At 37.8% G+C, this 62,208-nt stretch overlaps 1 protein-coding gene and 1 long non-coding RNA gene across 6 annotated transcripts; one reads left to right on the top strand and one right to left on the bottom strand.

The window, feature by feature from the left end:
• Nucleotides 1-3,599: 3,599 nt before the first annotated feature.
• On the bottom strand, nt 3,600-20,139 carry LOC126815971 (uncharacterized). Of its 5 annotated transcripts, XR_007678146.2 has the most exons (6): nt 14,792-14,913; nt 8,493-8,566; nt 7,074-8,257; nt 6,389-6,512; nt 6,044-6,131; nt 3,600-5,088 (listed from the first exon to the last, which is right to left on the bottom strand). It is a non-coding gene; the product is annotated as an uncharacterized LOC126815971 (long non-coding RNA). The 5 variants fall into 5 exon arrangements; XR_008787478.1 differs by lacking the exons at nt 3,600-5,088; nt 14,792-14,913 and adding an exon at nt 20,116-20,139 and having other exon boundaries at nt 5,900-6,131; XR_008787477.1 differs by lacking the exons at nt 3,600-5,088; nt 14,792-14,913 and adding an exon at nt 9,396-9,437 and having other exon boundaries at nt 5,900-6,131.
• A 3,091-nt stretch (nt 20,140-23,230) lies between these two features.
• On the top strand, nt 23,231-25,719 carry LOC126815908 (E3 ubiquitin-protein ligase TRIM56-like). Its single transcript, XM_050542006.2, has one exon. It carries the CDS (start codon nt 23,832-23,834, stop codon nt 25,320-25,322), a length of 1,491 nt encoding a protein of 496 aa, XP_050397963.1. The 5' UTR covers nt 23,231-23,831; the 3' UTR covers nt 25,323-25,719.
• The last annotated feature ends 36,489 nt before the right edge of the window (nt 25,720-62,208 follow it).

Here is a 62,208-nt window from a genome sequence, read left to right as displayed (position 1 = left end):
CGAGATCTGGCTGGACTATCTGTTTTCATATTAGCTTCATAGGCGTATAACACCACCCAAAAAATTTAAAATAATATAAAAAGTTTGTGTTTACGATTCCCCAACCGAATCTATTTTTGTTAGCCATAATCGCCGACCCTAAATAATTTTTCCTCGTTTCCCATATTCTATAAATCTGTAAAGGCGTGCTTGTTTGCAAACAAAATCGCCGACTCTACAAAACATTTTTGTTCTCATTTACCAGGACCTATAAATCTGTCTTTGGGCGGTTTTCTACAATTTCCAACACAGTCCAAATCGTCATGTCACCGTGTTTGACAAGGGTTAAAGATTGCAAGTATCGACGTAGGTTATAAAAGATTAATATTACGACGTTTTCCGACCGAGCCCATTTTTTTATAGGCAAGCAACCGTATCTACCGACCCTATCTTTTAAAAGCCAAATTCGCCGACCCTAAGCTTCTGAACTGTTTACAGGTGATCAGTTTGCTCTTTCCCCTCACAACCCAGGGCCCTGTTTCACGAAATTTTAACTAAAGATAAAATCCAAATTTTAGTAGATACTTCAATTTTGATTGGCTAACACTAAAATCAATCTAATATTATCCAATCAAATTACTAAAATTTAGATTTTTATCTTAGTTAAAATTTCGTGAAACAGGCCCCTGGATCTATAAATCGAGATTAGTGTGGATTTCTGCTCCAAAATGCCACCACTCAATTTTCAGTATTTACACCAGTATGCTACGAATCACCATTATTTTCTAGAACCTTCGGCTGCTCAGTAATTCAACTAGAAATGCTTGGAAATAAATAATATAGGCTTACACTTTATGGTTGTTTATATGACACAACAAGGGCTATGGACAGGGCTGCACAGCAGGAGGTATTGGGGATGGGCTGATTTTTTTTTTGCCGATTGCCCGTTTTTTTTCGGAAAAATGGGCCATTTTGTTGGAGTCTCTTAAACATCCAATAAAACCAAAATGAGGCCTACAAATCAATATTCAACGGAGTCATTTCATTATTACATAATGCTATACTTACTACTTTTCGACCTATAACTGGGGGTAATAATTGATAATTTTTTAAAATGTTTTCCGTCTCCGGGACGGGCGATGCTATTTTTATTGGGTGCAAAAATAAGGTAATGGTGGGCCGATTTGATTTTCTAATGTTGAGTGGGACGATTTTTTGATGGCGCCCCCACTCCCGTCACCAGGGAAATTATGTTTGTCCTCCCCAGGCTATGGAATGAAATAACCCATGTTGGTTTTTAAAAAAAAACCTAAATTGTTTTTGAGCCAAGCGACCTTAGGCACTTGTATTATTATATGTTTCATTTTGTCTAATGATCGAGTGTCATTGGAAATAATGAAAACCAATGTTTTCGAGAATAACTTTAGCGGCAACCACGATATTGGACAACTATTTGCAAATAATATGCCCAAACGAATTACAATGTAATGTGTATATTGTCATAAAATAGCTGTAAATAATTATCTTTTCAGTAAGAAAACAAACATTACAATGGCTATTCAAAATTTTAATAAAAATGCATATTGCAGTAGATTATGGAATTTATCACACAAGCGATATCTACTGTAGAATGTTTTATTGGGTGATAATAAACTTTTTGTTATCAAGCTATCTTGCAATATTCAATCGTGCAGTAATATAATGGTGCACGATATTAAGAAATTAAGATCCATTATGTAAGAGTTGGTAAGATTAAATACAAAGATGGCAGTTCTAGCTATAATAGTTTAAAATTGTGTTCGTAGCGTTTAACAAAACATGTCTACACAAGGTCTATAGCTCTCAGTTATAACTTGTTTGCAACAGATGAGTTTTTAAATGTTTCTTGAATGAAGTTAATGAGGTGCATTGGCGAAGATTAACAGGTCATGAGTTCCACCTTCTAGCAGTAGCTACTTCAAACAAAAGTTGCCATCCTGTAATTTGGTATTATCAGTTGTCTGCGATCGCATTTTTCGATTTCGATCGCATTTTTCGATAGAATGTAAGACTGAACACGTCCACATAGATAATTAGGAGTGGTGCCATACTTTTAAACTACCTTTTTCTTAGCGAAGTTATGAATGTTTAAAGTTTTAACATATTGTCTCAGACTCTTCATTACAAAACCCACACGCATCGTTACCAAGGATTTAACAAAATGTGTTTTAAAGAAAACGGTTGGTAATAACAATTGAGTGGATAGTACGGTATTGTAGGCATAATAGTTTTCTATCGGAAGTGGGTTTTTTTCTAGCCAAAGAGCCGATATTTTGACAAATGTTATCGGCACATTTAAATTTTTCATTAGAGGCGCTCGATCGCTACGAGATATCGGCCTCTAATGATTAAAGCGGTATCAAATGGACAATAACAGTCCTCTAAATTCTAAACGGGAGGTGTTTATCTCCTAAATAAATACTTTAATCAAAAAAGAATTTTATTCATTTAGTTCCTAACTTAGTAATGAAACAGAGTTTAACGGCCCACTTGTCTTGGCATACGCCATAATGGGCTATGGGGGGAAATTGTGCCCCGGACAGGGGCTCTACGAACTACTCTTATTTTGAATGTCAATTGTCAAGGGTCCTTTTACATGCAGGGGGTTGGATGGTCGAATAGTAAGCACGCGTGCGTTGTATCATAAGGTCTGTCATTGCGTCAACTGGCGTTGTTTCCATTCCCCGGTTGTACGTTGTACGGTCTCGAGTATACTCCCGGTGGTAGTTTAAAAAGTTAAACGTGATGTTCGGGCGCGGGTTCGGTGGTGCAGGACGGGGAGCCTGACAAGGGCAGTCGTTCGGGTGGTACGAAAAACCGTGGTCCCGTGTACACATTGGTATGCACGTAATAGAGAGAGGGGAGAGAGAGAGAGAGAGAGAGAGAGGTCGGATTTAACGTCCACTCGACACTGACTAAATCATTTCGAGAATAACATATATGGTTTAATTTCATTTCACTAATTCGCTTGTGCATAGGAGTCTTTAGTACACTGAAAAAAACTTGTGTTATTTTCAACACAAGTAAGGTGTCTCTATTTAACAACACAAACTTGTGTTGAAACAACAAAAAACTTGTGTTAAATGTTGAAACAACACAAAACTTGTGTTAAAATTATCAAACAACACAAACTTGTGTTGAAACTTGTGTGAAAATCTACACAATACTTGTGTTGAAATTTTTGAAACTTGTGTTGAAATTTCTGAAACTTGTGTTAAAATTTCTGAAACTTGTGTTGAAATTTCTGAAACTTGTGTGGTTTCATACAAACTTGTGTATAACCATCCACAAAAACTTGTGTTGTGTTTTTCCCCAATTTATATACAGTATAGCAACCTTTTTATGCAGGACCCATCTCTTTGCTCTGTTAGACCTGTAAAGTTTGATAAAAGAAGGAAACAAAATTTGTTTTTGTTTTTGTAAGATTATTATTTATTCATAAAATCATAGGAAAAAGTAAATTAATACATCAAAACTAAATAGATATTTGAAATGTTAACAGAAAAACAGAGAATTCTAATTATATTGTGTTATATATAATGACCCCCCCCCCCCCCCCACACACACACACACCCCACTTTACCCATCACAAATTATAACATAGCTATTTAAATTGTTCTTAACCCCACACACTTTACCTATCACAAAATATAAAATAGCTATATAAATTGTTCTTTACCCCAAAACAAGAACTGAGAATATAAAGATATGTACACAGTATCCCTACCCCATACTCCAAAATATATAATTCAAATAATATCTAAATTTAATAACATCCAAACCAAGCACTAAGATTAATTATGCACTAAATTGAAACAATTTCAAAAACTGAAAAGTGCTACAAAATCACACTACAAGTGATTTGTGAGACATATAGAAATAACTAATATACACAGAAAACTAACAAAAGAAAAATGCACTATTTCGCAGGAGTAATAAAATGATGTAAAACCTTTTCCTCATTAAAAAACCCCAAACAAAATGAATATTTTGTAAATAAAAGAAGCAAAGCATCAAGATTACAGGATTGAAATAAAAAAATATCATATGTACAAAAAATTTATATACAATCACAAGTCATAAGCCACAGTGGTTCAGTGAGTATAAGGTGTTGGCCGAGAAATTTCAACTGGATTTTCCGGCATAGTTCCCACTTGTCAGTAGTCTTGGATATGGCAAGGGATAATTGGGTACAAGCCCGGAATCGAAAGAGAGAGAGAGAGAAATGGGGTTTAACGTCTACTTGACACAAACTAGGTCATTTCGGGATTAACATATGGTTTAATTTTATTTCAATAATTCGTTGCGCATAGGGGTCTTTAGCAGTGGGAGGAAACCGTAGGTCCCGTAGAAAACCCACAAGATTGGACAGGCGACCCTACTCCTTGTCACGTACAACCGGGGATTCGAAACCACGCCAGTTGACTCAATGACAGGCTGTATGATACTGCACGCACATGCTTACCATTCGGCCATCCACCACCCCCTCCCCCATTCCCGGAATCGAAACCATCCCCACTGCGTTCACTTAGAAGAAGCCTTGACAATTGAATTATTTGACTCAATGACAGACTTCCTGATCAAATGTGTGCGTGTTAATCATTGCCCCCCCCCCCCCCGGGTTCCCGTTAAAGAACCCTTGACAGTTGAAATATTTGATATAAGAGTAGGGTGTAGGGCAGAATCACTCTAAGAACACAGAAAAGTAGGATACTAAACCGTATTTCATTTCATAAGCAAGGGAAAGTCACCTTTATGTAGGTCAAGGTTTTTTGTAATTCTGGGTGTATTTGATCTACATTTGGTTTCTAGTAATGCCTATTAATGCTTTATGATTTCTGACCAAATTCTAAGTGATTTATATGCCACTTTACTTGCTATATTATACATACATTTCTGAAGAGAATTAAAATCTAATTGTGTTTTGGAAGAAAATTTAACATTAATAACAAAAAATAAATATTTAAAAATTGGGTCAAATGCATTCTTTCCCAGAAGTATAAAATAAATTGATGCTTGGGTTTTCTTGTTGTTATCATATAGCAAATACTCTTTCAATGGTGTTCCAGCCTAAAAAATAAAAAGTAGGAGATAAGAATACTTTCTATGGTTCACAACGTTTAAATAAACAATTTTTTTTGCCACATCGAGACTGAGTCTCTATTTGGTTTCAACTTTGCGTAATGTCTAATTATTTTTGGACCCATTCTTATTTTATTTCCATTGACAACAAATTGGATATTACCCTTTAAAATCTACTGAAATCTATTTGAAAGTAAAATACTGTCCATCATTATTTTACTGCTATTTACTGTAAAAATACACATACATGTAGGGCCTATCGCAACTTGAAGGAAATCAATGGATGTGATTGGCAAAAATCAAGCATGCCAAGTACTTGAAACAGCAGAGTCCTAGGCATTGCCCCAAGAAGAATAACTAGATTACCAAGCAAGTGTATAGAAGTACTTCCTGATTAAAATTACAAATATATATGTTACTTACATTTTGCGTGTTTTCCCCTTGTCAGTGATACAGGACGGAGGACCTGACAAGGACAGCTGTCTAGTCGTTCGGATGGGACGAAAAACCGAGGTCCCGTGTACACATTGGCGTGCACATAAAAGATTCCTTGGCAATTGGAATTCGATATAAGAGTAGGCTGTAGCGCGGCTGCCCGGGCAAAATTCCCTTCATAGCACACTGTATGGCGTATGCCGTCTTCATTTGCCCAATTTATGAGCAAAACAGTAGGATGTTAAACCCCATTTCATTTCATTTTCAAAATTATAAAATAATTTGATGGCTTAATATTCAAAAGGTACAGTCCTTCATGTTTATAAAATTGTACGGGAGCCATAAAAAGCTCCTGATAGCTTGAATATATGCAGTTTAAAAGTAAACAAAAATCTCAATATTTAGGAGAGAGAGAGAGAGAGAAATGGGGTTTAACGTCCATCCACCCCCCCCACCAAGTGTATAGAACCAGTTCCTGATTTAAAAAGCAAATATGCATGGTACTTACATAGTCTTTGTCTGATAAGCAAGATCTGTGAGAAAACGTCTCCACAATATCAATAGCCCTTTCCAACTTGATCTTCCGAGGTGGGTAACTGAAAAAAAAATGGCAATGTATTAGTTGGCTTAAATTGACTAGACAGTTTTGATTAATTAAAAAAATGTTACTTTAATTACATTTGTTTTGTTTCATGTGTTGGTTTGCTTTGCCACAGATGAGACAGTGATATCTACATATAACTAAGATTCTGTCTCTGCTCATACATGACGTGTACAGTTTTACTATACTAAACTGAATTTTAGATTTCAAAATAGCATAACAATCTTCTATTAGAATTGAATAGTTACCCACCAAGAAAAAGCTGCTCTATCATCATTTTTTCCAGCCATTTCTTCTTCCTTTTTTTCTTTTATAATTTCTTTTGTTATTACATGATCTTTTTCTGGGTGATTTGCATATACATCCAATATTGAAACTGAAAAAATAAATACATGATATGTAATTTACGATTAAAGCTACCTTACCATATATACAAACTGTGTGATATGAAATTGAAACTAATGTATCTATATGTATCAAAAGTTTTAATCCCAAGGAACTACCAAGCCGTAAAAGTCTATCTTAATAATCCTTGTTTGTCACATGGTTTCACTGTCGCAGTAATTAGAAGACGGCCATGGTGACTGAGTAAATTAGGTGCTGGCACACTAGCATGGAGGCCACAGGTTATCTCTTGGGGTTGACCGAGAAAGCTCATCTTGATTTTGCAGAGTGGTTTCCCCTGAGATCCAATGTACACATTGGCGTACACATAAAAGTTCTCTTGGCAGTTTGAATTCGGTATGAGAGTAGGCCATAGTGTCGCTGCCCAGACAAACATTTTCACTTAGCACAATGCATTAGACCAGTCGGAGCTGACCAGTAGGACGTTGTCTTTAAACCCCATTTCATTTCAGGTAATCTAGTATTTTTCTAGTAAGATTGAAGTCTCTCTACTTTCTTTATATGTAAATATCATATTTGAAATAAGTCATACTTTTATTCGATATGGGGTGGGGCTGGGGGGAATGGTCTAGTAGGTAATGCATGCGCATGAAATCACAAGATCTGTCATTGTGTTAAGTGGCATGGTTTCAATTTCAAGGAGTAGAGTCGCCTGTCCAATCTCTTGAGTTTTTTCGCTGGGTCATTCGGTTTCCTCCGTTTTCTAAATACAATTCAATATAAATCAAACACGAAAATACTTTAAAACAGTAATCATGATGCAATATTAGACTTTTTAACACTTTCATCGAAAACCACACAGTTTTTCTCTGTTAACGTAGTTTCAAGTGCCAAATTGTGGTCAAATCTAAAATGTTGAAACATGCAGTGCCTATCAATTTTAAAATATCTCCTATATAGCTGTATTTCCATAGGATAAGTAAGTTGAAATAATCTGATTATGTAACACTACAACAGCTTTTTCATCCCTACCCCCAGTTTGGAATCTGATAATTTAAAAGCACATGAATTTTGAATTCCACAGAACATTTTTATTTTTGAACATAAATGCATTCTTCAAAAAGATGAGATGAATTCAATATAAATCAAACACGAAAATAATTTAAAACAGTAATCATGATGCAATATTAGACTTTTAACACTTTCATCGAAAACCACACAGTTTTTCTCTGTTAACATAGTTTCAAGTGCCAGATTGTGGTCAAATCTAAAATGTTGAAACATGCAGTGCCTATGAATTTCAAAATATCTCCTATATAGCTGTATTTCCACAGGATAAGTAAGTTGAAATAATCTGATTATGTAACACTACAACAGTTTTTTCATCCCCACCCCCCGGTATGGAATCTGATACATTGCTGACCAATCATAGGTCGCCCCGTTCACTCGGGCCTGTCAAATGATTTACAATGGCGATGGTGCCTACAACTTTCCTGACCAAGAGATATGCACAACCGTCGATCAACACACAAGCCATTAATGTTATCTTCCAATATGAGAGGCCATGATAAACACACAAGCGTCCTTTTCAAGCTCGGAAATTAAGTCATCACCAAAAAGCAAAGTTTACAGAGGTCCTCGGGGCTGGAACCCAAACTGATTACGATTTGCCCTCCACTTCCACCACAGGTGTCATAGAGATCAGGGATGAAATTGATATGCATCATCGTTCTCCTAAAGCCAGTCCAGGAAGAGATCAGGTTTTGAGATGTAGACCTGAAATGTTAAATTTGGATGAGAATGAGAATTCTGGGGCGAATACTATCCAGGGAAATGGTCATTGACATCCAGAAAATGGTCAAAATGTGGAATTCTGTCATTCAGTTAAATGTAAAGGGGAGAAGACAGGCCTGTGCAGTACCAAATTTCCAGCCCATTACTATTCGTCAGCAGAAGTGGGGATGAGGTTGGATGTACTTCTTAAAGTGTATGAAATTCACATTTATCTCACCTGTTTTGCTTCTTTTTTTTTTAATACTTGTGTTGAGGTCAATCATTCCACTCTATGAAACATTGCCCTGGCACCTGAAATGATAGGAGGCTGCTGGGGATAAATATGCAATAAAAAACAGTGAGAAAATAAGAAAAAAATATGGTTTCAACTGGAAATAGAAATAGGCTGCTGGGGATAAATATGCAATAAAAAACAGTGAGAAAATAAGAAAAAAATATGGTTTCAACTGGAAATAGAAATAAACCTCTTTATTTCTCGCGAACAGCCCGTCACTGGCCCTCCAAAAAGAAACCAGTTAACAATCAGTAAAAAAGTAAACCTTGAGTGTCACATAAGTCTAAGCCAATCTCAAAGGTAGATGCCATGTTTTGAGGTTCGGTCTAAATATTAAGGCCAACTGCATGTTTGGTCAAAAGTCACACAGGTGTGAATTTTGGAGTGTACATGTTAACATTTCATTGTATGATGTCAAAAACATGTTAGGTCTAAATGTTAAGGCCAACTGCAGACTTGGTTCAAGGTCACAACATGTAAATAGGGTTAGGGCACATGATTTTTTGACACAATTGTGGGTTTGGGCTAGGGTCAGAACTAGGTCTTTCCTTAGGCCTAGGCTACATGCTTTTTGACAAGATTGTGGGTTAGGGTTAGGATAAGGACTGGGTCTTGGGTTAGGGTTAGGGTCAGTCTCGTTTACATCTCATGACTTTAGACCAAATCGGGAGTTGAGTTGGCCTTAATATTTAGACCTAACCATGTTTTGATATCATTGTGAACAAAATGTTACACATTTACAACCCAAAATTCACACTCAACCAACGGATACCCCCAATCATGGCTATTTTGATACCAAATAGTCAAAAAACTTACTGCTGGGCAATAAAAAAGCAGTATTCTTACCATTTCTGACACTTTCCATTCAAAACTTCAGGAAATAAGCCGTTGAAAAAATATCAATCTTTATAGGCACAATGGGGACAACATTTGGCAATCTCCTCATCATAATTTTGTAGGGGGTTGACCGTTTAGATTTTTTGCTACACGGATTTGAAGTTGACAGGGGTGAAAATCTCACTTCCGACACAATGATTGCTCTGCAGAAAGACACTTTACACCCCCTATCCCTCCGCTGTAATATCATCAGTATTACCCAAAACTGCTATGAAATTGCAAATTTGATCCCTTTTCTCCAATTCTAGACCAAAAAGTCAACCCAAAAATGCAGGAAGAGGGGAAATTTATCTGTCTTCATTTCATTTAGACTGGCTCACCCTCCCCACCCCACCCCTTTTCTTGAAGATGATATTTGGATATTCAATTGAACATTTGTTGACTCCAAATTAGCAGTAATCTGATTTTGTGCTTGAATTGTAACCGAGCATTTTATTTGACACAAACAAATAGTTACATATAAGATTTCAAGGATTTCTAAGACTTTTTGTTTATGGTCAAACATGTAATCCTATGACATTTCTTCCAAATGAGTCCACACCCCAAAATGGATATGTTGTAGATGTGTTTTTTGCAGCTTAATGTTTTACATTTTGAATGTAAATCTATTATTTGTGGTGATCTTTGAAAATGTGGCACTTACAGGGCAATAAAATATTAATTAATAGCCTTTTCATACCCCTTTTATGCTTTGAATTATGTCAGAACTCCCTTTTTCCATCTCATTTTGTCAGGACATTGATGTAAAGATTAAAACAACTTGCTTCCACATAATATTTACACTATGTAATTTCAAGGATACCTCTGATTGTTAAAGTATTTTTAAAACTGAAATATTCCCATTTTTTAAAAAAAAAATAGTGCTTTGCGACCCTTTTATTAGAGTGGCTGGTTGTCACCTAAATACAGCATTTATTTTACATTTATCAATCCATATTTTAATAAATAATTCATACTTCGTATAACAAACTGTGTTTGTATGTATGTATATAAGCCAGGGATAGAAAAACATGGCTTTTAGCCATATTCCATCAACAGTATTACTTATGTGGACACAAGTGGGATTTGTTACCACACCAACATTTTTAGAGGGTGGGCTTACAGGTTTCACTATAGTTCCTTACAGTTACCTTCAATGCAACAAATTTGCAGCTTGTCTTCCTGTATACCGGCCAAGGTTTCTAGAAATAAATGCTTTTCATCTCAGACTTTCCCAGAAATAGGGAAATATTAGCATTTTGAGCCATACAAAGTGTCAAAAATGGACCATTTTGTAGAAAAAGGTAAAAGAAAGTCAATTTTTGAAAAATATTCCAATATTTTGAATATTTTTGATGTGACTTGTCTGAAACTCTTTAAATCTTTTCGCAGAACTCACATTTCGACAAAATTAAGAAAGAATCTTCAATTCTAGAACAAAAGGCCCATGGACCTGAGCTGCAATCCGGTATACAAAACACTACATAACTTTAAAGGGTCACCATTTCTGCAGTAATTATTTTTTTCTGATTCTGTATTATAATAATTTTGCAAAAATAAATGTGAAGCTATAAAGAAAAGAATTTTGATGATATATGAACTTATAAAACCATATAGGAGGCAGACCACCATTAAATTTCATCATCTCGGTACCCACGAATTGTAGTTCGTCTATTTATAGCAATTCTCTCTCTCTCTCTTTTCTCCCCTTTTTGCATGCCCATTTGTGTTGATTTTTTGGTCTAGAATGGACGAAGAGGGTTTGAATTAACATTTTCTGCCAGGTTTTGGTAAATATTCATGATTTTGAGGCGGAAGGATAAGAGGGTTATCAGGTTAGCTACGGCGATATGTACGGCAACTAGTTACATGTTTTTAGTATGCTTCTTCAAGTTTGTGTATCTCAAAATTTTGGTGGTCAACCTCATACAAATTTTAGTGCAAAGACATGACCATTTGTTCCTCTGTCTGTAGTGAAAAGCATTCAGCCCAACGAAAATTTGGGGAAAAGTTGGAGGTGGGCAAAGAGGCCAGAATTAACATTGAAGTCAATGGGGAAATTAATGGTGGTCTGCCTCCGACTCCTTTATTAGGGTTGTCTTTCTTGCTTTTATCTTCCATTTGGACACAGATCACCAAATATTCCTACGCCGTCACCCACCAAATATTCCTACGCCGTCACCCACGAAACAAGGGCCAAAGCTATTTTTAGTCTTCCTCTCCCTTTTCCTTTTTCCCCCTTTTGCATGGCGATTTTTGTTGACTTTTTGGTGTAGAATTGAGGAAAAGGGTTTGAAAATACATTTTCTGCCAGGTTTTGGTGAATATTCATAATTTTGATGCGGAAGGATACAAGAGTTGAGAGGTTGGTTACGTTGAAATGTAGGGCCTGAAATTGCATGTTTACTTGTCTCTACTTCCAGCTTGTGTATCTCAAGTTTTTCATGAAGAACCTCATACGTGCTTTTGGGCAAGTGGTTGCCACATGTTGCTCCATCTGTGGTAGAAAGCGTTCTACCCAACGAAAATTTGGGAAAAAGTTAGAGCCGGTCTAAGATACGAGAATTAACATTGGAGTCAATGGGGAAATCTTTAGTGATCTGTGTCCTGTCTGTGTGTGATAAGGCTGTCACTGATATGCCTTAGTTTTGAAAATATGAAGATTAAATTCTCAGAAAATATGAATAAAATAGTTTGGCTACAGAAAAACTAAAAAAAGTTAATGAAAAAAAAAAAAAAAAAAATTTTTGAATAAAAATTGTAATTTTACTGCAAATTTCTCAATTTTCAATTTTTATTGAATTTTTAACAGTAAGTAAAATATTCTAATGCCCAATGTTGGCTTATTCAGTCTCAGAAAGCACAGATAAAGTGAACAGTATTGAAATTTCACCAAATTTTGTCTAAAAATCAGGAATATTCACAAAAAATCTTGAGATTCCCCCCATTTGGATGTAGAAATTAATATTTTCATGACTACTAAAATGAGTCAAAATGTCTAAAAATGCCCATATTTTCTTTGCTAATATAACTTAGATGGGATCTACATGTTTGTCAGGTTTAGAAATAGCTCCAGCTTTCCTACAGAAAATTTAAAATTGGTAACACTGAGTTAATAATGTACAGCAGATGGGTTTGTAAATTTGTTCAAAACAGGGGTTGGCTCAATTTTGCCACTATTTTACCCAGAATAAGCATTTTTTTCTCCTTTGAAACATTAAATTCTTGCATTTCCTTCATGTAGGAAGCAATATCCCAGCCTTTCTAGACATTTTTTACTCCATCATTCTGTTTAGAGAGGCAATAAATGCCCCACCCCACCCTTTTCTATTAATGTGTTTGAGGGATTTAAATGCACCTGTATTGACATGAAAATGATCTTAATTGGAATTTGTGGTTGAATTACAGCTAAGAATGTTATTTTTCACCCAAAAATATTTTTTTTGTGCATTTCAAGGATTTCTAACCCTTATTTGTTCAGAGTCAAACGTAGAACCCTGAGGCATTTCAGGCCAATGAGACCAGACCCAGATATAAAACTGGTGTAGATGTGTAAATGTCAGTTTAATGTTCAATATTTTCTTATCAAAATCCAGCATTTGTGGTGTTTGCTGCATTTATGTTGCCTATAAAACAATAAAATGTTAATTTTTCTCCTTTTCAGGCCTCTTTTTATGTTGTCAAGTCTGTCATGACTACTTTTTTGACTTCATTTTTTCAGGAAATTAATGTAAAGTTCCAGACATCTTGCTTCAGCACAAGGATTGCAATACAAATTTGTAACATGCCTCTGAGGTTTGAGATGTTGGAAACATTGAAATATTCCCAAATTTGTGAAAATTGTGTATTCTGTGACCCTTCTGTTAGAGAGGGGTGATCATAGACCAAATATGGCATTTTTTTCATTCATCAAGGCCTATTTTTAACCATAATTCATATTTATTGCACCTATTTTAGTTTATATGTGCATATGTTAGCCAGGGATGGTAAAACATAGCTGTTAGACAGATTCCTTTGGTAATGTAAGTTCTGCAACCATAGATTAGATTAATTCAATCAGTGGCATGTTCAGGGGGTAGGCATACATGTTTCAGTATAGATCTCTAATATTACAATCATTGCAACTGGTTTGCATTTTTTCTGTTTGCATATTGTCCACAGATTCTAAAAATATATTTCTTGTCCGTCCGGATATTTAAAAAAGTGGAAAATTATTGGTATTTTGAGAGATGCTACATGTAAATTTTGTACATTTTTCATCACATGGCAGTAAAAAATTATATTTTTGAAAAAAATTCCAAATTATGAGTGTTTTCTATGTAGTTTCTTTGTAACTTGTCTAATTTTTTCACAGAACTCAGATACTGCCTTTAATAAGAAAGATTTTTAAATTTTAGCACAAAAGGCCTATGGACCTGAGATGCACCAGTGTACATAAAGCAGCATGTGTACTTAAAGGGCCATCATTTTTACAGTTATTCTTTGATTTTGATTTTCTTTCACCGGCATGTTGCCAGAACACATGGGAAGGAAATAAAAAAGGCCTTTTGGTGATACCTGAAGTTTCACCCCTATATAGGACACAGATCACCAAATATTCCTACGCCGTCACCCACGAAACAAGGGCCAAAGCTATTTTTAGTCTTCCTCTCCCTTTTCCTTTTTCCCCCTTTTGCATGGCGATTTTTGTTGACTTTTTGGTGTAGAATTGAGGAAAAGGGTTTGAAAATACATTTTCTGCCAGGTTTTGGTGAATATTCATAATTTTGATGCGGAAGGATACAAGAGTTGAGAGGTTGGTTACGTTGAAATGTAGGGCCTGAAATTGCATGTTTACTTGTCTCTACTTCCAGCTTGTGTATCTCAAGTTTTTCATGAAGAACCTCATACGTGCTTTTGGGCAAGTGGTTGCCACATGTTGCTCCATCTGTGGTAGAAAGCGTTCTACCCAACGAAAATTTGGGAAAAAGTTAGAGCCGGTCTAAGATACGAGAATTAACATTGGAGTCAATGGGGAAATCTTTAGTGATCTGTGTCCATTTATTTACGTTTTTGTTGTCTCAGAGATGGAATATTATTTAAAAAAAAAAGGTTGAAAATCGTAAAGTTTAGGAAATGTTAATCATATAATGATGAAAAAAAAAATAAGAGCATATGATAATAAAAATGTGTTTGAAATTGAAGGCTCTATAATTAGCCTATAATTAAGGTATCAGTATGGAACGGATCGTAATCGTACGGTATTCACTACGGTCAGACTGATATTTAGGAACGTAAAGTTATCAGTCTGGAACGGATCGTAATCGTGCGGTATTCACTAAGGTCATACTGATATTTAGGAACGTAAAGAAGACCATTTTACTAACCGTCTCCATTTTAAGAAAGAGCAGATATAAATATATGATTATATCGACAGAATCTCCACACGAATCTTTAATTTAGCAGAAGAAGAGCAAGTTGATCATTGTCGCCATATTTGACCTATTTCTCTATTGGTTGTATATACATTAAGGCGTGGATCTAACCAACCCGAGTAGCTCATTATTGAGCCGAGTGATTTATGAAATGAAATTGGGGTTTAATGACCCGCATTCACTCACTATTCAGGCTAATGAACACGAGGCGTTCAAGCCAGCTCTTTATTCACAGAGCCGCCTGGCTCCCCTGAGAGACTTTCACTGACAACTAGTCATTGTCGAGACTAATGATTTTTATCGCCGCTGTTGATCAATATATATATATTAAATAATAGCCCGAATTTAAGTATACCAAAAGTTAAAGAAATATAACCAGTTTTTGAGCCATTCAGATATGACTGCCAAAATTGTAATCAGCGCGCATGTTTTTTTAGGCTAAAGTCTAACCATAAAACTTAGTGTCCATATATAATAAATATTTTATTCCATTAATCAATTCCATTCCGCAATTGGTTTGTCTTAAACTCGTCATTTGTGTTCATGGGCATCAGGGTCGAGATGGCAACGTTATATGTTTTATTCGTCTAATTTACTATAAAACATCATTCGGTTTGCCTCACGGGTTAACGGCATATTAATAGCTTTATTCACTGAGATGGTTCCTTTACTTATAGTTTATTTTTCGAATTGCTTTTTGTATTTATTTAAATGGAAATATTTAGCACCTTCTTGTTAAACCGTTGAAAGATTTAAAGTTTGGATTAATGTTAAGAGAGTGTGGGTCAAAGATGCCGCTGGCAGAGTGTGTATAGGGTGTTAAAGTTTAAAAGTTATTCCCTACAAGGTGGTTCTACGGTTCTTACCATAGAATTCAGCTGTGAAATAACACAGTTTCTTTCATTATGTGTACAACAATAAAACTAGTTCAATTGCAAGTTGTCTAAACCACGGTGCTGTGATGTATGCATCTAAATGTTTCGACGACCCACCAATCAGTAGTTGCATGATGATTAAATTTATCGGACATGGAATGTGAAAATGCTTTGGAACTTTCAACTGTAACACGTTGCAATAATTACTCAATATAAGCCAAAAGGATCCGCCTTGTTCATTTATAGTCCGGCCCTGTCTTCAGTATTAAAATATAAAATTGAACACAAAGTATATTTAGTAATCCGTATTGTAGTAATGGCAATCACGGCTTGTGTTTTTTTGTTTTGTTTTTTGTTGTTTGTTTTTTTTGCAAAATATAAAATAATTACGATGTCGTTTAACACTCACAATAACATATTTGGTTACCGGCCATTCAGCCATTCAGGTCGTACATGTGTCAAGTATACAGTCATATATACCAACGCCTAACTATAGAAGCCTACCATTCTTAATTTCTACTTTTCTCCCTCCAAAACACGAAAGTCGAAAAGTAGCAGTTACGACAAAATGTGAGGCGACAGCAACGCTATACAAGCCAAAATCGACTCGAAAATAGGAAATCAAGAAATAATACACTGCGATAATAGCGCCCCTCGTTTTTTTCCTAATTTCTTATTTTCGACTTGCATTTTGGCTTGTATACCGTCTTGTTGACTTTCGACTTAGTCATATTTTTGTATTTATTGATGTCAGTAAGATGTTACTATGGAGAACGTAAATTTCAGATTATACATTCCAGACTTCGTAATTGTAAAAGTGCTCTAAACTTCCATAGATTTTTAATGCATATTTCACATAACCCGACATGCAGTTGTGGTCATACTCAAGAAGACAGCGACCATTATTTTCTGCACTGCCCAAATTATTCGTCTCAGCGTATCTCAACATTAAATACCCTCCCATTTAAATCCATAAATACAAAAGCGTTCCTATATGGCGATACCAACGAAAGTAACCCGTTCAACAAAGTGAGTTTTAGTAAAGTTCACAAGTATTTAAAACTAAACAAGCGCTTTGAATAGATAAGGTAATTATCAGGCGACGATGATTGATGTTAAATAGTGATGATGACGATGATGATGACCATGAAGATGATTTATTTATATATTTATTTATATACTAGAAGAATGCCCGGCTTCGCTCGGGGGTCATAACTCCGAAACCGGAAGTGGTAGACTAACGCCACCTGGCCTATGTTACTCCCCGGTCCGAGCTACCCCTATACCCCAAATTTCAGACTCGGAAATGACAACGTGAATGATGGATCAGTCGAACGACAGAGTGAATGACAGGAGTTTTCCAGTCGAATAATAAAGATAATGGCAACTCTGGTCATAGCATATCTGTTTATAATATATTTCATATAAATGTTTATACACGTATTTGTTGAATGTATAAATTCGGAAATGTTTTGATCTCTTGAACTGTATTATTTAAAATACACGATTAACGTATTAAATTGTAAATAATGAATCAAGCCAAGACATGTATTAAATGTTTTAAATGTTTTATTGAATTGGAATAGAAACTGAAAACAGATTAACACCCTGTGTGAGATATTTCATTCAAATATTGTGAAAGGGTTGGTAATAAAATTAAAATTGTCATTGTGTCATTTTAATAACATTGAATCGTCCTATTCTGTTACGTAGTCGTCTCAACATATTGTTGTCATGGGTTACTTCTGCTAAACAACTCAATAGAAACGAGTAAAGTATTATAAACGAAATTATGTCTAAGGAGTTCTTCATGACATGTATTGACTGTAAGACACAAAGCGTACAGGATCTAAGTGTGATGTTAAAGGTCAACACGCAAATATTGAAATTGGGTATGTTCGTGGATTGACTTATAGAATGTTGTTAATATTTCCATTTAAATAAATACAAAAAGCAATTCGAAAAATATACTATAAATAAAGGAACCATCTCAGTGAATAAAGCTATTAATATGCCGTTAACCCGTGAGGCAAACCGAATGATGTTTTATAGTAAATTAGACGAATAAAACATATAACGTTGCCATCTCGACCCTGATGCCCATGAACACAAATGACGAGTTTAAGACAAACCAATTGCGGAATGGAATTGATTAATGCAATATATATTTTATTATGTATTGACAATACTTTTCTGGTTAGATTTTAGCCTAAACACGACATGTGTGTTGGTGACAATTTTGGCAGTCATATCTGAATGACTCAAAAACTGTTTATATTTCTTTAACTTTTGGTATACCTAAATTCGGGCTATTATTTATGGTAGAAAGATATAATAAAATGACCTAAAGCTTTAAAACATATTTTTAAATATGTTGAGGCACCCTAAATTGAATTTGAAGCACCAGGGATAAATAAATAACAAGAGCATCGCTAACGCAGCAATATACGTCCACATTCCTGTTTTGTTTGATATGGTCCAGTTTGCATTGAGGGTCTGTGAAATAAAACTGGGTTGTAGGACTGCTATCAGTTTAACACTTCGTTCACATTAACAGAACACAATTTTATTTTAAAACAATCGATGTCTTTATTCTAAAAGCATGGCGTTTCGAATAGGTATGCAAAGTTTCAAAAGGATCTGTTAAGAATTGCGGTCTGTAGGCAAAACACAAGACACACAAACATTAGGCGTGGCTCTGTCCCAAGGGGTCGAGCATGCACCAAAAATAATAATAGAGGTCGGCCTTAGGATTAAGGAATAAGTATAAATAGTAGCCTTAGGCTATAAGGAATAAGTATAAAAAAGTTTTCAAGATGATCGATTAAGAAATGCGGTCTGCAAGTGACACACAGACATAAAAAAAGAAAATGGGCGTAGCTCTGCCCCTGGGGGTTGGGTATTCACCACAAATAATAGGGATGTTCCTTAGGACAGAAGGAATATGTATGCTAGGTTTCAAGGTGATACGATAAAAAAATGCGATCTGTAGATGACAAACAAATAAATAAATATAATGGATGGGCGTGGCTATGCCCCTGGCGGTCGGGCATGCACCAAAAACAATAGGGATCATCGTTAGGGTATAAGCAATTCATATGAAATTTTTTCAAGACGATTAAGAATTGTGGCCTGTAGGTGACACACAGACAGAAAAAGAAAAGAAAATGGGCGTGGCTCTGCCCCTGGGGGTAAAAAAAACAATAGGGATCATCGTTAGGGTATAAGCAATTCATATGAAAAAATTTCAAGACGATTGATTAAGAATTGTGGCCTGTAGGCGACACACAGACATAAAAAAGAAAATAGCCGTGGCTTTGCCCCTGGGGGTTGGGCATGCACCCAAAACGATAGGGATGTTCCTTAGGGTACAAAGAATAAGTATGCAAAGTTTCAAGATGATACGTTAAGAAATGTGGCCTGTAGACGACAAACAAACAAATACAAAAAATGGGCGTGGCTCTGCCCCGGGGAGGCGAGCATGCACCAAAAACAATAGGGATCTTCCTTGGGGTATAAGGAATAAGTATACCAAGTTTGAAGAAAATCCAGTAAGAATTGCGCCCTGTAGGCGACACAAAGACACACGAAAAGAAAATGGGAAATGGGCGTGGCTCTGCCCCTGGGGGTTGGGCATGTACCCCAAACGATAGGGATGTTCCTTAGGGTACAAAGAATGTGTATGCAAGATTATAAGTTAAGAAATGTGGCCTGTAGACGACAAACAAACAAATACTAGAAATGGGCGTGGCTCTGCCCCTGGGGGTCGGGCATGCACCAAAAACAATAGGGATCTTCCTTGGGGTATAAGGAATAAGTATACCAAGTTTGAAGAAAATCCAGTAAGAATTGCGCCCTGTAGGCGACACAAAGACACACGAAAAGAAAATGGGCGTGGCTCTGCCCCTGGGGGTTGGGCATGCACCCCAAACGATAGGGATGTTCCTTAGGGTACAAAGAATGTGTATGCAAAGTTTCAAGATTATTAGTTAAGAAATGTGGCCTGTAGACGACAAACAAACAAATACTAGAAATGGGCGTGGCTCTGCCCCGGGGGGTCGGGCATGCACCAAAAACAATAGGGATCTTCCTTGGGGTATAAGGAATAAGTATACCAAGTTTGAAGAAAATCCATGAAGAATTGCGCCCTGTAGGCGAACCACAGACACACACACACACACACACACACACACACACACACATACATACATACACACACACACACACACAGACAGGGGCGACGGCATAATACGTTCACATTATGAATGTGGACGTATAAAAATAGCTATAACGCATGATTTTATTGTAACTAGTGAACTGATAAATATTGTACAATTTATCTAAAGAGTTCATTTATGAAAACGTGGTACTTTTCTGATATCTAGTTAAATTAACACTTACCCAGATCTTGGCATAAGCATGACTTAAAATGATCACGGCTAAAACACTTCCGTGCGAATCAAGAATTCTTTATGTAAGAATAGAGCTTTATAAGACCGTAAATGCACCACACATTATGTCTCCATAAGATAGTAGCTATAATCTTTCAATCCAATCCCCTAATTAAGTATACCCCCACCCAATCATAAAAAAATAATAACATAGCAAAACGGTGTTTAATTCTGATCATCTAAATTATCAAACGATATTCGCCGAAGTAGTAACTGAGAAGGGCGTGTTTTAAGATATACATAATGTATCTTACTATTTTTCGCTTATATAATTTGATTTTCAAATACAAACCATTAATACTTATCTTAGCATTAAAACAATCAACCATTTGTGGTTATATTGAAATCTGTAAAAGACGCCTTCTTTTTGAATATATTTTTAAAAAATAATAAATGGAAAAAAACATATTATTAACGCTTTTTCAACACGCAATTGTTATACTCTTAGTGATTTGTAGAGCGTCAAATCACAATGTTATTGTACTGTTTTAAATTGTAGATTTTATTCATTCATGTAAAACATTTATTACAATTTTATAATAAAATGTATAAAACACTGAGTTCGAGATTCAAATCACAAATCCATCCAAGCTAGGATACTGCAAATCCGAATATTTTTGTTTATAAAATATTTACTTTCCATTCAATAAATATTCCAGTCATCTAGTTTTGGATTTGGGGGAATTCATTCTCCTTTTCCCATATATACAGATTGCCGTATTATTTAATAATCAAACCAAACAGCATGTAATCAAAGAACGCTTGTATCCGCCATATGTAATATTGTCACGTGACATTGTTATGTTTTGTTTCGCTCGGGAAGCGTTTATTATACATAATAGAACTCCAGTGTAGTAAGCCATAACTATGAACAATATCATGTCCCAAATAAATAATCTAATTTGTAGATCTGCAATTGGTCACATGATGGTCCGAACATTATTTGTATGGCTCTATTTGTTGACAGCAAATACCGCTAATAATTATCTTGGATAAAATACCTCGTTTAGTAAACGAGGCAATTTTACCCAGCCTCGTTCTGAACAAAATACCTCGTTCCAAAAACAGGGCAATTTAAAAAAAAAAACACGTTTTGGAACTCCAGAGAAACGAGGTATTTTTTTTACCTCGTTACAACGAGGCAAAATCGGGGCAAAAATTTTGACACGTTTTTGCCTCGTTTGGACAGAAATGCCGAACGAGGCATTCTGAGGTTTATAGTGATACACCACTACGGGTTCTTCGTCGCAGAAGACACTAACGTCGGCATCGTCTGAGATGGAGGACTCCATAACCAGAACTGGCACATCGTATCGGGTTTCGGCTGTAAACGATTCTTCTACTTCCATAGGTTCAGTTGTTGGGACCTCCATAACTTCTTCTTGTTGTTCGTCCATATCTTCCGTCTGCTTATTAGATTTAAGGTTGTTTTTTAAACATAAATTAGATTACAATTCAGCTAACACAAAAGTGTAAAAAGATTATTTTCTAGTCTGTGCCCGCGTTTATGTCTACTCTTGGCAAAATCGTTATAATATAAAAAAAATCATGAAACAAGAATCAAAATGGCCGCCAATCGGGTCTCCAACGCCAATCCAACCTCCCAAGATATAATTTCAAAACAGATTCTTACCTGCTGGTTCAAGTCGAACCGTTTCTGCTTTAATCATAATGTGATTCTGTAATGTAAGTATTTGAACAACATCGTAGCGCCGAACAACTAATGTTAATTAAGCATGATTTCAGAAAAATTGAACAGATTTGATAATAACATGCCGAAATTTTTTTCCTGACCGCGCCATATTATAAACATGAACTTCCGGTTTAAATTGTTGGAGTTTTTTTTAAGGAAACGAAATACTAATATTATACAGAGAAACAATATCGATGCTAAATTACATACATGGTATTATTTTTTTTATATAAATATTCACAAACCTGCGGTCTTGTATTCTATGTGACCATTAGCTTACATTTGTCAAACATATCACTGCTCCAAAATCATTTCAGCACGTTGTTAAATGTTAAATTAATTGTGTGAAATCACTTCATTGAATGTCCGCTTCCACCAAGATGATATCGCAGACAAAATGTAGCCTATAGTACGTTGATTTTATCAACCAATCACATTCAATAACAGTTTTACTTATTTTCTTGTCAACGCATTTGGAGTCAATTGTTAAAATCACACCGGGCATGAGCGCTCAACAGGCCTTTGATCTACCAGTTTATTGGGCCCAACTTTATTTTAACTATAGACATCTTAACACCAATTAGCATTCAAGTCTGTCTGGCTATATTGTCTGAGTAAAAAATACCTTTCTCTTACTTGTGGACCCCCGGATTAAGACTTTGTATGGAGTTTAAATTAAAAAAAAAAAATATTTGTTGACGGTACACATTACTTGTGTCAATTATATGGAAAAAACACAAGATTTGTGTTAATGCATTAAAAAGAACACAAGTTTGTGTTAATGCAATGCAAAACAACACATAACTTGTGTAGAATAATTTTCACACAAGTACTTGTGTTGAAATCCAACACAAGTTTTTTTTCAGTGTAGTGGGAAGAAACCGGGGGACTCGGAGAAAACCCACGAGGTTGGACAGGTGACCCTACTCTTTGTCACGTACAACCGGGTTATCGATAAACGTCAGTTGACTTATTGACAGACCTTATGATACAAGACGCACGAGCTAACCTTTCGCGCCCTCCCCCCTTGTTCATTAGAATGTGGGTTAGAAATGGATGTTTCCAACCACTAAAAGACTAGCATACTGACATATACAAAATATATTTACTATAAAATATACGTATTGATATGTAGGCACATTTCAGATGTATCTAAACATTTGAGCTGACACATGTTTGTAATACTGTTCAACTTTTAATAATCCAATAAAAACAAAAACAACGCGCCGTACGTGTTATGTAGCGCGCAGACCAAGAACGAAATTATTTGTGATATCTTTAGAAAGTCATAATGGTGACCCAAATTATTAGAGACACAATCATTTCATTCAATATTATATGTTGTTTAAATGTGGACTGGCTGGGTATGCGAGACTATTAAATGGAAATTGAAAATAGACGTTTCTAGGAATATATACACTAATGTTAAATCAGATATTGTGAATACCTATTATTACTTCCAAGAATTAAAACTGAAAGTTGAACAGTGGTGGTTATCATGTGTCACGCGTCAGTAAGTGTTTGTATGTAGACATATTGGTGTATACACATGTATATGAGTGTGATATGTTACGTGTAAGTACACTATGACCTTCCTTATAATCAAGCGTATTCAGTTACTATAGGATCTATATCATAATAGGACAGTGTGAAGTCAAATCGTGTTTCATTATAGAGGTGTATATAAGCTTTCTGTGATATCTGGTAGTGGTATATGTATTAAAACAGGGACACTATTACTGTAATAACAGCGACCTATTTATTATACATGATAACTCACATTTGGAGGTGAATTAATATATTTGTAAGCGCTGGATGTAAATATACCGAGACAGACAAGACAGGATAATATTCATGTGATTGACGACCGTAACCCTTTAAGTTTGCAGATGTACTATTCATGTGAGAAGGCGACTTTAACTTAGCGAGTTTCAAGAAACATTATTCGTGTGATAGGTGACTTTACAATCAACATGGCTACTTTCGACCAAGAAAAACCAGTATGCAGTATTTGTTTAAACGAATTTCAACAACCCAAGATTATCGACTGTCAACATTCTTTCTGTCTGAACTGTTTAGAAGATTATATCAACAAAGTATCTACTAACAATCAGTTTCCATGTCCATTATGTCGTAATACTGTTAGTATCCCTACTGATGGCGTTATGGGTTTTGCCTCTAATGTAGATGTTCAACAGGAGTTGGCTAGTGATATTTGTAAGACAGAAGTTCCACCATGCGATGTTTGTAAAACTGGTGTTGATTCTGAGTTCAGGTGTGAGGATTGTGAACAATATCTGTGTAAGTCTTGTAGAACCACACATGATGGACTTAAGTCTTGTCGTGGACACGTGATTTTGGATGTTAGGGTCGCATTGCAGACACCAGGTAGGGGTACCGCCGAGTCTAAATCTAAAGATATCTGCCCAAACCACCATGATAAAGAAGTGCGATGTTATTGTAAAGATTGTTCAACAGCTGTTTGTTCCGATTGTTTTGTGACAAACCACATTTCGCACAAATTTGTTGATCTTTATGGTGAAAACATCGACGTTGAAACCAGAGATGAGCTAAAAGTTTTGCAAGACGATATAGAAACTCAAATTAGTCAATTTGAAAAGTTCTGCAAATCGTTGACCAAAATTAAAACAGATATTGAATACTCTGCAAAAACATCATGTGATGCCGTTGACCAACAAATTGAACAGATCTGTTCTGAAGCCAAACAAGCTGGAGAGGAAATAAAAGCCGAAATTCAAAAGTCACGTGACGAGGAAATAGAGAAAATAATGAAACTGCTGGAAGAGATGGAAATATTAATAGCAGATTTAAAAGCCAGTGTCAAATGTACCGGGGGTGTTATAGAAGATACATCTATCGTCCAGGTTTTAAACAGAATACCACAAGTTAAACAGGAAAAGGAGGAGAGCGGTTTAAGAAAGTTGGATATACCTGATGTAAAATACACGTGGTTTGAACAATCTGTGATTGATAAAACATTGTTAGTAAAACAACTAGGATGTTTACTGTATCAAGAAGAATCCACTTTTACAACTAGTTTCAACTTGGATGAAGTTGAGTCAGAATCACAAGGATATGATGGAGTATATGGTGAAGATCATTATATTCAAGGTTTACCATGGTATATTGGAGCTGTAAAGAAAGAGGAGACAAACACTGTACCAACTCTATGTGTTTACCTAGAACTAAATGACACAGAAGACACAGCCGATATTAAATCATGTAAGGCTGACCTCAGGTTCACACTAATTAATATAAAAGATAAACAACAGTCTTTGAATAGAGAAAGTAATGGTTCTACATATGAACCTGGATACGGGCGGGGTTGGCCTGGATTCATAGAATGGGATAGACTTTCTGATAAAGAAAATGGATTTCTTGATGACGACAACAACTTTACTGTACAGACAACAGTCAAAATAATCAAGATTGAACGTAATTAATATTATTATAGATGAGTTCTAAATACATACCTTTCTAGTTGTATGACAAACTCATTATAATATTTAAACTGAATGATTATCTCATAAAACAACTAGGTCATTTCGGGACTAACACATGGTTCAATTTTATTTCAATAATTCGCTTGTAGAAAACCCTCTTCGACTTCGCATGGCTGTACTTATGGATCTGCAAATTGCTTTATTATTTCCTACCATATCCTTATATTATGATATTGTACATTTTCACCCGAAAAGGCTTTATTGAAATTTGCATATACTTATATTATAACTACTGTTCTCTTGATAATCAACTTAACAATATATAGTGATTAGAACTGTTTAAGTGTCATTCATATTTTGAGTTACGTTTACTAACTATAAACGTATTAAAGCCTTATCAGTTGTTCTTATTTTTATTTCCAGCCCCGTATACAATCTAGAGACTGATTATTACACAGAGATCGCCCCCTATATTAATACATGTATTATAGATCAATGAACATGTCTATCTTACTTGAATCGGACTATTTTCCCCTAGACGAGATCAAACCTATGTCATCTCCTTATATGATGGGTCGGTGAAGAACATTTCACACTAAAATTAAAAATCTCATTTAAATTGGGTTGTCTCCTGACATTCAGTTTATATTAAAACTTGTCCATAATCTTATATCTTCGCTCTATCCCAATAGATATACCATATATGGTCAATGATCATTAGACTATTCACAGTTGTATCCAAGTAGGGTGTCTTGTCACAATCGCAGTATTAGTTGCTCAATTATACACCGCGTTTCAATGAAAGGGTCTGTTGAAATTGTCCGTTTAAGGAAAGTATCCTTTTGATCGATCAATGTAGCAATACCTGTGCTCTGTTTGTCACGATCATGAAGCTCATCAGAAAAAGAATAGTTCAGCAAATTTACCAAAAATGCTTCTGTAAAAGACGATTTAAATCGCACGCGGTGAATAAGAAGTTGGCTGGCTCACTAGGTCATGGTCCCGTGTCCGATCCTGGTGTTGGCCGAGAAAGCTTCCAGTGCGATGCAAGTGGTGAAGGAAGGAGAGCACAGATCAAACCAGGCGCATATATTTCTTGCAAAAGGTGTTCATTGGCTAATCCCTCATGCCAGCCCCAGAACGCAGATTTTATAACAAAACTTCCAGAACCTAGTGTAGTAAAGACAAGTAAAACGAAATTTTGAACTATGAAAAACGAAACGAAATAGGATCTGTGTTTTAACCAGATTGCATAATCTGCAGCAATTACGTCTATTGGCTGATGTAATCACGTCTATTGGCTGATGTAATCACGTCTATTGACCGATGTAATAATCTGGTACAATAGGAAGAAAAAAAAACCAAAAATATAAAAAAATATAAAAAGGCTTAGGGGTCTATAACTTTTGATAAAGTATACTCTTTTTATTAAGAGTATACATCTAATATTCTGATACAGTATAACGTGACACCACTGTCTAAACAACTCAACGAAGTTGAATCGATTTCTGATACAAAAATAGAGGACCATTTGCAAGATATAAAGAGAGCTCGGATAGAACTACCCCCCCCCCTCTCCATTCCTACACGAATAAAAATGTCCTGTAAAGAATTATAAACACAAAGGCTAGTGTATAAAATATAACTTTAAACTGGGCACATAAACACAATATTTATTTGAAGGAGGGGGGGGGGGTATTTTGAGATGTGTGGAACATGAAACATACTAGAATTGATTTGTTGCATTTCTTTTCTTTGATGTATGTTGAGCATAATTATTGCAACCGTTTCAGAGAGGGGGCGCACAATTTCTAAACCCATGACGCAAAAGGCGCCACTGCACTCTTTCACGGGGATCACGGTGGCTACGTGGGTAAGATGCTGGCTCGCTAGCCTGGAGGTGGGGTGTTCGATCCCTGCATTGGCCGAGAATGTTCATCCAGGTTTTACGGCGTGGTTTCCCCCTTGTCAGGGATGCAGGAAGGAGGCCCTGACAGGGACAGCTGCTAGTCGTTCGGATGGGACGAAAAACTGAGGTCCCGTGTACACATTGGCGTGCACGTAAAAGATCCCTTGACAGTTGGAATTCGATATAAGAGTAGGCCGTAATGCCGCTATCCGGGCAAAATTTCCTTAATAGCACTGTATGGCGTATGCCCGTCTTCATTAGCCCGGTTCGGAGCAGAACTGTAGGACGTTAAACCCCATTTTATTTCATTTCATTGCACCCTTTCACTTTAACCTTGTTACAGAATAGAGAAAGCATGGTGAATATTGTGTAGTAAATATTCTATAGGTGTAATAATCTACTGCAATTATTTAAAAATGGGTTAAATTACAAAAATGTGTTTTTGTATGTGCAACCAGTTTTTAATAAACGTTCGATTTCAAACAGAATTATAACAGAATTGAATGTTTATTATGAAACTGCTTTCTATAATCTTACACTACCATATTAAAAAAACCCTGAAGATACCGTTTTGATTTTAAAGATTTTATTCTAACAAAATGGTAATAAATAGATGACCAATGGCTAGTATTAACATTATATCTTCTATATCACAGATGTTCCTGTAAATAAACAAACGTTTATATAAATATATTACAGATTTAAATAAAATATATTTATAGACATTATTATAGTGATTACATTAATATACAGGTGTAGACTGGTTAGCTCTGATCAACCAGACCAACTGTTTACCATGGTTAAGAACACGTGACAGGGTGTGGACTGAGTAGCTCTGATCAACCAGACCAACTGTTTTCCATGGTTAAGAACACGTGACAGGGTAGCTCTGAGCAACCGGACCAACTGTTTACCATGACGAGAAAACTAAACTAGCTTGATTCACAATTTCTGCATCCCACTCACATATCATTTTTTATCTCGGAGTTAGGTCATTATATTTATCAGTGGATGTCCCTGTTAATATAAATGGTAGTAGATGTATATATTACAGTAGTGTATCATGAATGTTTAGACGCATGGACTTCAAAATTGGGTAATTGTTTTATGTGTTCTAGAATAAACATTTACTACTTCGTGCATGATAACCGTCATAACTAAGGAGATAGTTGGGCAGAAATACAACACACCCGTTCTGTTAATTTATTCCAACTGATAAACAAAACAAACGACACAAAGTCTACTTGATTTGTTCATTTAACAGATCTTTATGCCCAGAATGGTATACGTTATTTTTATGAAAACCGGTCATTCCTACACCCCCAATTATAAGACTTTAAGCAGCGTACTGCGTGTTACTTCCATCGCGATCATTTGATTTACAAACATTAATAAATTATTAATTTATATTTCGAACTTACTTTACTTTTTGTATCCGGTCATACCAAGACCTCCCATGCCAAGGCCTCCCATGCCAAGACCTCCCATCATCATAGGGCTGTACATTCCACCCATCATACCAAGTCCACCTCCATACATACCCATACCACCCATCATGTATGGACTGTATCCTCCCATCATACCTCCCATACCCATACCTCCCATCATACCAAGTCCACCCATCATACCCATACCTCCCATCATGTATGGACTGTATCCTCCCATCATACCTAATCCTCCCATCATCGGGTCTACTCCAAGAGCAACAGTGGCTAGAGCCAGACAGAGAGCGAGAGATAAGATGGTGTTCATGTTTTAGAGTTGATGCTGAAAATCAAAAATGTAAACTATTAAATAAATAAGCAACTTGGGTCTTAGGAGCCTTTTAAACTATAACGGTGGCCATCGTGGCGGAGTGAGTAATGTGGTTGCTTACTAAAGAGGATGACTCCGGATTCTTCCCTGTGTTGTCAGTGATGCAGGACGAGGAGGTGTTGAGGCTGACAAGGAACAGTGTCTAGTCCTTCAGATGAGTAGGGCGGTTGCTTACTAAAGAAGCTGACTTGACAATTGGAATTCGATGCAGAGAAGAAGAAAACGCCGCTGTTCTGGCAAAATTCCCCGCATACTACATTACTCAGCGTGTGTCTGTCTTGATTGGTGCAGTAAAGTAGGATGTTATACATCCTTTCCTTGCTAGCTTGTGTCCGTCTTGATTGGCTCAGACAAGTATCAGGTTATACATCCTTTCATGTCTTTTCTTTGAAAATTTATCCGAAGAATTTGAAACACATAGACGCTTAATACACTGTTCTCTTTGAACACACACCTTTAGATATATAAATCATTCAAACAAAATTAAAATCTATATGTTAAAAAGGTATACATTAAAGTCGACGAATTTGATCGTTTTTCATAAAATGTCTAATTACTCACGGCTTAATAAATGCTAAATTATTGATAACGGAACATTTAACCGAGAAAACAAAACCAAAAATACTAAAACGGCAGATAATACCCTTAGCCCTACAAGGCTGACAAGGGGGAACCACGTCGGGAAATTCAGAGGAACTTTCTCAGCCAACACGGGGCCGCCAGCTTAGCCAGCCAGCGTCTTACCCACCGAGTCACCGCAGCTCCCTGGGCTACTGGAGACGGGATTCGATCATAAACAATACTTATAATACAAATGGATTCTTTTTACCTGGTGCTTTGAGCTCAGGTATCTTGTTAAGAATAATTCGTGTTGTGAAGATTTCGTTCAAGTCATTTGTTTTTATATATTTTCTTCCGTCATGGTTCATACGACAAAACACGCTCGTAATGGATTTAATTGACATTACTCGGAATTATGTCACAATTAATTAAATTAACATTAATAACATAGCAACTCAGACACATAAGATGCTTATAAACTGACATATTTTCCATTCATTACGACATTCTTATATATTATTCTAAATGAATGAATGAACGAATGAATGAATGACCCCAAGGCGGGTCATACACAATACCATATTAGTGACTTAATGTAATTTGAATTAGATGAGTTGTCGTATTGACCCCTGTATAAGACCCGTGTACAGGGAAGTGTAATTAGTATACCAATTAAAGGTAGTATATAAATATAGGTATATTTGATAAGATAACCAACAGTTTTCTACAAGACATCTTCGTGTAAACATCTACAGGTAAGTATTAATTAATTCATTAATTTGATGAAAAGTCTAATACTTGAAATATCAGAATCTGAAGTCAGTGTTATGGGGAGCCACTGTGGCTCAGTGAGTAAGACGTTGGCTCGCTAACCATGAGGTCACGGGTTCGCTCGGGTGATGGCAGACAAAGTTCCTCTGAATTGTTTGGTGCGGTTTCACCACGTCGGTGGTGTTGGACGGAGAACCTGGCAAGGATAGTGTCTGTGTAGTCGTTCGGATGGGACAAAAATGAGGTCTTGTGTACATATTGACATACACGTAAAAGAACCCTTAGCAGATGGATTTTGATATAAGAGTAATCGGCCGTAGCTCTGAATTTCCCGACGTGGTTCCCCCTTGTCAGCCTTGTAGGGGTAAGGGTATTATCTGCCGTTTTAGTATTTTTGGTTTTGTTTTCTCTGTTAAATGTTCCGTTATCAATAATTTAGCATTTATTAAGCCGTGAGTAATTAGACATTGTATGAAAAACGTTCAAATTCGTCGACTTTAATGTATACCTTTTTAACATATAGATTTTAATTTTGTTTGATTGATTTATATATCTAAAGGTGTGTTTTCAGAGAGAACAGTGTATTAAGCGTCTATGTGTTTCAAATTCTTCGGATAAATTTTCAAAGAAAAGACATGAAAGGATGTATAACCTGATACTTGTCTGAGCCAATCAAGACGGACACAAGCTAGCAATGAAAGGATGTATAACATCCTACTTTTCTGCACCAATCAAGACAGACACACGCTGAGTAATGTAGTATGCGGGGAATTTTGCCAGAACAGCGGCGTTTTCTTCTTCTCTGCATCGAATTCCAATTGTCAATTCAGCTTCTTTAGTAAGCAACCGCCCTACTCATCCGAAGGACTAGACACTGTTCCTTGTTAGCCTCAACACCTCCTCGTCCTGCATCATTGACAACACAGGGAAGAATCCGGAGTCATCCTCTTTAGTAAGCAACCACATTACTCACTCCGCCACGATGGCCACCGTTATAGTTTAAAAGGCTCCTAAGACCCAAGTTGCTTATTTATTTAATAGTTTACATTTTTGATTTTCAGCATCAACTCTAAAACATGAACACCAACTTATCTCTCGCTCTCTGTCTGGCTCTAGCCACTGTTGCTCTTGGAGTAGACCCGATGATGGGAGGATTAGGTATGATGGGAGGATACAGTCCATACATGATGGGCGGTATGGGTATGATGGGTGGACTTGGTATGATGGGTGGTATGGGTATGATGGGAGGTATGGGTATGGGAGGTATGGGTATGATGGGAGGATACAGTCCATACATGATGGGAGGTATGGGTGGTATGGGTATGTATGGAGGTGGACTTGGTATGATGGGCGGAATGTACAACCCTATGATGATGGGAGGTCTAGGTATGGGAGGCCTCGGAGGTGTTTATGGCAAATAAGGTGAGACATAAAGACAATTTTATTTTTAAAAATGATTTATTCAAAAAATGATATCATTCCTTTTCGCATAATTCTTGGCATTTAAAAAAACACAGTATGCCTGAATTTGTTTTAAACGCCCTTATTTCCATGTGGATGTATTATGTTGTCGCCATTGTCCTCCCGGACGTCCTTTCACAATCAGAGTAGGCCGTAGTGCCGCTGTCCGAGCAAAATACCCCTCATAGCACACTGCGTGGCGTATATCTGTCTTCATTAGCCCAGTCAGCGCAGAACAGTAGGATTGACAAGAGAGTACCAAGCCGGAAAATCCCGATGTACTTTCTAAGCCGACACCGGGAACGAACACGCAACCTCCAGGTTAGCGAGCCAACGTCTTACTCACAGAATCATCGTGACTCCCATGTTCCATTGAAAGGATGGTTCATAGTTTCCTGACGTACCTTTTATCATAAAGATGTTTTACAATACTACAGCTTGTGTTTATTTTTAATTGATATCTCGTTTATTTTTTTTATACAGAAACTGGACGAATGTAGACCACAAAAGTTGAAACAACCTGTAGATGTTTATGATAGCTAACCTTAAATTACAATAAATATTTATTGTTATGTTCATAATAGAGATGCTATTAAATTATTTCAATTGAAAGGTACTAAAATTATTAATTACATTTTGTATTGTAAATAAATATTTTAATCTAAACGAATATTTTTATTAATTTAATTGCTGATTTAGAAATGAAATGAAGTTTAACGGCCTACTTTTCTGGGCTAATGAAGACAGGCTTACGTAATACAGTGTGCTATGAGGGCAAATTGTACCCCGACAGCGGTCCTGCGGCCTACACTTATTTCGAATGTCAATTGTCAAAGGTTGTTTTACATGCATATCAGTGTGTACACGGTGACACGGTTTTTCGTCCCATCCGAACGACTGCCCTTGCCAGACTCTCCGTCCTGCAACACTGACAAGGAGAATCCGCGTCCGAAAATCACGAGGAACCCGAGACCTCCTGGTACTACGTTCTACAAAATGTTGCCAAACGCGCCCAAACTGTATGCGAACGAGAGTGAACGTAGTAGCAACTGTTTAGGATCGGCTCATGAACTTCATGGACGGGACGATGCTCTTTAACTTCGAGTCTTTCAGCAATTAGACGGAGTGACAACGTGCCTACCAGCGGATTTAACATACTATGACATGTAACAACGTGACGTGGTCGAGCATCAATTTGTAGCAGTACGCCAGGGTCAATTTGTAGCGCCCACGTACACCCCGTCTGCATTACACGCCGACAAGGGAGAGTATAAAAATATGGGCAGTTCACTCATTGGTTCATCATTTGGCTCGAGATTTCTTGCAGTGCACATCACTTCACGATTTTCAAAATTATCAACACTCTTGATCAGAACCATGGAGCCTGTGAACATTGGTTTCATGCATGTTCTGTTGGAAGCAGAGCAAGCGTACAATGAAATGGCAGAACAAGCAAGAAGAAGGAGAAAGCCAAAAAATGAAATAGAATGGGGTTTAGCGTCATATTGTTCTGCTCCGAACTGTGCTAATGAAGACGGGCATACGCCATACAGTGTGCTATGAGGGAAATTTTGCTCGGACGGCTGCACTATGGCCTGCTCTTATATCGAATTCCAACTGTCAAGGGATCTTACATCTTACCCACTTAGCCACCGTGGTTCCCGAGAAAACCAAGAAACTGTTGGATGAGGAATTGGCTGAAAAGTGAGAGGAGAATAGCCGCGGGACATTATCATCTGAAGATGGAGGAGCTCCGTCTGGATGACCAAGTCTATCTTCAACGTCATGAGAATCATCCCATCCATGAGAGGAGAATAGCCGTCTGGATGATCAAGTCTTTTCTCAACGTCGTGAGAATCATCCCATCCATGTTTGACGAATTTCTTGAACCCATCACCCCCTTCATAAAAGAAACAAGACATCAACTACATTGAGGCTCTCGAACCAGGGATCAATGACACTCACTGCGTCATCTAGAAACAGGAGATTCACATGTCCTCATGCAATAAGATTTTCGGGTATCAAAAAACACATCAACCTTGTTGGTGAAAAAAGCTGCTGAGGAGTTCAAGGTGCACTGTAATGTCCCAGATGTCTGTGGGTGGGAAACATATAGCCACCAGAAAGCCCCCCCCCCCCCCCCACACAAGACTGCATTCATGTACCACAACTACAAAGGCTTCTGACCAAAAGTGTTAATGGCCTTGGTAGATGCAGATTACCAATTCATGTGGATATATGGTGGTGGTTGAGGAAGCCAGTCTGATGCCCAGGGGCCGGTTGATCAAAACTCATTTACTTTAACGATCCGTTAAGCTCTATCGTTTTAAGAACGTTGCCCATCCGTCTAATTGTAGGATGGTGAAACTTTTTGAACAGGCTCAAAGTGTCAGAGCTCTCTGCCAGTCCGAGCCAACCCACAAAGTTCTTAAACAGATCGTAAACAAATTGTTTAAGTGGCATTTAGTAATGGGTGAGAATAAAATAAAACCAAGTACGAACAATCCAAACCATTAGACAAAATTCAAAGTCCTAAAAAAACGGTATAGGCAAAATGGTGTAATCAGCAAATGGACTGTTCATCGTGTACAAAATACACGACAAACAGTGGTAACAGGTGTCTGGAAGAGTAAGCTTGCCCTGTCTGGCACCACACCCGCCATAGCTGCATCCAAACCATAAGACGAAATCTCGGTTAAATAGCGTGATTGGCCAATGGACTATCCGTATGCAAAATGCGCATGATGAACAGTGTTAACGATGTAGTAGACATGCCACAATTATATGGAATAAAAGTTACTTGAAGGGTTCTCCCTTCTTTATCAAGAATGACAACCATAGTACAATGAAGATATAGAACAATGACAGACATTTTCTAGAACGTGGTGAGAATTAGTTTGGTGTGATGGGAGCTGCATCACCACAGCTCGAGAAACAGGAAGAGGAAATGCTAATTTTAGGAATTTGTGGAATATCTGCCGCTCATAAGTAGTACGTTGGCACGATAACCAGGAGGTCTCCGGTTCGCTCCCGGTGGTAGTTTAGAAAGTTCCTCGTGATGTTCGGGCGCGGGTTCCCCTTGTCATTGGTGAAGGAAGGAAAGCCTCGCAAGGGCAGTCGTCCGGGTGGGACGAAAAATCGTGGCCCTGTGTACACATTGGCATGCATGTAAACGAACCGTTGACAATTTCAATTCGAAATAAGAGTAGGCCGTAGCGCCGTTGTCCGGGCATAATTTCCCTCATAGTCACTAGCCCAGAAAGGTAGACCGTTAAACTCCATTTTCTTCCATTACTAAATTAGGAACTAAATGAATAAAACTCTATTTTGATTAAAGTATTTATTACATAATAATTAATAATTTTAGTATCTTTCAATTTAAAATATTTAATAGAATCTATATTATGTACATAACAATAAATATTTATTGTAATTTAAATAATTTAATAACATTGTGCATAACAATAAATATTTATTGTAATTTAAGGTAATCTATTTTAAACATATGTACAGGTTGTCTCTACTTTTGTGGTCCACTTTCTTCCAGTTTCTGTATATATATAAAAATGAAGATGTCAATTAAAAATAAACACAAACAGTATTGTAAAACAACCTTACAATAAAAGGTCCCTCTATGTCAGGAAATTATGAAAGGTCCTTTCAATGGAACATGGGATTCACGATGGTTCTGTGAGTAACCTGGAAGTCCCCTGTTCGATTCCGGTGTTGGTTGAGAAAGTACATCCGAATTTTCCGGTTTCGTACCCTGCTGCCAGGCGTACTGTTCTGCGCTGACTGGGCTAATGAAGACGGATATACGCCATGCAATGTGCTATGAGGGGAATTTCGCTGACTTCGGCACTACGGTCTACTCTAATTGTGAAAGAAAGTACGGAAGGACAAGGGCGACAGCATAATACGTCCACGTGTGTTTCTTTAAATGCCAAGAATTATGCGAAAAGGAATAATATCATTATTTGAATAAATCATTTTTAAAAATAAAATTATCTGTATGTCTCACCTTATTTGCCGAGGCCTTCCATACCTAGACCTCCCATCATCATAGGGTTGTACATTCCGCCCATCATACCAAGTCCACCTCCATACATACCCATACCACCCATCATACCAAGTCCACCTCCATACATACCCATACCACCCATCATGTATGGACTGTATCCTCCCATCATACCCATACCTCCCATACCCATACCCCCCATCATACCAAGTCCACCTATCATACCCATACCACCCATCATGTATGGACTGTATCCTCCCATCATACCCATACCTCCCATCATTGGGTTAACTCCAAGAGCTACAGTGGCTAGAGTCAGACAGAGAGCGAGAGATAAGATGGTGTTCATGATGTGATTTGATACTGAAAATCGAAAATGTAAGACATTAAATATACAAGCAACTTGAGTCTCTTATAACTACAACGGGGGCCATCGTGGAGCTGACAAGGAACAGTAACTAGTCCTTCGGATGGTCAAAAATCCGAGGTCTTGTGTGTACACGTTGATGTCCACGTAAAACAAAAAACATTGGCATACCACATTACATAGCGTGTGTACGTTTTGAATGGCCCAGAAACGTAGGACGTTATACATCCTTTCATTTCGTTTTTTTTTTAGAATTTGTCCGAAGAAATTGAAACATATAGACGCTTAATATACTGTTCTCTCTGAAAACACACCTTTAAAAACATAAATCATTCAAACGAAATTAAAATCTATATGTTAAAAAGATATACACGAAGTCGATGATTTCGAATGTTTTTCATACAATATCTAATTTCTCACGGATTAATAAATGCTAAATTGATAACAGAGCATTTAACCGAAAAAACAAAACCAAAAATACTAAAATGGTAGATGATACCCTCAGTCCTACACGACTGGCAAGGGTGAACCACGTCAGAAAATTCAAATGAACTTTCTCAGCCTACACGGGACTTCCAGGTTAGCCAGCCAACGTCTTACTCCCCGAGTCACCGCAGCTCCCCTGGGATACTGGAGACGGGATCCGAACATAAACAATACTTATAATACAAATGGATTCTTTTTACCTGGTGCTTTGATCTCAGGTATCTTGTTAAGAATAATTTCTGTTGTGAAGATTTCGTTCAAGTCGTTTGTTTTTATATAATTTCTTCCGTCATGGTTCATCCGACAAAACACGCTCGTAATAGATTTAATTGACATAACCCGGAATTGTCACAATTAATTTAATTAACATTAATAACATGGCCACTCAGACACATAAGATGCTTATAAACTGACATATTTTCCATTCATTACGACATTCTTATATATTATTCTAAATGAATGAATGAACGAATGAATGAATGACCCCAAGGCGGGTCATACACAATACCATATTAGTGACTTAATGTAATTTGAATTAGATGAGTTGTCGTATTGACCCCTGTATAAGACCCGTGTACAGGGAAGTGTAATTAGTATACCAATTAAAGGTAGTATATAAATATAGGTATATTTGATAAGATAACCAACAGTTTTCTACAAGACATCTTCGTGTAAACATCTACAGGTAAGTATTAATTAATTCATTAATTTGATGAAAAGTCTAATACTTGAAATATCAGAATCTGAAGTCAGTGTTATGGGGAGCCACTGTGGCTCAGTGAGTAAGACGTTGGCTCGCTAACCATGAGGTCACGGGTTCGCTCGGGTGATGGCAGACAAAGTTCCTCTGAATTGTTTGGTGCGGTTTCACCACGTCGTATGTTGGACGGAGAACCTGGCAAGGATAGTGTCTGTGTAGTCGTTCGGATGGGACAAAAATGAGGTCTTGTGTACATCTTGACATACACGTAAAAGAACCCTTAGCAGATGGATTTTGATATAAGAGTAATCGGCCGTAGCTCTGAATTTCCCGACGTGGTTCCCCCTTGTCAGCCTTGTAGGGCTAAGGGTATTATCTGCCGTTTTAGTATTTTTGGTTTTGTTTTCTCGGTTAAATGTTCCGTTATCAATAATTTAGCATTTATTAAGCCGTGAGTAATTAGACATTGTATGAAAAACGTTCAAATTCGTCGACTTTAATGTATACCTTTTTAACATATAGATTTTAATTTTGTTTGAATGATTTATATATCTAAAGGTGTGTTTTCAGAGAGAACAGTGTATTAAGCGTCTATGTGTTTCAAATTCTTCGGATAAATTTTCAAAGAAAAGACATGAAAGGATGTATAACCTGATACTTGTCTGAGCCATTCAAGACGGACACAAGCTAGCAATGAAAGGATGTATAACATCCTACTTTTCTGCACCAATCAAGACAGGCACACGCTGAGTAATGTAGTATGCGGGGAATTTTGCCAGAACAGCGGCGTTTTCTTCTTCTCTGCATCAAATTCCAATTGTCAAGTCAGCTTCTTTAGTAAGCAACCGCCCTACTCATCCGAAGGACTAGACACTGTTCCTTGTTAGCCTCAACACCTCCTCGTCCTGCATCATTGACAACACAGGGAAGAATCCGGAGTCATCCTCTTTAGTAAGCAACCACATTACTCACTCCGCCACGATGGCCACCGTTATAGTTTAAAAGGCTCCTAAGACCCAAGTTGCTTATTTATTTAATAGTTTACATTTTTGATTTTCAGCATCAACTCTAAAACATGAACACCATCTTATCTCTCGCTCTCTGTCTTGCTCTAGCCACTGTTGCTCTTGGAGTAGACCCGATGATGGGAGGATTAGGTATGATGGGAGGATACAGTCCATACATGATGGGCGGTATGGGTATGATGGGTGGACTTGGTATGATGGGTGGTATGGGTATGATGGGAGGTATGGGTATGGGAGGTATGGGTATGATGGGAGGATACAGTCCATACATGATGGGAGGTATGGGTGGTATGGGTATGTATGGAGGTGGACTTGGTATGATGGGCGGAATGTACAACCCTATGATGATGGGAGGTCTAGGTATGGGAGGCCTCGGAGGTGTTTATGGCAAATAAGGTGAGACATAAAGACAATTTTATTTTTAAAAATGATTTATTCAAAAAATGATATTATTCCTTTTCGCATAATTCTTGGCATTTAAAAAAACACAGTATGCCTGAATTTGTTTTAAACGCCCTTATTTCCATGTGGATGTATTATGTTGTCGCCATTGTCCTCCCGGACGTCCTTTCACAATCAGAGTAGGCCGTAGTGCCGCTGTCCGAGCAAAATACCCCTCATAGCACACTGCGTGGCGTATATCTGTCTTCATTAGCCCAGTCAGCACAGAACAGTAGGATTGACAAGAGAGTACCAAGCCGGAAAATCCCGATGTACTTTCTAAGCCGACACCGGGAACGAACACGCAACCTCCAGGTTAGCGAGCCAACGTCTTACTGACAGAATCATCGTGACTCCCTGTTCCATTGAAAGGATGGTTCATAGTTTCCTGACGTACCTTTTATCATAAAGATGTTTTACAATACTACAGCTTGTGTTTATTTTTAATTGATATCTCGTTTATTTTTTTTATACAGAAACTGGACGAATGTAGACCACAAAAGTAGAGACAACCTGTACATATGTTTAAAATAGCTTACCTTAAATTACAATAAATATTTATTACTATATACATAATAGAGATGCTATTAAATTATTTCAATTGAAAGGTACTAAAATTATTAATTACATTTTGTATTGTAAATAAATATTTTAATCTAAACGAATATTTTTATTAATTTAATTGCTGATTTAGAAATGAAATGAAGTTTAACGGCCTACTTTTCTGGGCTAATGAAGACAGGCTTACGTAATACAGTGTGCTATGAGGGCAAATTGTACCCCGACAGCGGTCCTGCGGCCTACACTTATTTCGAATGTCAATTGTCAAAGGTTGTTTTACATGCATATCAGTGTGTACACGGTGACACGGTTTTTCGTCCCATCCGAACGACTGCCCTTGCCAGACTCTCCGTCCTGCAACACTGACAAGGAGAATCCGCGTCCGAAAATCACGAGGAACCCGAGACCTCCTGGTACTACGTTCTACAAAATGTTGCCAAACGCGCCCAAACTGTATGCGAACGAGAGTGAACGTAGTAGCAACTGTTTAGGATCGGCTCATGAACTTCATGGACGGGACGATGCTCTTTAACTTCGAGTCTTTCAGCAATTAGACGGAGTGACAACGTGCCTACCAGCGGATTTAACATACTATGACATGTAACAACGTGACGTGGTCGAGCATCAATTTGTAGCAGTACGCCAGGGTCAATTTGTAGCGCCCACGTACACCCCGTCTGCATTACACGCCGACAAGGGAGAGTATAAAAATATGGGCAGTTCACTCATTGGTTCATCATTTGGCTCGAGATTTCTTGCAGTGCACATCACTTCACGATTTTCAAAATTATCAACACTCTTGATCAGAACCATGGAGCCTGTGAACATTGGTTTCATGCATGTTCTGTTGGAAGCAGAGCAAGCGTACAATGAAATGGCAGAACAAGCAAGAAGAAGGAGAAAGCCAAAAAATGAAATAGAATGGGGTTTAGCGTCATATTGTTCTGCTCCGAACTGTGCTAATGAAGACGGGCATACGCCATACAGTGTGCTATGAGGGAAATTTTGCTCGGACGGCTGCACTATGGCCTGCTCTTATATCGAATTCCAACTGTCAAGGGATCTTTTACGTACACACCAATGTATTCAAGGGACCTCGGGTTTTCGTCCCATCCGAACAACTAGACAGCGTTCCGTGTCAGGCCCTCCATCCCGCATCACTTACAAGGGGAAACCATGTCGGAAAATCCAGATGAACTTTTTCGGTCAATGCAGGGATCGAACACCCGACCTCCAGGCTACCTAGCCAACATCTTACCCACTTAGCCACCGTGGTTCCCGAGAAAACCAAGAAACTGTTGGATGAGGAATTGGCTGAAAAGTGAGAGGAGAATAGCCGCGGGACATTATCATCTGAAGATGGAGGAGCTCCGTCTGGATGACCAAGTCTATCTTCAACGTCATGAGAATCATCCCATCCATGAGAGGAGAATAGCCGTCTGGATGATCAAGTCTTTTCTCAACGTCGTGAGAATCATCCCATCCATGTTTGACGAATTTCTTGAACCCATCACCCCCTTCATAAAAGAAACAAGACATCAACTACATTGAGGCTCTCGAACCAGGGATCAATGACACTCACTGCGTCATCTAGAAACAGGAGATTCACATGTCCTCATGCAATAAGATTTTCGGGTATCAAAAAACACATCAACCTTGTTGGTGAAAAAAGCTGCTGAGGAGTTCAAGGTGCACTGTAATGTCCCAGATGTCTGTGGGTGGGAAACATATAGCCACCAGAAAGCCCCCCCCCCCCCACACAAGACTGCATTCATGTACCACAACTACAAAGGCTTCTGACCAAAAGTGTTAATGGCCTTGGTAGATGCAGATTACCAATTCATGTGGATATATGGTGGTGGTTGAGGAAGCCAGTCTGATGCCCAGGGGCCGGTTGATCAAAACTCATTTACTTTAACGATCCGTTAAGCTCTATCGTTTTAAGAACGTTGCCCATCCGTCTAATTGTAGGATGGTGAAACTTTTTGAACAGGCTCAAAGTGTCAGAGCTCTCTGCCAGTCCGAGCCCACCCACAAAGTTCTTAAACAGATCGTAAACAAATTGTTTAAGTGGCATTTAGTAATGGGTGAGAATAAAATAAAACCAAGTACGAACAATCCAAACCATTAGACAAAATTCAAAGTCCTAAAAAAAAGGGTATAGGCAAAATGGTGTAATCAGCAAATGGACTGTTCATCGTGTACAAAATACACGACAAACAGTGGTAACAGGTGTCTGGAAGAGTAAGCTTGCCCTGCCTGGCACCACACCCGCCATAGCTGCATCCAAACCATAAGACGAAATCTCGGTAAAATAGCGTGATTGGCCAATAGACTATCCGTATGCAAAATGCGCATGATGAACAGTGTTAACGATGTAGTAGACATGCCACAATTATATGGAATAAAAGTTACTTGAAGGGTTCTCCCTTCTTTATCAAGAATGACAACCATAGTACAATGAAGATATAGAACAATGACAGACATTTTCTAGAACGTGGTGAGAATTAGTTTGGTGTGATGGGAGCTGCATCACCACAGCTCGAGAAACAGGAAGAGGAAATGCTAATTTTAGGAATTTGTGGAATATCTGCCGCTCATAAGTAATACGTTGGCACGATAACCAGGAAGTCTCCGGTTCGCTCCCGGTGGTAGTTTAGAAAGTTCCTCGTGATGTTCGGGCGCGGGTTCCCCTTGTCATTGGTGAAGGAAGGAAAGCCTCGCAAGGGCAGTCGTCCGGGTGGGACGAAAAATCGTGGCCCTGTGTACACATTGGCATGCATATAAACGAACCGTTGACAATTTCAATTCGAAATAAGAGTAGGCCGTAGCGCCGTTGTCCGGGCATAATTTCCCTCATAGTCACTAGCCCAGAAAGGTAGACCGTTAAACTCCATTTTCTTCCATTACTAAATTAGGAACTAAATGAATGAAACTCTATTTTGATTAAAGTATTTATTACATAATAATTAATAATTTTAGTATCTTTCAATTTAAAATATTTAATAGAATCTATATTATGTACATAATAATAAATATTTATTGCAATTGAAATGATTTAATAACATTGTGCATAACAATAAATATTTATTGTAATTTAAGGTAAGCTATTTTAAACATATGTACAGGTTGTCTCTACTTTTGTGGTCCACTTTCGTCCAGTTTCTGTATATATAAAAATGAAGATGTCAATTAAAAATAAACACAAACAGTATTGTAAAACAACCTTACAATAAAAGGTTCCTCTATGTCAGGAAATTATGAAAGGTCCTTTCAATGGAACATGGGATTCACGATGGTTCTGTGAGTAACCTGGAAGTCCCCTGTTCGATTCCGGTGTTGGTTGAGAAAGTACATCCGGATTTTCCGGTTTCGTACCCTGCTGCCAGGCGTACTGTTCTGCGCTGACTGGGCTAATGAAGACGGATATACGCCATGCAATGTGCTATGAGGGGAATTTCGCTGACTTCGGCACTACGGTCTACTCTAATTGTGAAAGAAAGTACGGAACGACAAGGGCGACAGCATAATACGTCCACGTGTGTTTCTTTAAATGCCAAGAATTATGCGAAAAGGAATAATATCATGATTTGAATAAATCATTTTTAAAAATAAAATTATCTGTATGTCTCACCTTATTTGCCGAGGCCTTCCATACCTAGACCTCCCATCATCATAGGGTTGTACATTCCGCCCATCATACCAAGTCCACCACCATACATACCCATACCACCCATCATACCAAGTCCACCTCCATACATACCCATGCCACCCATCATGTATGGACTGTATCCTCCCATCATACCCATACCTCCCATACCCATACCCCCATCATACCAAGTCCACCTATCATACCCATACCACCCATCATGTATGGACTGTATCCTCCCATCATACCCATACCTCCCATCATTGGGTTAACTCCAAGAGCTACAGTGGCTAGAGTCAGACAGAGAGCGAGAGATAAGATGGTGTTCATGATGTGATTTGATACTGAAAATCGAAAATGTAAGACATTAAATATACAAGCAACTTGAGTCTCTTATAACTACAACGGGGGTCATCGTGGCTGATGATTGAGTGGGGCGGTAGCCTTACTAAAGTGGGTGACTCGGCTTTGGATGCTGTGTTGTCAGTGATGCAGGATAAGGAATTGGTGGGGCTGGCAAGGAGCAGGGTAGGGCGCTTGCTTACTAAAAAGGAATACTCGGGTACAACCCCTGTGTTGTCATTGATGCAGGACAATGAGATGGTGGAGCTGACAAGGAACAGTAACTAGTCCTTCGGATGGTCAAAAATCCGAGGTCTTGTGTGTACACGTTGATGTCCACGTAAAACAAAAAACATTGGCATACCACATTACATAGCGTGTGTACGTTTTGAATGGCCCAGAAACGTAAGACGTTATACATCCTTTCATTTCGTTTTTTTTTTAGAATTTGTCCGAAGAAATTGAAACATATAGACGCTTAATATACTGTTCTCTCTGAAAACACACCTTTAAAAACATAAATCATTCAAACGAAATTAAAATCTATATGTTAAAAAGATATACACGAAGTCGACGATTTCGAATGTTTTTCATACAATATCTAATTTCTCTCGGATTAATAAATGCTAAATTGATAACAGAGCATTTAACCGAAAAAACAAAACCAAAAATACTAAAATGGTTGACGATACCCTCAGTCCTACACGACTGGCAAGGGTGAACCACGTCAGAAAATTCAAATAAACTTTCTCAGCCTACACGGGACTTCCAGGTTAGCCAGCCAACGTCTTACTCCCCGAGTCACCGCAGCTCCCCTGGGATACTGCAGACGGGATCCGAACATAAACAATACTTATAATACAAATGGATTCTTTTTACCTGGTGCTTTGATCTCAGGTATCTTGTTAAGAATAATTTCTGTTGTGAAGATTTCGTTCAAGTCGTTTGTTTTTATATAATTTCTTCCGTCATGGTTCATCCGACAAAACACGCTCGTAATAGATTTAATTGACATAACCCGGAATTGTCACAATTAATTTAATTAACATTAATAACATGGCCACTCAGACACATAAGATGCTTATAAACTGACATATTTTCTATTCATTACGTCATTCTTATATATTATTTTAAATGAATAAATGAACGAATGAATGAATGACCCCAAGGCGGGTCATACACAGTACCATATTAGTGACTTAATGTAATTTGAATTAGATGAGTTGTCGTATTGACCCCTGTATAAGACCCATGTACAGAGAAGTGTAATTAGTATACCAATTAAAGGTAGTATATAAATATAGGTATATTTGATAAGATAACCAACAGTTTTCTACAAGACATCTTCGTGTAAACATCTACAGGTAAGTACTAATTGGTTAATTAATTTGATGAAAAGTCAGAATATATCAGAATCTGAAGCCAGGACTTAAAAAGTTTTATGGGGAGCCACTGTGGCTCAGTGAGTAAGACGTTGGCTGGCTAACCATGAGGTCTCAGGTTCGCTTCCGGTGTTGGCAGACAAAGTTCCTCTGGATTGTTTGGTGCGGTTTCACCACGTCGGTGGTGTTGGACGGAGAACCTGGCAAGGACAGTGTCTGAGTAGTCGTTCGGATGGGACAAAAATGAGGTCTTGTGTACATATTGACATACACGTCAAAAAACCCTTAGCAGATGGATTTTGATATAAGAGTTATCGGTCGTAGCGCCGATGTCCGGGAAAAATTCCCCTCATAGCAGAGTCTACATGGTATCTCCAGTAGTATCGTTCCGGTCTACTCCACTATCCCCTGGGTCCATTCACGGGGGAGACACACAGTCAAATTATCGGCCCTTGATAATTGTGCTATCAACCGATCAAAAACATCTATAAATAGCAAGCGAGTGGACGATGGCTTACTTAGATTACGTTGAAGATCACGTGACGGGACGAGAAAATGAAACTAGCTTGATTCACTTTTCTCTCACCCTCTTATAGACCATTTTTTCTCCTCGGAGTTAGGCCATTATAATTTTCAGTGGATGCCAAGATAGATTTTATCGATTTTGAAAAAGATATATGTCAATTGTTTTCCCAATCGGGGCCAATGAACACCTAACCCCTCTGAACCCCCGGATCACGTCAGACGGTGAGGCCCAATCCGCCCCTGAGTCCCTGTGTTGTGTCTGTCTGTGTGTGTATGTCTGTGTGTACAGCTTTATTAAAGTTAAAGATTTTGTTTTCATTAAATTTCAGCATCAACTCAAAACATGAACACTATCTTATCTCTCGCTCTCTGTCTGGCTCTAGCCACTGTTGCTCTAGGAGTAAACCCAATGATGGGAGGTCTGGGTATGATGGGCGGATACAGTCCATACATGATGGGAGGTATGGGTATGATGGGTGGACTTGGTATGATGGGAGGTATGGGTATGGGAGGTTTGGGTATGATGGGAGGATACAGTCCATACATGATGGGTGGTATGGGTATGTATGGAGGTGGACTTGGTATGATGGGTGGAATGTACAGTCCTATGATGATGGGAGGTCTTGGCATGGGAGGCCTTGGCATGGGAGGTCTTGGTATGACCGGATACAAAAAGTAAAGTAAGTTCGAAATCTAAATTAATAATTTATTAATGTTTGTAAATAATCGAATGATCGCGATGGAAGTAACACGCAGTAGGCTGCTTAAAGTCTTGTAATTGGGGGTGGGGGTGTAGGAATGACCGTTTTTCATAAAAATAACGTATGCCATTCTGGGCATAAAGATCTGTTAATTAAACAAGTCAAGTAGACTTGGTGTCATTTGTTTTGTTTATCAGTTGGAATAAATTAACAGAACGGGTGTGTTGTATTTCTGCCCAACTATCTCCTTAGTTATGACGGTTGTCATGCACGAAGTAGTAAATGTTTATTCTTTCTAGAACACATAAAACAATTACCCATTTTTGAAGACCATGCGTCTAAACATTCATGATACACTACTGTAATATATACATCTACTACCATGTATATTAACCGGGGCGGACCGGACCTCGGATCGTCGGGCGTGGTCATCTTTCATCCACTGATAAATATAATGACCTAACTCCGAGATAAATAATGATATGTGAGTGGGATGCAGAAATTGTGAATCAAGCTAGTTTAGTTTTCTCACAGTTGGTCCGGTTGCTCACAGCTACCCTGTCACGTGTTCTTAACCATGGGAACCAGTTGGTCCGGTTGCTCAGTGCTACCCTGTCACGTGTTCTTAACCATGGTAAACAGTTCGTCTGTTTGATGAGATCTACCCAGTCTACAGCTGTATATTAATGTAATCACTATAATAATGTCTATAAATATATTTTATTTAAATCTGTAATATATTTATATAAACGTTTGTTTATTTACAGGAATATCTGTGATATAGAAGATATAATGTTAAAACTAGCCATTGGTCATCTATTTATTACCATTTTGTTAGAATAAAATCTTTAAAAACAAAACGATATCTTCAGGTTTATTTTAATATGGTAGTGTAAGATTATAGAAAGCAGTTTTGTAATAAACATTCAATTCTGTTATAATTCTGTTTGAAATCGAACGTTTATAAAAAAAAGGGTTGCAAATACAAATACACATTTTTGTAATTTAACCCATTTTTAAATAATCGCAGCAGGTTATTACGAAATTGAATGATTATTACAAAATGCGTTGCACCTATAGAGTATTTACTACACAATATTCACCATGCTTTCTCTATTCTGTAACAAAATGAAATGAAATGAAATGGGGTTTAACGTCCTACTGTTTTGCTCCGAACTGGGCTAATGAAGACGGGCATACGCCATACAGTGTGCTATGAGGGAAATTTTGCCCGGGCAGCGGCGCTACGGCCTACTCTTATATCGAATTCCAACTGTCAAGGGATCTTTTACGTGCACGCCAATGTGTACACGGGACCTCGGTTTTTCGTCTCATCCGAATGACTAGACAGCTGTCTTTGTCAGGCCCTCCGTCCTGCATCCCTGACAAGGGGGAACCACGCCGGAAAATCGGGATGAACTTTCTCGGCCAATGCAGGGATCGAACACCCGACCTCCAGGCTAGCGACCCAGCGCCTTACCCACTAAGCCACCGTGATCCCCTATTCTGTAACAAGGTTACAGTGAAAGAGTGCAATGAAATGAAATAAAATGGGGTTTAACGTCCTACAGTTCTGCTCTGAACTGGGCTAATGAAGACGGGCATATGCCATACAGTGTGCTATGAGGGAAATTTTGCTCAGATAGAGGCGCTACGGCCTACTCTTATATCGAATTCCAACTGTCAAGTGATCTTTTACGTGCACGCCAATGTGTACACGGGACCTCGGTTTTTCGTCCCATCCGAACGACTAGACAACTGTCCCTGTCAGGCCCTCCTTCCTGCATCACTGACAAGGGGGAAACCACGCCGGAAAATCTGGATGAACTTTCTCGGCCAATGCAGGGATCGAACACCCTACCTCCAGGCTATCGAGCCAGCGTCTTACCCACTTAGCCACCGTGATCCCCACATGTTTTATAAACAGTGCAGTGGTGCCTTTTGCGTCATGGGTTTAGAAATTTTGCGCCCCCTCTCTGAAATGGTTGCATTAATTATACTCAACGTACGAATGCTACAAATCAATTCTAGCTTATTCCACGTCCCACACAGCTCAAAATACCCCCCCCCCCCCCACCTCCCACCATATATAAATATTGAGTTTATGTACCCAGTTTAAAGTTATATTTTATACACTTGTCTTTGTGTTTATAATTCTTTATTTGACCATTTTTGTTCGTGTGGGAAGTGGGTGGGGCGGGGGGGGGGTTCTATCCGCGCTCTTTTTATATCTTGCAAATGGTCCTCTATTTTATTTTTTATCAGAAATCGATTTAACTGGGTGAAGTTGTTTAGACAGTGGTATCACGTTATACTTTATCAAATGTTTTAGATCCCTAACCCTGTTTTACATTTTTTTATATTTTTGGTTAGGTTTTTCTTGCTATTTTATCAGATTACATCAGCCAATAGATGTGATTACATCAGCCACTAGTTGTGATTACTGCAGATTATGCAATCTGATTAAAACACACATCCTATTTCGTTTCGTTTTTTATAGTTCAAAATTTCGTTTTATTTGTCTTTACTACACTAAATGGCGTTCTGAATGGCATGAGGGATTAGCCAATGAAACGGTCTGTTACGGTGAGCTTTTGGCGTGTCTTGCACGGGACTGTGGGCAATCCACTAGAAACATCAATGCTGATTGGTTAATCAAATGTCTGATGTTACTTTCACTCGGCCATACTGCGTACGGGAGCAAGCTTATGATTTTCTTTTAAAAAAACCAACACAAAACAAACAAGCATCCAAAAAATGGACAAACAGCTCTCACCCAGGCTAAAATTGCTACCCTGCACACGGAAAGGTATTATGAGAGAGCAAAAGGTGAACGTTTTCGAATTTCCAATCCAGGTGTACATAAGGGTATGGGGAAATATCTCTGTGGCATAATTTCTAAGGACCGACAAAAGGAGAGGCCGATCCTGATAATACCCCCACTCCCCCCGCCGCTCCTTCTTGAGACTAACGCAGCTCTTGCAAAGATTAATCGTGCATCAGTCGACAGGTACATTGGTTTCTGACGAGTGCAGCACGAACACCTTTTGCAAGAAATATGTGCGCCTGGTTTAGTCTGTGCTCTCCATCTTTCACCACTTGCATCGCATTGGAAAATCCGGATGAGCTTTCTCGACCAACACCAAGATCGGAAACGGGACCATGACCAAGTGGACCAGCCAACGTCTTAGTCAACGCTTGAGAAGCATTTTCGGTAAATTTGCTGAACTATTCTTCTTATGATGAGCCCCATGGTCGTGACAAAGGGAGCACAGGTTTTGCTACATAGATCTATCGAAAGGGCGCTTTCCTTAAACGGACAATTCCAACTGACCCTTTCATTGAAAAGCGGTGTATAACTGATCAACTAATACTTCGATTGTTTCAATATACCCTTGGATACAGCTGTGAATAGTCTAATGATCATTGACCATATATGGTATATCTATTGGGATAGACCGAAGATATAAGATTATGGACAAGTTTTAATATAAACTGAATGTCAGGAGACAACCCAATTTAAATGAGATATTTAATTTTAGTGTGAAATGTTCTTCACCGACCCATCATATAAGGAGATGACATAGGTTTGATCTCGTCTAGAGGAAAATAGACCTATTCGAATAAGATATTCAATTTTAGTGTGACATGTTCACTGATCTATAATAGTAATATATGGGACGACCTCTGTGTAATAATCAGTCTCTATACTATACTATACGGGGGCTGGAACAAAAAGTAGGAACAACTGATAAGGTTTTAATAAGTTTATAGTTGTAACTAATTACTATATTGTTTAGTTGATTATCACGAGAACAGTAGTTATAATATTTAAATATGCAAATTTCAATAAAGGCTTTTCGGGTGAAAATATATAATATAAGGATATGGTAGGAAAAAATAAAGCAATTTGCAGATCCATAAGTACAGTCATGCGAAGTCGAAGAGGGGGGTCTACAAGCGAATTATTGAAATAAAATTGAACCATGTGTTAGTCCCGAAATGACCTAGTTGTTTTATGAGATAATCATTCAGCTTAAACATTATAATCAGTTTGTCATACAACTAGAAAGGTATGTATTAGGAACTCATCTTTAATAATATTAATTACGTTCAATCTTGATAATCATTCAGCTTAAACATCATAATGAGTTTGCTATACAACTAGAAAGGTATGTATTACGAACTCATCTTTAATAATATTAATTACGTTCAATCTTGATTACTTTGACTGTTGTCTGTATAGTAAAGTTGTTGTTATCATCAAGAAATCCATTTTGTTTATTAGAAAATCTACCCCAGTCTATGAATCCATTCCAACCCCACCCGACTTTACCAGATTTATATGTAGTACCATTATTTTCTCTATTCAAAGACTGTTGCTTATCTTTTATATTAATTAGTGTGAACTTTCGGTTAGCCTTACATGATTTAATATCGGCTGTGTCTTCTGTGCCATGTAGTAGTAGGTAAATACCTAGAGTTGGTACAGTGTTTGTCTCCTCTATCTTTACAGCTATAATATACCATGGTAAACCTTGAATATAATGATCTTCACCATATACTCCATCATCTACTTCATCCAAGTTAAAACTAGTTGTAAAAGTGGACTGTTCTTGATACAGTAAACTTCCTAGTTGTTTTACTAACAATGTTTTATTAATCACAGATTGTTCAAACCACGTGTATTTTACATCAGGTATATCCAACTTTCTTAAACCGCTCTCCTCCTTTTCTTGTTCAACTTGTGGTATTCTGTTAAAAACCTGGACAATAGATGTATCTTCTATAACATCCCCGGTACATTTAACACTGGCTTTTAAATCTTCTATTAATATTTCCATCTCTCCCAGAGGTTTGATCATTTTATCTATTTCCTCGTCACGTGACTTTTGAATTTCGGCTTTTATTTCCTCTCCAACTTGTTTGGCTTCAGAACAGATTTGTTCAATTTGTTGGTCCACGGCATCACATGACGTTTTGGCAGTGTATTCGATATCTGTTTTAATTTTGGTCAACGATTCGCAAAACTTTTCAAAGTGACAAATATGAGTTTCTATATCGTCTTGCAAAGCTTTCAGCTCAGCTTTGATTTCAACGTCGATGTTTGTACCATGAAGATCAACAATTTTGTGAGAAATTCGTTTAAACAAATACTACATACTGGTTTTTCTTGGTCGAAAGTAGCCATGTTGATTGTAAAGTCACCTGTCACATGAATAATGTTTCTTGAAGACAAGTTAAAGTCGCCTCTTCACATGAATAGTGCATCTGCAGAGTTACATGGTTACCATCGTTAATCACATAAATATTGTCCTATCTTGTCTGTCTCGGTATACTTTTAACCACCTTTTAAAAATATATTAATTCACCTCCAAATGTGAGTTAGCGTGTATAATAAATAGGTCGCCGTTATTACAGTAACGCTGTCCCTGTTTTAATACATATACCACTACCAGATATCACAGAAAGCTTATATTCACCTCTATAATGAAACACGATTTGACTTCACACTGTCCTATTATGATAACTGAATACACTTGAATGCTAGTCTTTTAGTGGTTGGAAACATCCATTTCTAACCCACATTCTAATGAACAAGGGGGGAGGGCGCGAAAGGTTAGCTCGTGCGTCTTGTATCATAAGGTCTGTCAATAAGTCAACTGGCGTTTTTCGATACCCCGGTTATACGTGACAAGGAGTAGGGTCACCTGTCCAACCTCGTGGGTTTTTTCCGCCCCCCCCCCCCCCCGGTTTCCTCCCACTACTAAGGACTCCTATGCACAAGCGAATTAGTGAAATGAAATTAAACCATATGTGTTATTCTCGAAATGATTTAGTCTGTGTCGAGTGGACATTAAACCCCATCCCTCTCTCTCTCCCTCCCCTCTCTCTCTCTCCCTCTCTCTCTATTACGTGCATACCAATGTGTACACGGGACCACGGTTTTTCGTACCACCCGAACGACTGCCCTTGCCAGGCTCCCCGTCCTGCACCACCGAATCCGCGCCCGAACATCACGAGGAACTTTTTAAACTACCACCGGGAGTATACTCGAGACCGTACAACGTACAACCGGAGAATGGAAACAACGCCAGTTGACGCAATGACAGACCTTATGATAAAACGCGCGCGAGCTAACCATTCGACCATCCAACCCCCTGCATGTAAAAGAACCCTTGACAATTGACATTCAAAATAAGAGTAGTTCGTAGAGCCCCTGTCCGGGGCACAATTTCCCCCCATAGCCCATTATTGCGTATGCCAAGAAAAGTGGGCCGTTAAACTCTATTTAATTGCTAAGTTAGGAACTAAATGAATAAAATTCTTTTTTGATTAAAGTATTTATTACATTATGATTAATAATTTTAGTATGTTTCAATTTAAAATATTTAATCCCTATTATGTACATAACTATAAATATTTATTGTAATTTAACTATAAATATTACATTATGATTAATAATTTTAGTATGTTTCAATTTAAAATATTTAATCTCTATTATGTACATAACTATAAATATTTACTGTAATTTAATAGAAACTCTATTATGTACATAACAATAAATATTTATTGTAATTTAAATGATTTAATAGAATCTATATTATGTACATAACAATAGGTATTTATTGTAATATAATATCATCTCTATTATGTACATAACAATAAATATTTATTGTAATTTAAGGTTAGCTATCATAAACATCTACAGGTTGTTTCAACTTTTGTGGTTCACTTTCGTCCAGTTTCTGTATATAAAAAGAAGATGTCAATTAAAAATAAACAAAAACTGTATTGTAAAACATCCTTATAATAAAAGGTTCGTCTATGTCAGGAAATTATGAACCATCTTTTCCATGGAACTTTGGAGTCGCGGTGACTCAGGCTCGGTAGGAACATGGTAGTCGCGCGACGGCTCAGTAAAGAAAAAGTTGGCTCTGGCTCACTAGGAACATGCCGAAGTCGCGGTGGCTCAGTGAGTGAAACGTTGGTTTGCTCTCGATAGGAAAATATGATGGCATAGTAGACTGTATGACGTATACCTGTCTTCGTTAAATCCCATCTCTCTCTCTCTATTTGTTAGTGCTGACATTAAGTAAATTTTATGCTTGGATGCATTGGGTGCAAACATAATACATACTTGCATCGGTAAATTTGGCCGTCGCTGAAACTTGCTTGGAACGAAAATTCTTTGACTCAAATCTCTTATAAAACTTTTATAAACGTGTCATGTTGTACCAACATTTATACTACTATCTACCATTGTGATATATTCGATAATATTTATCCATTTTTGTGAAGATAGCCATGAATTAATATTATTTTATCAAAAAAGTACATCGCTGAATTTGTCTCGGATTTTCAGGTGGTGTTACTCTGCATATAATATAGGAGGCGCTAAAACGTCTGCTTAGCAACAAAAGTGACAATGGAGAATAGATACTAGATGATCGTGACAAAACTCGGCTCTGACGGTACTTTTAGTTTATTCATCAGTATCAAATAATGTTTCGTTACGTGTGAAAACAATGGTCAGGGTTTGGCAAGGCATTTAATAAAACAAAAGATTAATAAAAAGATAATTATTTTCATAGTTCTTTTTACCTGATTGGGTTTTGTTTTTGGGGGGGGGGGGTGTTAGTAAAATAGTGAAATGAAATGAAATGAGGTTTAACGTCCTACTGTTCTGCTCCGAACTGGGCTAATGAAGACGGGCATACGCCATTCAGTGTGCTATGAGGGAAATTTTGCCCGGACAGCAGCGCTATGGCCTACTCTTATATCGACCTCCAACTGCCAAGGGATATTTTACGCCAATGTGTCCACGGGACCTCGGTTTTTCGTGCCATCCGAACGACTAGACAGCTGTCCTTGTCAGGCCCTCTGTCCTGCATCACTGACAAGCGGGAATCACGCCGGAAAATCTGGCCAATGCAGGGATCAAACACCGGGCTAGCGAGCCACCGTCTTACCCACTTAGCCACCGTGACCCCCTAGTAATATATTGACCGCTAAAAGGTAGGGTCACACATAACCAAAGAAGTTTCGATCCTAACACGATAATCATGACACGACCTTGGTACAGCATATATATATATATATATATATATATATATATTACGAATCATGGATTACATGCTCTGTCGCTATTTACTTAAGGGGGAGGGGCAATTTTAACAGGAATAATAGGGTCCACAAGCTATATGTACGTGATTCTAGAACAATCAGGGGAAATAATCCATAATCGAACTCACTCGACATCTCTATGATATAAACATAAGTTTCTTCTAAATCGCAAAGAATTGTGAACTGTAGAGTGTCCACAAACAAATGTTAATGGACGCCCAGACGGACAGGCGCGACGTCATAACACCTCCACATGGAAATAATGGGGTATAAGAATTTCAGTCATATTCTGTTTCTTTATATCCTAAGAATATGCAAATAGAAAGAGATATTGCATACTTTAATGTCAATAATATTATTTCTTAAAATGTCTTTTTGTCTCACCTTATTTGCCATAAACACCTCCGAGGCCTCCCATACCAAGACCTCCCATCATCATAGGGTTGTACATTCCACTCATCATACCAAGTCCACCTCCATACATACCCATACCACCCATCATGTATGGATTGTATCCTCCCATCATACCCATACCTCCCATCATACCAAGTCCACCCATCATACCCATACCACCCATCATGTATGGACTGTATCCTCCCATCATACCTAATCCGCCCATCATTGGGTCTACTCCAAGAGCAACAGTAGCTAGAGCCAGGCAGAGAGCGAGAGATAAGATGGTGTTCATGATGTCACTTGATACTGAAATTTAAAAATTAAATGAAATGAAATGGGGTTTAACGTCCTACTGCTTTACTCCTATTGGGCTCATCCCATCCGAAAGACTAGACAGTTGTCCTTGCCATGTTCTCCGTCCTACACCACTGACATGTAAAATTAAAAATAAAAGAGATTAGATAAATAAGCAACTTTGGTCTTAGGAGTCTTTTAAAACGGGAGCCACCGTGGCCCAGTGAGTAAGACGGTTGCTTACTAAACAGGATGATTCGAGTTCGATCATGGGTTGTCAGTGACGCAGGACTGGGGGGAGGGGGTATCGGCTGACAAGGAACAATGTCTAGTCCTTCGAATGGGACAAAACCCCGAGGCCTGTGTGGTAGTTGGAATTCGATACAAGTGTAGGCCGCGGCGCCGCTGTTCGGAGCAGAACCATTTCATTTCATTTCATAATATTGTAGTTTGCTGAGGATACAAAACCCCCTATAGCATGACGACCGGGGGCTTTATTGTTAGTATAATTTTAATTTCAACAGAGTTTTAAAATTACAAAACTGTCATCTGCCATCCTATTTTCATTTACTTTAAATAAGCTAAATATAAACCCATCGTAGGATATTTAAACATAGGTGAAATGGGGTTTAAAGTCTCGCTGCGTCATTTAGCGCGATAGGACAAAGAGAGAGAAATGGGGTTTAACTTCCACTCGACACAAACTAGGTCATTTCGGTACTAACATATGGTTCAATTTTATTCCATTAATTCGCCTGCGCGTAGAGGTCTTTAGCAGTGGGAGGAAACCGGAGGCCCCTGGAGAAAACCCACTCCTTGTCACATACAACCACCGGAGAATCGATACCACGCCAGTTGACTCAATGACAGACCTTATGATACCCTCCCGCCTTTTACTGCTATAGGAATCCATTGCAAACTATGTTTGTGAAAGATGAATCTCTAATAGGAATATCAATCCAAAAATGGTTCAGTTCCGTTCAGTAGTTACAAGGATGTGCTGAACTGAAATTTTCTTGTGGGCGAACAGAATCCATGGAGAATAATCGTGTTTTTCTTTTTTTTTTTAAATAGCTGTCTAGTCGTTCGAATGGAACGAAAAACCGAGGTCCCGTGTACACATTGGCGTGCACTTAAAAAAAACCTTGACAGTTGGAATTCGATATAAGAGTAGGCCTTAGTGCCGCTGTCCGGGCAAAATTTCCCTCATAGCACATTGTATGGCGTATGACCGTCTTCATTAGCCCAGTTCGGAGCAAAACAGTAGGACGTTAAACTGGTTGATGTTAATTTAACGTTGGTATTTTGATTTTGCCTTCTCAATAAAATAATAAATATTCAATCCACATGTTTTAATTTGATTAACCCCTGAGAAATCGTTACTTTAACGTCCTACTATTCCAAATTGAATGAAATAATAATTACAATTTGTATCGTCATAAGAAAGTATTTTGAGGATAATTGCCCTAATAAAACTGTTGGATACTGTTGAAATGGGATTTAGGAAGCTTAAAATATCCTTTCAATAAAAAGAACCGTGCAAATTATATTCTAAACCCTAATTACAAAAATGTTTTCATGACCAGGAATCAAATGAAATGGGGTTTAACGTCCTACTGTTCTGCTCCAACAGGGCTAATGAAGACGGGCATTATACGCCATACAGCGTGCTATTAGGGAAATATCGAATTTCAACTGCAAAGAGGTCTTCTACGGGACCTCGGTTTTTCGTCCCATCCAGGAGGAAACCACGTCGGAAAATCCAGATGAACTCTCTCGGCCAACGCAGGGGTCGATCACGGGACCTCCAGGTTAGCGATCCAACGTCTTACTCCCCGGGTCTCCGCAGCTCCTCTGGACTACTCAGGACGGGATTCAATTATAAACAATACTTTTACTAAAAATAGATTCTTTTTACCTGGTGCTTTCAGCTCAGGTATCTTGTTAAGAATAATTCCTGTTGTGAAGATTTCATTCATTCAAGTCGTTTGTTTTTATATATTTTCTTCCGTCATGGTTCATCCGACAAAACACGCTCGTAATAGATTTGATTGACATTACTCGGAATTATGTCAAAATTGTTCTAATTAACATTAATAACACGGCTGTTCAGATACATAACATGCTTATAAACTGACATATTTTCCATTCATTACGCCATTCTTATATATTATTTTAAATGAATGAATGAACGAATGAATGAATGACCCCAAGGCGGGTCATACACAATACCATATTAGTGACTTAATGTAATTTGAATTAGATGAGTTGTGGTATTGACCCCTGTATAAGACCCGTGTACAGGGAAGTGTAATTAGTATACCAATTAAAGGTAGTATATAAATATAGGTATATTTGATAAGATAACCAACAGTTTTCTACAAGACATATTCGTATAAACATCTACAGGTAAGTACCAATTCCTTAATTAATTTGATGAAAAGTCTAATACATGAAATATCAGAATCTGAAGTCAAGAGTTAAAAAAAGTTTTATGGGGAGCCACTGTGGCTCAGTGAGTAAGACGTTGGCTCGATAAACATGAGGTCTCAGGTTCGCTTCCGGTGTTGGCAGACAAAGTTCCTCTGAATTGTTTGGTGCGGTTTCACCATATCAGTGGGTGCAGGCAGGAGAACCTGGCAAGGATAGTGTCTAGTCGTTCGAATGGGACGAAAAATGAGGTCTGGTGTACACATTGACATGCACGTAAAAAAATCTTATAAGATGGATTTTGATATAAGAGTTATCGGCCGTAGCGCCGATGTCCGGGAAAAATTCCCCTCACAACAGAGTCTACATGGTATCTCCAGTAGTATCGTTCCGGTCTACTCCACTATCCCCTGGGTCGATTCACGGGGGAGACACGTAGTCAAATTATCCGCCCTTGATAATTGTGCTATCAACCAATCAAAAACTAATATAAATAGGAAGCGAGTGGACGAACTGGTTTCCTTAGATTACGTTGAAGATCACGTGACGGAGCCAGAAAATGAAAGTAGCTTGATTCACTTTTCTCTCACCCTCTTATAGACCATTTTGTCTCCTCGGATTTGGGTCATTATAATTTTCAGTGGATGCCAAGATAGGTTTTATCGATTTTGAAAAATATATATGTCAGTTTTTTTTCTAATCGTGGCCGATGAACACCTAACCCCTCTGGGCCCTCGGATCACGTCCGACGGTTGAGGCCCAGTCCGCCCCTGTGTGTGTGAGGGGGGGGGGGGTACAGCTTTATTAAAGTTTACTATTTTGTTTTCATTAAATTTCAGCATCAACTCAAAATATGAACACCATCTTATCTCTCGCTCTCTGTCTGGCCCTAGCCACTGTTGCTCTTGGAGTAAACCCAATGATGGGAGGTATGGGAATGATGGGAGGATACAGTCCATACATGATGGGTGGTATGGGTATGATGGGTGGACTTGGTATGATGGGGGGTATGGGTATGGGAGGTATGGGTATGATGGGAGGATACAGTCCATACATGATGGGTGGTATGGGTGGACTGGGTATGTATGGAGGTGGACTTGGTATGATGGGTGGAATGTACAACCCTATGATGATGGGAGGTCTTGGTATGACTGGATACAAGAAATAAAGTAAGTTCGAAATTTCAATTAATAATGTTTGTAAATAATCGAATGATCTTGATGGAATGTAACACGCAGTACATTGATTAAAGTCTTAGGAATGACCGGCTTTAATAAAGATAACGCATGTCATTCGTGGATACAAAGATAATAGAAAAAAATAATGTATTCCATTCGTGGATACAAAGATAATAGAAAAAAATAACGTATTCCATTCGTGGATACAAAAAGCAAATCAAATAGACTTGGTGTCGTTTGTTTTGCTTATCAGTTTGAATAAATTAACAGAACGGGTGTGTTGTATTTCTGCCCAACTATCTCCTTAGTTATGGCGGTTGTCATGCACGAAGTAGTAAATGTTTACTCTTTCCAGAACCCATGAAGCAATTAGCCATTTTTGAACTCCATACGTCTAACCATTCATGATACACTACTGTAATATATACATCTACTACCATGTATATTAATAGGGACGAGCTGGACCTCGGATCGTCGGGCGTGGTCAAGGCCAAATCGGCCCCGATTGGAAAAAAAATGACACATATATTCTTTTTTTAAAATACATAAAATTCATCTTGCATTAATTGAAAGTTATAATGGCCTAACTGCGAGATGAAAAATGATGTGAGTGGGGCGAAGAAATTGTGAATCAAGCTAGTTTCGTTTTCTCGTCAGGTCACGTGTTCTTTACTACGATGGAGGCACATGGAAACCTGTTGGTCCGGTTGATCAGAGCTACTCACACCCTGTCACGTGGTCTTAACAATGGAAACCAGTTAGTCTGGTTGATCATAGCTACCCAGTTCACCCCTGTATATTAATAATGTAACCACTATAATAATGTCTATAAATTGTATTTATATCTTTTTAATATTTGTTTATTTACAGGAAAATCTGTGATATAGAAGATATTATGTTAAAACTAGCCATTGGTCATCTATTTATTACCATTTTGTTAGAATAAAATCTTTAAAAGGGTGCCATTAATTGTTTACATTACTTTTGTAATGCGGCAGATAAAAGAAACCAGCGTTGTAATAAAAATTCAATTCTATTATGACCTAGACATTGGACCTTTATTACAAAACATGTTGCACGTAAAAAAAAAAATCAGAAATATTAACAATGCGTACTTGATTGTGTACTAGTTGTTTGAATGGGGCGAAAAACCGAGGTCACATAAAAGAACCCTTAACATCTGGAACTCAAAATAAGAGTAGGCGGTAGTTCCATTCTCCAGACAAAATGTCCTTCATACTACACTGTATAGCGTATACTCGCCTTCATTAGAATAGTCGGTGCAGAATAGTAGGACGTTAAAGGGGTGCATATAAGGTATTTGCAACACAATATTATAAATTTTCACTCTTGATTACTATATTCTGTAACAAGGGTTAAAGTCATTGGGGGTGCAATGCCGTGTTATGTGTTTGTAGTGTTTGTCCCCGCTCTCTGAAATGGAAAAAAATAATAATAATAATATTGCTCAACGAATGTCCGAATGTTAAACAAAAGATAAGCTACACATTGACTGTAGTATGTTCCACCGCCGCCCCCCCCCCCTCTTTCCATCACCTAACGATATCAATATTGAGTTTCTGTGCCCCTATGGATTCATGCAAAATCCGCAAAAAAAAAACACGCCCCTATTTTGTCAAAATAGGGGTTAGTAATACCCGTGTGATTAGGGCCCTGAAAGGAATTACTAAGTTCGACCTAGAGGCTTTGAAACTGGGTTCAAACTCGTACCCGTAGTAAACAGATTTGCACGTTTATTAGAAAACTAGTGCTATCGAATATCAGTCTAAATGGTTCAATTCTGTGCAGTATTTACAAAGCTAATATAAACTGAAATTGTGTCACCATTCGGCACTCACTACAGACGTTTTATTAAAGTTGGCTAAGGCATATTGTAACCAGAGACCATAATATATAATGAAAACAAAAACAAATAAAATGCGATAGTCCTTCAGGATCCTTGGTGATATGTTTTATTGCTTTATTACATGAAGTTTTATTAAAGTCTCTGAACGCCATTCGCGGAACTGGGGAATTCCCTTACAATATTATGACAGTTGAATCTCTAAAAGGAATATCAGCCCAAAATGCTTCAATGATAAATTGAAACTTTTGTCAACATTCGGGAATCACTACAGACGACATATAAACGAGATGTTGTCAAAGCTAGCGCCACATGTAGTCTTCGCTAATATCTTTTGGTGGGCCGCCTTTCAATCTGATTGAATCCCATCTGGTAGATTATCTACCGTTGATGTTTGGATTTGCTTATCTGAATTAAATGTTAAAAAATAAATAAAAGTATATTTTGGATTATGTTGTTGATAATATGATGTTTTCTGAAACATGCAAATGACGTACAGAGACATACTTTAAGCCTTGAAAATCCAATAGTGTGTGGTGTTCCTCATGATTCTGCTCTTGGGCCAGTTTTATTTACAATGTATACATAGCAACCTGTTGACGATACTTAGCTTTTAGATTCTAGATCAGACCAAATTGCGGTACTTACAAAAATTTATCGGACAAATTAAACCTTAGATGGCTCTTAATCACTGGAAACTAAACGAGGATAAAACTGAATATATTCTCTTCGGTCCAAAACCGCTATTATCAAATCCACGAAACTAAAATTGGGCATAAATGATATTGAATTATCGCAAACATCAGTTGTCACAATGTAGCGGGGTATAATTTGCCATGTTTCAGAGTGTCCGTTTGGTTGTTTGGTCTTGTTATTTATTAATTAAGGGGATTTCAAGTTTTGATTTTACATAGTTAACAATTAAACAAAGATGGTTTTAAGGGTTGTGGTGTACACATGTATCTTTTGTAGGAAGTTTTGTTTTGTAGGATTTCGATATCACGGTTGTACATGACAAGGAGCCGGATCACCTGTCAAACCCCATTTGTTTTCTCCCGGTCCTCCGGTTTCTTCCCACTGTTAAAGAACCCTACGCGCAAGCGAATTATTGAAATAAAATTCAACTTTATGTTAGTCCCGAAATGACGTAGTTTGTATCAAGTGGACGTTACCCCTCCCACTCCCTCTCTCTCTGGTTTTATGGGAACTGGGATTTGATTCTTATATTCCGTGAAATTTATTCTTTGTTTCCTTAGTGGAGAATATTAAGGAGTTACCATTGTTCTAGAAGCTTTTGTCGTACATTTACTTTGAGGTTTATCAGGTGATATGATTTCTTGTATTCTAACATTTTATTAAAAGATATGAACCCGTATTTTTCTCTCACTCTTCATTTTTCTGACTGGATGACTTGTTCGTTGTTCCTGTGTACATCATGCAGCTCTTGATGGTCTTGGTGTCATAAATGATATTTTGGGGCTGCATCATTTGTCTGTAACCGTGTTCCTAGGATTATAATTATATTTTTTGCAACTATGTGATATATATTGGTGATATTTATGATATTTACATAAACTTTTAAAGTCATCTTGTGTTATAATTTCTCCTCACCGGGATTTTCTGGCGTGGTGCAGGACGGAGGGCCTGACAAGAACAGTTGTCTAGTCGTTCGGATGGGACGAAAATCCTAGATCCTGTGTATAAATTGTCGTGCACGTAAAGGATCTCTTGACAGTTTAATTTGATATAAGAGTAGGCCATAGCTCCGCTGTCGCCGGCAAAATTTCCCTCATAGCACAATACATGGTGTATGCCCGTCTTCATTGGCCCAGTTGGAGCAACACAGTAGGACGTTAAACCCTATTACATTTCATTTCAATTTG

Source organism: Patella vulgata, chromosome 3, assembly GCF_932274485.2.
Source record: "Patella vulgata chromosome 3, xgPatVulg1.2, whole genome shotgun sequence".
Classification (NCBI taxonomy): domain Eukaryota; kingdom Metazoa; phylum Mollusca; class Gastropoda; family Patellidae; genus Patella; species Patella vulgata.
This window is presented reverse-complemented; position numbering and strand designations above follow the sequence as displayed.

Bases quoted from the DNA above. Each gene is read 5' to 3' on its own strand.
- LOC126815908 (XM_050542006.2), top strand. From the start codon at position 23,832: ATGGCTACTTTCGACCAAGAAAAACCAGTATGCAGTATTTGTTTAAAC.